This window comes from Thunnus albacares, chromosome 15 (assembly GCF_914725855.1).
Source record: "Thunnus albacares chromosome 15, fThuAlb1.1, whole genome shotgun sequence".
Classification (NCBI taxonomy): domain Eukaryota; kingdom Metazoa; phylum Chordata; class Actinopteri; order Scombriformes; family Scombridae; genus Thunnus; species Thunnus albacares.
The window spans coordinates 25335140-25407228 of NC_058120.1; the positions used below are offsets into that span (position 1 = coordinate 25335140).

Below are 72089 nucleotides of genomic sequence, written 5' to 3' on the forward strand. Positions count from 1 at the left end.
TGATTTATAGTTTCAGGGAGCAGCAATGACACAGTGCAGCTAGAAACACTAACATGAGAAGCAAAAGACGTTTCAATCATACAAAATTTGCCACACAAAGGTGAGATTAATACGATATTAGAAGTGTTTTAAAACATGTTTTCCACTTTCACGGGAGAAAAGACTTCAAGTACAAAGTCTCTGGGGAACTTCTCAATGTATTAAAAAGCAGAGCCCCCTTCTTAAACTTTGCAGCTGGAAGCATCTGCTGGCATCTCCGAACATGTGCATGAATGAAATACTCATGACTAGTCACCCCGGATTAGCTTGTGAACTAAAATGTCCGTCTTTAAGGTATTCAGCGTCATTTAAGAAGTGTCATTCTTGTTTTTTTGGTGTGACTCTTTACTCCTAAATGTCTCCCAGTAGGAATCATAGTCTTCCCTCGGAGGTTCGGAGCACCGGGGTATCATGGATGACGGGCGGCTTCCCGGGGTTTTGCTGTTTGTCTTGGCCCTGCCTCAGGGTTGGGGGTTGTGTTTACCTCATAACAAAAAGCAACATGGTTTTGATGCTCTGCCAGTGTGCTGCTGTCTAAACTGTAAACAGTACACACACACACACACACACATACACATACACATACACGTGCACAAGCGCGCGTGCACACACACACACTCACACACACACACATCTACCGCTGAAGCAGCCACTCCCCTTCCTATTCCATCTCTCCTTCTCTCTGTCTCTAAGTTTTTGGTGCTTCCGACTATTTATACACACATACCAGTTTACCCCTCTCTGATTACCACTATTGTGGTGCTCTTGAGCAAGGCACTTAACCTCTAATTGCTCCAGTTAGGCTCAGTGGCCAACAGATCAGACTTGAGGCTGTACTGGGCAGCTTCCAGGTGTGAGTGTTTTCCAGACGGCCATTTGTTTTGGTTTCATTACAGTGTGAAAATCAACAAACCTGAATCTTACAGTTAACAATCCCTCAAAGTGAACATTTAATCCAGTTTAAATGTGCCCGGTAATGCAGTTGTGAGTTTGAATCCTCGTTCTTTTGGTGCAGTGAAGGATGTTCCTCATTTTGGACTTCAGATCCCTTTTCAGAAACATTTTCTTGTTTCGGTTTGATTTCTCATCATAATAGTTTGTGAATGCAATGCTGTCAGACAGCTGCCTCTTAAATCTTGGTTGTGGATTGTCTCTTATTATACACCACAAAGTTGACTTTCTAAGTTGACCCTGCTCTCTGCTCCATTACCAAATGACAATATTGAAGCTTTGATATAAATAAATAAAGACTATAAGAGAATTATTTTTGATGGATTACCAATCTTTACCAAGTTTCCAATGTCTGTAAGATGATGTTTTTGTGGAAAAAGTACAATTGTTTAATCGGGTTAAACTTGCATAACTTCTAGCCGGTTGTTTAATAATCATACCCTCTGCTTTAAAATCTTCCTCACTTCAGTAGGCTAATTTTCTCTACCAAGCCGATGGTGGTAATGATGATTAATAACCCTCTAAAATAATCTTTTAGCGTTCCTACAGGCAGCCAGTTCTCTTTCTTCCCCTCCAGGATCTCAGTCTGTGGCCTCAGTCAGCCGCCATGACCAAGAGCTGACCAGCAGCTCGGCCGTGACCTCAGAGCAGACACTCAGAGCAGTGAACCCAGACAAATGTGGGCGAGGAACCTCAAAACCAGTCATCCTACAAGACACACACACACACACACACACACACACACACACACACATACGCACACTAACCCCACTAATGTGCCTACTTGAAACCATCAGGAATGATGCTCACTCTCAAAGCCCGTTCCCAATCCTTCCCCTCACACACACACACATACAAACTCATACACACCCCACTCCATCCCTTTCCCCTTCCCCATGCCAGTCACCCTCACCCCACCTCACTGAACGCCCCTCCAACCCCCCAGCTTTTACTTTGCCATGGAGGCTGATTCCGCCCTCTGGATGAACCTTTCCCCGGGACCCTGAGCTCAGAGGGGGCTGGATTAGAGGATGGATGTAGGAAGGGTGTGTGTGTGTGTGTGTGTGTGCATGTGTGTGTGTGTGTGTGAGTGAGAGTGTTTGTGTAAGTGAAGAGGGAGGCTCAGATAGATAGATAGATAGATAGATAGATAGATAGATAGATGTAGTGCAGGAACATCACAGAAGCAGGACATATACCTGTGTGCTTTAAAAGCTTTTCATTTTAGATTTACTACTAAAATTTCTGCAAGCTGAGTGTTGAAGGGATGATCAAAGCAAGAATAACATCTCAGTTCTCATGTATGTTGAAAGTATGTTAATATGTATGTTTAACTGATTTTGGAAATGCATACCACAGTCTGGTACATTTTCCTTTCTCCCATCTGACACCTACCATAAGTTAACATATAAAATTTGTATTTTGTCTTTAATTTTCACACAAATGATGTAATGTTTGTTTGAAGCAGTTATCCTGTAAATATTGATGGAGACTCAAACATCATTACCTCTACTTATATAATATAGGTACATGAATAAAGAAAGTCACTCTATTAAAAATACAAAAGACAAGAAGTCATTTTAAAATATGCTCTTAAGAGCTTTAAGGAAGGAGAAATTTTAACTGTATTAGAATAGTAGTTTCATAATTAGGACCCCTCGACCTGAAAATGAACTACTGACTGTCAGATGTTTGGAAAGATGAAGGTTTTATGATTGTCTGGTTAAATCAGAGTGAATCTGAGAGTTAGTTTCCTGAAATGAGCTGGAATATTACGCTCTTTGAGTTGTATCAGATATATAAAAGTACATATTTGGAAAATGTGAATATCATAGATTGAGCTGATGGGGAGCAGTGTTGCAGGTTTGAGTGAGTTGCAATACTGATAAAACGTTTTTGTCGAAGTGATGTAGGTTTTGCATGTATCATTAGTTTAGAATGAGAAATTTGTATTGTATTATTATATATTAACAAAGACAGTTAATTGGCGTTAATTTATTTGCTGTTAGTTTTGTAGAAATCTCAAAAGAGTGAATAAAATCAGCTTGATATTTGCACAAACACATTTTTCTAAATTAAATTATGAATGTTAATAAAAGAAGTGGGAGTTTTTTGATAGAGTATACGGAAAACATTTGTTTAACAAACGTGATAGCTCAAGTCATGAAGGTAAAGACTTTATAACCCCACCTCGACATACAACCACACACACACACACACACCTCCACCACCAATCTCTTCTACTGAACCACAGGGGCTCCTCCCTGGACCACCTCCACCCCCCCCCCCCCCCCCCCCCCCTCCCACCTCCCACTTCATGCACCTGTTCACAGGTCTGTCCATGCCTGCAGCATTCGTCCAAACACACATACAGACTTACACACGCACAAACGCTGACATCTTTAATACCCTGAAAAACCCTGAAAAAAGCTTCAATATTTGGGTTTCCAGACAGTAATTAGACACTGTCCATATAAACACAGACTTCCTCACATTTGATTTAAGTTCCTGCATATCAGCACATTGGATTCAGTATTTTGTGCAGCAGCAGAAGTTCAGAATTCCCTCCTGGTGACAAATGAGAGATTGACACATAGCTATGAGCGTGAAGTCTGTTCTTCCCTTCCTTGTCTCCCTCCCTGCCAAGGCTGTGTGCAAGAATTAGCGCCTCAGACAGACTGCAGTGCCAAGGCCTCCTCTAACCCCTTGATTTTCTGCCTGGAGGTGTCGGGACTTGTTCAGGAGATGTAATGTGCTTTAGGAAGGTTCCCTCCTCGGTCTCAACATGCAGCGCGAAGCTTCGCTCTCATCAAATACATTTTGATCAAAGATACAGAAGAAATACACACTGCTGGTTTTATTAACACAAATATGTGATGAAATATATATCTGTGTTCACAAAAGGAATATTTACTAGACTGACACTAATGAGTCATATTTCTATACGGTGGTTCTGAAACTGGGGTGAACATAGATTTTCTCACACGCAGAGATAGAAGACTTTATTAATCCCAATGGGAAATTGCAGCGTTATAGCAGCCGAGTAAAACTTGAACCTTAAACCAATCAAACAACACAATGACACACAAAGAGGTAATAGTAAAAGAACAATTAAAACACAAATAACTAATATTAACTTAACTACAATTTAAAACTTGGTCCATATTCTAACTTAAGTTTGAACAGTGCTGACATATAAATAAAATGAAGAAAGAAAAAGACTTGATGCACATTATTTTTCACTCTAATTTTTATTGATTTGTTTTTTTAATCCACATATTAACAGGAGGTGACAATAAAATACAATTTTACAAGTATGTTGCACCTGTATAATGCCTGTATTTGTAATTTTTGTAAACCTTAGAGTAGTAGGCAGTACTTTGAGTCAATTAATATACAGTATGTAAAGTTAATTGAAGCTGCAAGAGGCTGCTTTGCACATTGGTGACCCCAAAAGACAGGAGCAGGTAATTGAAAGAAAATAAAATGCATGTTTCATGTTTATGCATAGAAATTTGGATTAAAAACTTTAAAGAAGTTCATCTACATTTCAAACTATTCAGTGACTTTTCTAAACAAGCCCAACATTGAGCTGATATAGTATGTTAATGTTGAATTGTGCTGTTAATTGCTGTTGTAGTTGCAGCTGATGGGGGGTCCAGTTTTCTAACAGGTGCTCCATTGTTTTGGGACGAGGCAGAAAGTCATATTTTTGCCAAAGCACAATGGCTGAACCAAAGGTGTTACAGTTTGTTTTGTTGTTTCCTAGGGGGCAATGAGAGCGAGTTCACCTCTCCTTGATCTCCCCCTCTGTTTACCTCCCCCCCTGCCCCTCTACCCTACCCCGTCGTCCCTCTGTGAGCCAGGCCGTGGGCGTCCAGGGCTCTGAGGTCCATGCAATAACAATAGCTGGACTGTGCTGTCCTGAGTCCCAGTCCCACACAATGACCATGTCCATGTCGATTAGCGTGGGGTGGCGGCGGAGCCTGTCCGGCCGGGGCTAATAGCTTATTACGCAGTGTAAAGTGACAGTGTGATCTGGAGAGGTGCCAGCGGAACAGGCCCAATTAGAGAAAAGAGAGGAGGAGGGAGTGTGTGTGGAGGGGGGCTGGAAAGGGGGGGGGGGGAGGGGTGTGTTGGTGGGAGTATCGGGGAGGGGGTGAGGACGAGGGCAGCGACGTGCATTCCTCTGAGCTTCGGTCTAATTCGCCCATGATGGGTTCCCTGGGGACTGACACCCTCCTTCGTCGAAAATATTTGAGTATCCTTCTGCTCTGTTGTTCCAAAACACACATCTGAAACAAACCCCAAACACACTCACAGGCTACGTTACCACTGCACAGTTATGGGTAAACAGCGCTGTTTACTTGTTGATACAGTCTGAGAAATGGGACATAGAGACCATGGAAGTATAATATTCTTATCTTCACCAATACAACACAATGCAGAATACACTTTATACAGTATGACTGGGTGGTTAATGACAATTAAGTTTAAGCTTACATGATCAGCTGATGGGCTTACGCAGAGAAGCTTACACTGGGTGATAAAGTAAAATGAGCTTAAAGAAGCATTCTGGTGTTTTTTTTTGTTAATTTTAGTCCATTCATCACAAACCGCATTCTGCTGATTTTCAAAAGCATACTGTCCTTTTCCCCGAGTATTTTCCCACCATCCCAAGGAGCCATTGTTTTCTTGCACCGGTGCATGTACTCTATGACATATACATTTTCTAGCTAACTGACTGTGACTGACTGAACCGTTTGCCACTAATTTTCACGACTTTTAACCACTCCAAAAGATTGTTCTGTTTTTCCCGACATGCTGCTCTAATTAACTGTCTCGAAGCGAACGCGCGATGTGATCGACCGATCAGAGACGAATCAGACAGATCCTAACACATCTTTTCTCATGATCAATTTAGTTACAAGACAATTGTCTAAACAGTTGCCTTGTTAAATGTGTTTATATTTCATGTATGATTGATGTGTTATATCAACTTTTTAGCCCCTGAGGGTTAGAGTTATATTTCATAAAAGTGTACATAATTGATATGACGTTAGCGGAGGCGGTCTGTTTCAGGTGAGGCAGCATGCCTTTGCTATTATACGCTGCAGGAAATAATAAAGAAAGAGGAATATAAATCCAGTCTTAACATCAGCGATCAGCCTGATTCTAGATGGTTCTTCCATTACAGTTTTCTCTCTCTCAACCCAACCGGTCGAGGCAGATGGCTGCACACCATGAGCCCGGTTCTGCTCGAGGTTTCTTCCCGTTAAAGGAGAATTTTTCCTTGCTGCCGTTGCCAAGTTCTTGCTCATGGGGGAATGTTGGGTCTCTGTAAATTAAAGAGTTCAGTCTAGACCTGCTCTAATGTGAAAAGTGCCCTGAGATAACTTCTGATTTGGCGCTATATGAATAAAATTGACTTGACTTGACTTATTGAATTCGTTCTTTCTAATAAGTTATTATTTGACTTGATTGACTTCATTATATTGAACATTATAACATTATATTGAATTTCAATCAGTTGAATCAGTAAAGCTATCGATCTCAACATTGCAGCCTGAAATTAACCTAAAACATGTGCAGACCAATGACCGAGCCTGCTTGTCAGAGACGGTCCAAACAGAAGCACTGTGTTCAAAATGACCATACAGTCGGTCAAATCACTTCCACAACTTAAAGTTGTGGAAGTGATTTGACAAGTTTCCACAGATGTTTCGGTGATTTTTTAAAAACTTTTCACCATTGTAAACACAAGGAATTAATGACAGCACCCATTGTCCAAAAATAACCAAACTACACACTTTTTATAGCCATCTTTGTCTACAAGGAGTTTGTCTCTAATACTTAAATTATACATTTCGGATGGAGTATCCCTTAAGGATCCTTGTGATTATTGATTGTGACTTGAAGAGCTCTCTGTGTTCAGACACCTGTCTACTTTATTGAATTACCCCCCTAGACCCAAGTAGACCTTGTATGTCTTGGTATGTTGATGGCTGTCTCTTGATTTAAATTAAAAAGAATTTGGGCTGTCTTTTATTTATTTTTTTCTGTTTGTAACTTGTCCAAATAACTGAAGTCTGTTTGATTCTTCTGTACTTGTTCTCACAAACCCGTTTCATTACTTTGTACAGTCAACAACAATAAGAACTGTTAGTAAAACCAGCTACCCAAAGCTTCACCACAGCTTTACAACACTTCATCAAGTCATCACATACTTTAACAGCGGAGACACAATACTTCCCCATTGGTGGATAAACCGGAATAAAGCTATTGTAACAAAGTGTTACCAGGATTTTTCTCAATGGGATGTGGAGTCTGTCAGTTCGATGTTTAAGCTCCGGGAGGAAGAACAACAGAAGGGGTTAATGTAATCCATTTCATTCGTGGGGGCCTCTAATAACTGGTCTCTCCCTGCATCTCCATTGGCCCGCGGAGTTTCCATTGTGCTGGCCGGTGCAGGTGTGGGACATGCTTTGTTGATCATAATCCCCCAGGCAAGGGGAGAGGCTTTGAGTGTGTTTGACGTACCCCACCGGCAGGCCCTTTGCTCCTCGGCCGCCGAGCAGCCACCGTCTCCAGCCGCCGCTCATGGGATCCGACAGGCGGAAAAATAATGAATAACACCTCAACCCGGAGCTGACCTGGCTCCAATTCACCAGCACCACACGAGGGGTAAACGAACCACTTAATTGAGCCTTCCAGGATCAAATCATACTCAGGACCCCCCCAAGCCACCCTCGCGATCAACCCACCCCCTCCCAGCCTTCTTCCCGGACACAACCCATCAAGATGTTTTCCTACACACCCCCCACCCCTCACTCTCTTTCTTCCACTTATGCACTGTCTTCTGTTTTAAAGTTTATGCAGACCATCTAACATCTAACAGAGGCATGGTCACTCCTAGGCAGGTAAAGTGAACGATACAGCTACATAAACTCCTCATCAAACATTTTTTGCCAACATTTCTTTTCAGAAATATATTCATCAAAAATATCAGATAGATAGACTGATGTATTCTTTGGTTTTCAACACATAAAGAATAAAGGAAAGGTACACATTTTAAAGAGCACTAATGCAGCTTGTATTAATACTTCTGACTGAAACAAGGAGCTCAGTTGCAATCAGATGAACTAAAGATTTGTGTATGTCTACTAACAAGTGGTCATAGAGAGGACTGTTCTGTTTTCTTTTCTTTTTTTGAGGCCACTTCACTAAGTAAGGCTGCACCGGTCAAGAGAATCCCAGTCCTCCCAGGTGAGACACCACAATGTCAGTCAAGGTCACTTGTCCACCCAGAGAAGGTGACAAATCAAAACTTCACAACAGTGGGCCAAAAAGCAGCGAGAGAAAGTTGGACTCACTAACGTACTTGTGTCATTCTTTTGGTAAAAAGCATCGCCGACTGGCCGAGTCGGTGATCCTGAGTTTGCTGTTTGCAAATTAAAGCCAACAAACTATAAGATTGTTGCCTCAGTTAGAGCCACCTCAGTGCTAAGTTGCCTGTTTCACCTTAAGGTCAGATTGGTAGTATTCAGTCACTTCAAACAAGAATTTTAAGTCTCACTCTACTCAAAAATGTGTTTTGAATTGACTTGAATGTTTGAGCTTCACTGTGCAGAGTGATGTACTGTATGTGTGGAGTTTGACATTTCATGATTTCACATTTGTGGTTGACTTTTCAGTCAAGTCAATTTTATTTGTGTAGCCCAATATCACAGATTACAATCTGTACAGCAAAACAACATCCTCTATCCTTAGACACTCGATTTGAATAAGGAAAAACTCCCCTCAAAAACCCTTTAACAGAGAAAAAATGGAGGAAACTTTAGGAAGAGCAACAAAGGAGGGATCCTCCTCTCAGTGAAGTAGTGTGTCCAGCAGTTCAACCTTTGAAAAGGGACATATTTGCATAAAAATGCATGCATTCTGAATTAATATCTTTTCAGTCTTTCAGGAAAACCATGTCAGACACAAATGATTATTCCAAGTGGAGTATTTTTAAGTCTTAAAGCATGTAGAGGGGATTTTTAGCTACGATCTAAATAATCATTAAAGACAAATTGTTATGTATCTTCCATAACGTGGTCTAAAAATCTGGTTTGTCCTGGTTTGACTGATGTCTGTGTCCTCAAATGAGCCACCAGCCTGACACAAATATCACTCTGCTGTCCTCATTTAACATCACAGTCAGAGCTCCTTGATGAAGTTGACCCCCTTCTCGTGAAATATGCTGACAAGACCGAACAGTTGCTTTCTGTGCTCCCTCTAAGATGTTTCTCATTAGCGAGGCATCACGTCTTCCCCCGTCCATTATCAGAGGAGTAATTTGGGTTTGGGATCCTCCGGGGTTGTTTTAGGACACGAACCTATACAATCACCCCTCAAAATAGCACCTACGTTGCATGTTCAACCTGCTTCCCAGCCGGACCAACAATGGTGCTTTTCAAATGTCACCCAAAAGAGCCGTGTGGGTGCCAAATTAGGACGGGGTGCCCGATGTTCCGGGCACAAACGAAGGTGATCAAACAGAGCCCGGGTCAGTGGATCCACTCTAATTGTGAAGTTCACACTTGGCAGTAGGGGTCTTCATTCAACAGACATTGGTGCAGTCTGCCAGAGTGGAAAAGTTTTGGAACCGCTTGTGCAATGCATACAACCGGGTTTGACGTCTACAGTCAGAACTGGGTCATCAAATTTTTGTTCAAGAGTCATGATAGTATTAGAGAGCAGACAAGAAAACTCTCATTTCAAGACTAACAGATTGGTAAAATAAGTGTTATCTGATCCATATTTTGAGAAAATTATCACAACAGTATGAGTCTTTAGATATAAAGTTTTGTTTACAAAGAGCTAAATTCATAGGCTGTAATTAGTAGGTCAAAGTATGGTTAATTAAACACGGGCCACATAAGTGTATGACATGAGGTGAAATACCATATATTATTATTAACATATGACAAGTTAGGTTTTTACTATTAAACTATATTACAATATTGTCTTGATTCTCTATCAATAGATTCTTGATATTGTCTTGATTGATAAAAGTGACACAAGCGTGAACAAAGCCGATTCCTAAAAGTACTTTTTAAGCACTTTTTAAAATGCACTGAGGGCAGAAACAGACACAAACCGCATTATCTGAGATGATGGGAAAGTACTATCATCTCAATTTCACAACATAAACGCTTAAGTACCTTGAACACATGCATGATGTGATTTATAAGCAGCAAAAACTAAATAAATGATCAAATCATTGTTCCTAATCTGCACGCTGGGTGGCAAATATTTGCCGAGGGAATTTCTCGATGCCTCGTTTCTTAGTAGGAACAAAGCAAGATGGCCTCCTCTCAATTTGGGGCAAACACTGCCGCAGAATGGAGACAAAAGAGATGCTTAAACCCCGTCAGTCTAAGGGGGATATCTTCACCTCTCCTCAGAGAGTCCCTAATTGATACATGGGGATTGGCGTGAAGGACTGAGGACAATGGTTCTATTGTTTCACTGTTTTCTGAATCAAGACGTCTGTCAAACTTGCAGGGAGTTTGGCTCACGTCCAAACTTGAACTTTCTGTCTTGATTTTGCCGAAAGCTTCTCTTGTGCGCGTCTGTGGCGCTGGAGGACATGATAGAGGAGATCAGGTGTAATGTGAGAGAATGCAGTTTTCATTCAGAATTGATAAATGCACTTTTAAAAAAAAAAAAAAAAAAAAATATGACATGTACTCTGAGAAAGATGTCAAAGTAACATACAGGATGGTGTGTGCATGAAAAGTTTTGCAATGTTTAGCATTTGGGTGTAATCTGTTGAGGTTTTTCTTTTATAAAAAAATAAAATTGGGAAAAAATTGTCTCCTTTATAATGCCGCACAGATAATCATAATTTGTAAATAGAACATGATTAAACACAGATACTGTGTAATTTAGGGAAAATAGGAATTTCCTTGAAAGAAAAGCTTAACTTACACCCATATAAAAATGTATTCATTATTCAATTATTATCTGAAACTTTATTTACCATACTAAAAGACTCCTTGCACGCAATTAATTGGAATTAATCAATTGGAAGTGTACCAGTTGAATACTGTTTCCCCACGATTAGTATTAAATTACATAGTTCCTTCCCCTGAAATTATAGAGAAGCTACTGAACCGTAAAATGAAGCATTACTGTAAATACTTCTTGTGTTTATAACAATTCTTGCAATGATATTAATATATTTCTTCATTTAATAGAGCTTCTATTTTGAGCTGCTCTTATTCAGGGTAGATTAAGTGAGTTAAAGTGTAGATAATTACATGTTTTTCAGCAATAAGATGTGTGTATCATCACTCCTTGAACACTGATCCTGACAGCAGGAGCTGCTGATTTAACATTATAAAAGAAAGAAGCAGATTAAAATCGTTCTAGTTGCATTTGAAGTTTAAGTGAAAAGTAAACTTGACACCAGGCTGTGTAACACAGAGGGGATAGGTTTAAGAAATTGTAAATATTAATTAAAAAAAAATGTAGTTCAAAACCTGTTCTGTGACTTTAATTTAGCTAAAGTGACACTGACAGAAAGAGATTCAGTTTCACAATTATAAAAACACGTGTAAATATTTCTGAATATACTCATCTAATATATATAAAAAAACACATACATTAAGAAAACAGCAGCCTTAACTAATATGTACACAGTGAAAAGATCCTGCAGAACCAAGACTATATAATGTAGGAGTGTTACTGTAGTAAATGGTAAGAGTCTGCATTCAATTGCAATGGAGCAAAAGTAATTAAATATGGTATTAAAGTAAATCTATGGGTATGCATTCAAATTATAATGCATAATAAAGCACTGAATACACAGATGCATGACAATACAATAGAGACCACAGGATATTTATTAATAGTCACAGTTGAAACTGCCTGTAAGCTGTATGTATGGTATAAAGATTTTTAAAAAAAAAGACAATAATAGATACAAAAGCCGTTCAATGATTGTCACATTGAATCCTGAGAGAAACCATGATATAGCATATAGTTTTTAATATATATATTTATGACATCTGGGTTTTAGTGATACTGTTTTCGGCACATTTTTGTAAGCTAACATCATTCACTTCTTGCTTTAATCAAACTATGTTCAGACAACAGTAGAAAAAAAAAAAGCCTATTAGCATAAATAGCATAAATAGTTACAAACTATCTTTTATAATTTACAAAAATACACATTTGTAAAGTCCACATGTATTTACACGAGCGTTAGTGCTGTGGTTTCAGTCAACATGGAGGATATAAAAATAAGGCAAGCCCCGTCTCGGATCATATTTGTATCAAATCAATTGTAAATATTTACTGCATTTGGAAACTTAATATACAGGTAACCCCTTTATAAACAGGGCGCTTTCATCTCATCTCATGTGATTGTTGTTTTGAGGTAACGGCGGTCTCACAAAGGCAACTTTGGCAGGTTTGTTGTTGATTATGAATGAACAGTGTCGACATACTGTATGTAATCAACTGTAAGAATTTGGCCGCTCCAAACAGATATGGGCTAGATTTGGCAAAACTGGCAAAAATATCAAACATACATTTATATCTTAAACAAGACTTAGACAAGAGTGGCTTTGACTACAAGAGTACGGAAGGTTTCTGTTGAAACTGCCAAAAAAAAAATGTAAAAGAGATGTTTAAAATATCAGAAAAGATGTTGTCTTACTTTGCAAGTATATTTTTTTATCCTTAAGAGTAAAATAGGAGCTTAATAAAAAAGGAAAAAAACAGATAAGTGCTCATTTTTTTTGTTTGACGGCTGATGTTTCCACAGTTTGAGACTGCTTGAGTGCTTGTCAACTTAAATCAAGCGTAACTAAAATACTTTATGTTCTCTAATCTCTCCGGAGTACAGATCAGTGAAGGGAGTGTTGTGATGCAGAGAGGACGCTGCTACCCAGCCTGCACACTGACCTCTCTGCTGAAACGCATGTATGCATGTGTGTGTGTGTGTTTTTTTTTTTCAGTGGGATTCACATAGCATCAAGTCCCTAAAACAGTGTGAAGTTGTGGTCAAGCAGCTCCTATAGCTCTGTCCCTTCCCTGGGGTAAATCAAACTGTTGACACTGAAGCTGTTGTAGAAGTGGCTGTTGAACTGTCCGCTCTGCCCGCTGCCAAACGTGTTGTAGTACACTCCACGGTTGAAATGCAAGCCCTCACCGTGCTCTGACGCTCCCGTGTCCTGCCCGCCGTGGTTGGGGTGGTAGGGGCTCAGGGCCGTAATGTTCCTGTTCGACAGCTCGTTCACAAGTCCCAGTGAGCCCTGCCGGTTGGGGGCCCCCGAGCTGAGCGTCGACATGCTGCTGTAAAAGTTATTAAAACAAGGAGCGGCCGAAGCCAGTCCGGGTGGTGACGATGACGCCGTTGAACTCTTGTGGTTCTCGTTCATCGCCTCCATCTCCGGGGAGGACGGCCCAAGGAGCTGAGGGCTGTCTGAGGGCTTCAGCGAGGCCGCCATCGCAGGCCTGCCATCCTCAACCTTTGTGGCCCCCGCCGCTGACGCCGCCACCGCCGCTCCGCCCGCGCTGCTCGGATCTGACCGCCTTTTCCTTTTCCTGCGAAAGTTTCCGTTGTCAAACATCTTTTCACAGTTTGGGTCCAACGTCCAGTAGTTTCCTTTTCCTGCGTTTAAAGATGAGAAACATAATATTTTTAACATTTTATAAAATGGATATTTCAGATTTGGTTGAATGAAGCTTGATGGAAAATGTGCGGCCTAGTTTGTCTAAGATAAACAGTCCAAATAAAATACAACCCTTCTTTTTACTTGTTAGGTTTTTCAGCTTCCTGCCAACTTATGACTATATATCAAAACTTAATCTCAGCAATCTTTCAGAGTGACTTTTATCCGCTGTTATCACCATGAACAAATCAAAACAAACAAGTTTTTTTTTTTTTGTCATTTTTATTATATATCTGTTTGTATCCTGGAAGCCGGTTTAGAGAATTTTCTGGATCACTTGGCTCTCTGCAGAGAACAATAATGAGTAACACCTCTCCTGGGCTGACTGTCATTCTAGTCTAGACTGGAGTACAAGCTGGGATTAAAAACAACATTCCAGTCATCTTCCAATAATACCTGCACTAATTCTAAAAGAAATAAAAAATACTGTAAATTCCTGGTAATATTAGGAAATTACAGTATATTTCTACTACTTAATTGTAAGTTTTTAATCATCTTATGGTCTTTAATTGTGTTTTATTTCCTTTGTAATTACGACTTTTTCTAGTATACAACAAATACTGTGTATTTATACAGTATTTACAGCTGTTTGATATTTTAATCTCTGGTTCCTTTTCGAATAAATTACAAGATTAACAGACATGCTTTACTGGAAGGTCTGGGTGTTTTTTTTTAGAGAAAATTATTTGGAGCTGAGTGTGAAAATAGTGTTGCTGAAAACTAACTTAAGTGTTAAAGTTTTAAATTTGGAGGGTATTTATAATTACACTGCTATGATGTTTTTCTTTTTTGAGTGTTCATACAACAATATCAGTTTGATTCAATCTCACCTAAATTTCCATCTACTTCAACCTCATCAAGACTTCCAGGTGAGTAAACTAGTAAGTAAAAGCTGTTAGTAAAAGCTACATATTAATAACAGTACAATAAAATATGTCCTGGTGCGTTCATGGTACCTGGATCGTCCTCGTCCCTCGGCACTTTCTTGAAGCAGTCGTTCAGAGACAGGTTGTGCCGGATCGAGTTCTGCCAGCCGGCTTTGCTCTTCTTATAAAAGGGGAAGTTATCGGCGACGTACTGGTAAATCTGGCTCAGGGTCAGCTTCTTCTCGTGCGCATTCTGGATGGCCATGGCGATGAGAGCAGAGTAGGAATAAGGTGGACGGACCAGCTTCAGCAGCTCCTCCTGGCTGGCGATGGACAACCAGCCCAGGTCGGGCCCGCCGAAACCAGGTGAGTTTGTGATGAACTGCCGCTGCGAGCCGTAGGAGGGCGGGATGAACGACGCCGGGTTGTTACCGTGCAGGTAGGAAGCGGAGGAGTTGACGCCCGGCCCGTTGAGCCACAGGTACGGGTTTGGAGACGATGCGTAATCTCCGAGGCCGTAGCCGGCGGGTCTCTGTGCGCCCTGGAGGCTCTGCTGGTGGTACATGCTGCTGAAGTTGTCGCAGTAGACAGCTGCCATGTCCGGGGCCTCCTGGGCGCCTTTAGGTGGGAGAGAGCCGACGGTAGGGGAGGTGTGGTGGTGGTGCTGGTGGTGCTGGTGATGGGACTCAGGATCGATGGAGTTCATCACTCCCCGCGGGAAATCCCAAAAGGAAATGTTGAAGCGGTTCAGGTGGCTTCTCCCGGTGGTGCGCAGACAGCCGCAACAAGTGTCAAGGAGGATGGAGGAGTTTGGGGAGTTTCAATAGTATAAATCCTTGACAGCAGCCACATCCAGGCACCAGATACTTCCCAACAGCCAATAGACACACACTGAGTAACAGGGGGTGTGGTCATGTTCTACCTCATTCAGCATGAGACTGGGTCACTGGTTCCCAGACTGCTGGGGTTAGATTTTCTCTGAGGGGCTGAGGCTGTGATCATTTACCCTCAGTCAACAAACAACAAACCTGACTCCAGCTGCAATAATAACCTTTAAAATAGCAGTTTTCTTGGTTTCCTCAGAGCACTGAAACTTGAATTTTCTGCAAAAAGACATTTATGCTTTACTATAAATCTGCATCAGTCATAGTTTGAAAGATTAAGCACCTTGTATTCTAGATTTAATATCATATGGAAGAATTGTGACTGTTTAAAATATCGATGAAAAGCAATATGAACTAAAATGTTTCACAAAATAATACATGACACATTATTTTCCTGTAACACCGGATAATTGTTTCAGAGGAAGTTCATGTTACTGTTAAAATAAATTCTCATGATTATCCTGATGTTAACTTTGGGTTTTCCACCTCATTACCGTAAATTACAACTTTCGTTTGGGGGGGGGGGGGGGGGGCAATTTCCCCTTCATTTCCCTCCATTTTCCTCCATCCCAACCTATGTTTAAGGGTTTGGAAAATAAGGTGAAAACTGACAACCAGAGGCGTAGTGAGGGATTACGGGCCCCTAAATTAAAAAAAGGGGGCTCACAGCTCAGTTATCCACATAATTATTGCTATAATACTGACTGATTTGAGGTGCCAGCCAGTTAAATGTGAGTTGAAATAACCCAAATTTGAAAAGAGAAGGAAGTTTCTTGGTCAAGTTTGTCTCAACACAGAAGTTATACAGTGGAGGACCACAGAAGGATAAATTTAAGTTTCAGAAAAAGTAAACAACTAAAAGGGTTTTATAAATGTCAAACATCTAAAAAAAGATCAACAAATTATTACAAAATCATACTGAGGTCACATGATGTCTTTAAAGAAGTTTTAATCACTTATATTACATTCTCACATTGTCATACTGTATCTTTAGATGAAACAACCATTAAACTATCCCAAAATCACCACATGAGAATTATCTATTTTTTACACTGAAAGATGACTTGCTGTTGAAGTCGGTGCACGTGAAATGTATAAACATGTATGAAGCTTTTCATTGATGAGTCTGTGATGTTCAGCAGTATTAAAAACTGTGAATGGAAGTTCAAACTGATGATGTATTGGACCTGCAATATCAAAAACATCCTATCATACACATGATTTACATTAATGCATAATTTATACTGCTAGCGTGCAGTGCTACATAGACAACTAATATAATGAATGCAACAACAGATAATTAATTGGTTAATTATTTCAGCATATTTCTCCTCGTGCTACTGAATTAATTTGAATAATAATGGTGCATAACAGCGTGATAACATTATTGCAATAAGTTTAAAATTAATGGTACTGTTACTTTGTTTAATGGATGTCTAGTTTTTCAATGTTTTAGAACTACGGATTCATACGAGTGAGATGAGAGTTGCAACGATTAGATGATTGATAGAAAATTAATCAGCAGCCATATTTAATGATAATAATAATTAAGCAGAAATGCAGAAATTTCATACATGATAGCAAACTGAATATGTTTGGGTTTTTGATTGGGATCTGAAGGCGTCACCTTTGACTCTTTTGACATTTTTTACTCTTTTCTGACATTTTATAGACCAAACGATTAATTGATTAGTTAGTAAATTGATTGACAGATTCATCAATAGTGAAAATAATCGTTAGTTGCAGCCTAAGTGAGACACTTATTGACATGATAGATGCCCGAACCTTTCAGTACATCCATAACTTTGAAACTTAACCCTAAAAAACAAGTCTTAACCCAAAGTAAAGACCAGAGAAAATGTCCAAAACTCATTTTGTCCTCACAAAGATGGAAGAATGTGAGTCCTCACTATGTCAGATTGTTGTTCCTACAACACACACAGAACACATACACACAGTTTGATAATTACAGTATCAGCTACTGGTTTGTTACTGCAGAACCAGTAACAAACCAGTAGCTCACAGCTTACATGAGCCGGCTGTTTTGGGTAACATAATGTCAGAGCTCATCTGCATCTGGTCTCCTCCTGTTGCTCTGTGTTATCTTTATTTTATTCTAGAGAGACGCTGTTTCACTCTCACTGCCTCATCAGTCTGCTGTATTTTTATATTTATATGTGAAAAAAACTTTACTTTAAAATCAGGCTCACTCACCCCGTGATGATAATAAAAATTATGGAGAAACAATGCATAATCATCACACTATCTACACATCATTATCATGCATGGCTCCCAAAAAGAACCGGGAGAGAAACACATTAATACTGTGAACCGTCAAACGTCTGAACTGCAAATTGCTCGACGATGCTGCTGACATACAGATTTTCTTAAACATGTCCTGAGGCCAGAAATAAAAGCTCAGTTTCTTTGAAGACTTTCAAATTGGCTTTTGTGACTAATTAAGGTGTCTGGAAAATGTTCAGAAATTAGCTTTTTTTATCTTAATGAGAACATTTTTCATGCAGGCATTTATTAATTTTCCACTTCTGCTTTATAGATAAAGATCTGACTCTTAAAAATGTCTTGTTGGTTCAATCTAAGAGACTCTATATGCATTTATACTAAAAAACCCTCACAAAGAACTTGTTATAACAGTTTTTGCATGTTTTAAACTGCTAAACATGAGACATCGACACATGTAGTGTGAACTGTACCAAACTGTATAATTACACCACAAGTTAATTCTCTTTATGACACTTTTTTTGCAAATCAAAGTCATATTTTTCACATGTGACACCAGATTCATATGTTGAACTTGAAATAATAACCTGCATGTGAAGGTATGAGTAGTTATTTAATCTTACTAGCCTCTTCCAGACCTCTCTCAAGGTCTTCATCAGTGGAAGGAGTTCACTTAGGTGTCATGAAGAGATTATTTGTAGATTACGTAAAGAAACAACAAATAAATGTGTCTGTTGACTGAACTATTTATCTTTAATGCACTGTGTTTTATACTGTAAATGAATATGCTAATGATTCATGTCAGTGTTCATTCTCTGTCAGTATGTGTGTGTGTGAACTTTGAAGTGACTCAATGCACAAGATGATAAATTAATTAATAACTTCGCTGACTCACTGCCTGATGTAACGAACTAGACTTACTGGTCTCTGGATATAATTCTGGACGCTTCTGGATGACTGCGTCATAAGAAATAATGTTGGCAGTTCTTAATTAACCCCTTAAAATCCAGTTTCTGCTTTAATTTTCACTTAAGTAGCTTTAAAGTTGGAAACAAAAGTCATCTTATTCTGCTGTCAGACAGCATCACATGTGTAATCATCTTGTTGCAGCTCTTCATTAAACCTCTATAATGTTCACATTGAGTGAAATATTCAGATTTCATGTATTTATTGCTGCATTGTTGCATATAATGTCAGTAGGATGTAGACTCACTTGTCACCTGCTGCTTGTGTGATATGATTGATAATTAATTTGCTGGTTTATTGAATTTTGGTCATTATTTTATGGAATTATACTTTTTTAATGAACTGTCAGACTGTAGGATATTCTCATCAGTGTTTAAACTGTGCTTGTTTTAATAGAGACAAGTCATTTACATGTGCTGTATATATTCTAATTGTTTTATTATTCATTTTTATATCATATCATTTATCAATCATGGTTGCCTGATTAAATTAAGGTCATGATAATACAACAAATAATAGGAATAATTAGAATTACCAGATTTACAATCTACAAAAGCAACATAATTTCCTTCTGCTGAGACCACAATACAATTATAACCATATTTTCCTTTTTTACATCAGTGTAAATCCTCTCTGTCCATCTCCTGGTCTGATATTTGATGCTGGAGTCACTTGTGGAGCCACACTGCCACCTTGAGCTGCCTCATCATCATGTGGGCAAATCCCAGAGTACCAGCGTTGATCAAGATATCGAGGTTTAGCATGTGGTATAAAACACATCGCCACAAGATGGAGGCAGCTCACCGCTCAGGCTGCAGTTTGAACTGAACAGTGCAGAGCATGAGGCACCCACAGGAGAGAGCTAAACACCACTGTAAACGTCTTTGGATCAAGGTGCCAACAAGCCATCAAACTTCTGGTTGATGTGGCCTCAGAAATCTAATAAGAAAATGCGGTTTTACCCTGAGAGCTCCTGCAGATTGAGAAGGTCTTTGAAGAAGTTAAAAGTATGCTCTCTGATAACACACAAGGTTATTCCAACCCAGCGAGTCCGAAATAAGACTAATGACAGTCAAAATAGCTCGCCATATGGTTTTAAAACAAAGGCAACGAGTTAACATAAATGTTTTTCTGACCAGGGTATGACTGCGTTTTGAAAAAAAAACAAAAAAAAACCTAACCCGTGTTACATTTCTTCTTGGAGAGGAACTTTCTAATAAAGCAAAGACAGACCCCCTCTGAGCCCCGCTGTGATTACTTTGGTTGGTATTGACACATTATCTGCCAACACTTCCCTGTTTTCCAGCATCTGATAGACTGAGGTTTTTCTCTAATGCAGCTTTTCCACTGAGATCCAGGCCGCAGAGTAATTGTCCGCGCAGCACCAGGAGTCGCTCTGTCTGACTGTAATTCTATAATATTGGGGTTGGCTATGACAATAATCCCTGGGCTCATCAAGCGTCGCCAAAACTGTTTCACAAACTGAAACGTATGTATGAGAATCTGAGATTGCAGAAAAAGGGGGGAAGACTCTCTGGCTCTGAAGCTCCTGTTAGCAGACTGTTTTAAAGAAGAGTTTTTTTTTTTTTTTGTGAAGACACAGCGGTCATGAATTATGACTTTTTTGCTCTTTCTGTCTGATTTAAAGAACCCAAAGGATGGAAAGAAGAAAATGTGGATCTGTGACATGACAAAGGCCACATGAATGGCTTTTTTTTATCATTTGGTACAATTTTTCTAACTATGATTGATGTTATTTCTGAAAATAGTAACTCCCATACGGCATGAGAAACAAAGGAAATGAACAGAAAGTATAAAATATTTAACATCTAACAACAGAGGGAAGATCATTAGCAGCCCTTGATTGTTACCGGTGTGACTGACATATGCGGTATATATTGTTCTTCATCAGCTTGATTCATGTGTGTTTGTGCATGTGTGACAGGAGACTCAATGTCTTCAAACCTTTAATGGGACGTTTCCAAAAGAGCATAACAGGAGGCAGGATGTAAAAAAAAAAAAAAAGCAAAGAAGCAGACTGCGAGCTCTGCTGCTCTGCCCAGCTGGTGCATCTTCACAACACAGAGTCAAAAATCAAGCCTGTTCAAAGGATTTTGCTGGTAAATCTTTAAAGAAATGCTCAAAGACGAGTGAAACACATAAATAGTTCAGGGCTGGCATGTTGATATCATGAACCGTGTGTGAATTATAGAGGAAACATGCAAGCAGGGCGCTCACACACATTCCTACGTTCGGAGATCGCATCCAAACAATATATTTTAGTTAACGTTGTAAGCCTGTCATCACTTTAACAATTACCATTGTTACAATAAAGGGTAACTTTAGAAATGAATACTTTCCTAACCTAGGACAAAACACAATAAAAAAGTTTAAGGGACATTAAACTCATGGTATTTTTTATATGAAAATATGTAATTACGCAAAAAGTGGCCAAAAACAGGAAAAAGAGACACATAGATATCACAAACAATATAATTTTAGATTGTTTTGTTGTGTATTTCTACTCGCACGTTAAGAGGTTGGAAATAATATATTACTGCTGTCAACAGACTGGAAAACCATGAAGCAAATCATTTTGCAACTCTCCAATAAAAAGATGTGTTGATGAGTGTCGTTTCAGGACGAAGGCAGAAAGATCATGACCTAAAATTATTAAGTTTGAAAATGTTTTATAAACCTTTTAAAATGAGGATTGTATCCAGGCACAGTTTCTGACTCATATGCAGCAGTGGAAGAAGTACTCAGATCCTTAACTTAAGTAAAAGTACATAAGTATTCATATCAGCTTAATGTAGTTAAAGTATTGCAGTTAAAGTACTGGTTTGGTTCTTCTGACTGATATATTATTATATATGACAAAACTGTTTTGTTTTTTTTGTTTGATTTTTGCTGAAATATTGGATCATTTGAACATTTATTGAAATGAAACCATGTGAGAAGTTTAGAGGGAAAAATCACTATTTTTGGAGCTGTTAACAACTCATAGACATGTGAAATGTGACCCCGACTACACACTGCTTTTTGCAAGACGTCAAAAGCCAAAAAGGTTGGAAACCACTGGTTTCATCTTTCACAATGTGTTGTATTTTAAAAGCTTGTTATATTATCCGTTGTGTCAAATCTTCATCTGAAAAGTAACTAAAGCTGTCAAATAAATGTAGTGGAGAGGAAGTAGAAAGTTGCAGAACATTGAAATACTCAAGTAAAGTACAAGTATCTCAACATTGTACTTGAGTAAATGTACTTCCTTACTTTCCACCACTGCATGACTCATCCAAACAAATACTTATATACTTATACTTATTTGTTTTCATGTTTTTGCAACACATGATCTATTATTTTACTCTCTTCTATATCAAGTATAATTTCAGCTTTAAGCAGGAGGAGGACTGATATTCAGAAGGACCATATTTAAACCTTTTTCTCTCTGGTAAACGTCTTTGTCTCGAGGATAGGATGGATGTCTTCATCTTCCTTTAATATTCCTGGTTTATGAGTCTCACAAAATTTTGCCAGGTAAAGAAAACGATCAGAAGTCTTGAGCCTGAAACAAGTATTTCTTGCTGCTGCTTGGCCTGTGATTTCATCACCAGGTGTACAGCAGCTTTTGGACGGATGAATAGAGCCTCCTAGACAAACCACAGAGAGTATTGACAGGTGTATATGTGTGTGTAACAGGTATTATGAGTTTGTCCTCACCGTACTAGCAACGGCTGAAATTCAAAAGACTTGAAATGACCTGTTGTTGCATCAGTAACAAAGCACAAAGTAGTTGTGATGTTTTCTCTTCTGTGTTATCTTTTTAAAAATTGTTATGTTTAAAAGTGTTTTCTTGTCTTCTAACCAACACTCATCAACAATGTTTTCATTTAATCATGAATCATCATGTATTTCCTTAAACTTAGCCAAATTGTTTCCGCCAATGTCTCATTTCAGGTCAACTTCTAGTTTAACTTTTTGTTCCCAAAGAAAAATATGTTTTGCAGCCAGTCTAATATAACAGCCTGTCAATGAATATTAACTTCAAGAAGGTTTTAATGTTCAGTTTTTGTTGAAATTGTTAAAGAAAGTTATTGATTCAACTTTTTGATTACTTTGGAGGCTGTAGTTTGTGGAATTATATTCTGTTATGGTGAGAGCTGTTCAACCTTTTTATATCAATGACTAAATACTGGATGATGGTAGGATTTATTGCAGAGTTGTTGTATTAGACTGAATTATTTACATACCACATATAGTATGTTAAGAATACACTGATACTATTTTGTCATATAGGAGCAGAAGCTTGTTGGAGGTTAAAAGTCTTTAAAATTGTCTTTTATGTCCTATAAATGAAAATCACATGATGTAAAAAAGTAACATTTAGTTTAATAACATGAATAATAGCACAAATTGCAAATATCTTACTGTATTTTTAAATGGTGGAGGCTAAATGTAGAAGCTTAACAACAACACTCTTGGGAACCTTACCTTGATATTATACAAATATTGAATGGTGGATTTTCCATCTCTGAATGGTTAAACTGTATGTAATCAATAAAAAATCCTCATATGTACAGGTAAACTTGTCAAGCTTTACTGCTTTACCACTACTGGTTAGTGGGGTGGCGGAGCAGCAAATCTGTGGATGCAAAGACCTATTTATTCCTGTTTCGGGAGACAGTCGGGCCCATTCAGCCGACGCACAATCTCCACATTTACCTCCGGTCTATTTCAGTGACATGTTTACACCCACGCGTCAGGCTCTGTGAATCTACCTGTGTTTGGCTGAGCTGGATCATTTACACAGGAAGGCTTTGGAAATAAACATTTGCACTTATTATATGTTGCATGCTTCTTACGAGCAAACACACACACACACACATATATATATATATACATACACAGACGTACATGTGAGCAAAGCACAAGACAGATAAGAGCATACATTCCTTGCACATATATGCACATAGAAGGCATTCATAGCAGGCGGTAATAACATAGTGCTGCTTTTGAGAGGCCAGCCACAGTTCTTTGGGCAGAGAGGGTACATACAAGAGATGTTATTGCTCTATATGTTTATAACGCTGCCATGGAAAAATAAGAGGCTTGGCCACAGGCATTTCCTCAGTTCCTCTCTTCTCAGTCACCTCTCCAAGCTTGTGTGGGAGGGAGGCTGTGAGCGTTTAGATGAGGGCTGAGCACATGTCACACTTCATCATTTTCAGAAATAGGCATCCTAATTTCTCTTTGTCTTTTTGCATATATTCTATCGCAAACCTCCTTTCGCTTACTGGCTCGTGTTTCCTTACCCACAACCCCACTGTTTGTTCCTTCTATTGTCTGGATTCTGCAGCGCTGACCCCTCCTCCAATCATCTTATTTACTTGAGATGTTGATTTATTGTAACGTTAGAGACATGGGATTTCAAACATAACCATTTGAAGGAGAATATTTAGTGCATCTATTGTTTGGTTTGACCCTTGCGCCGCTCACTACTGATTGCTTATACTCCACTGAGGAGTTCAGGTTTATTCCAGCGCTGTACTTGTTGTGCTCTGTTGTTGCTCTGATTGTGAGATTTCAGCACAAAATGAAAAAAAAAAAAAGTAATATTTGAAGCTGGCACACTATTTTGTGGTACTTTGTGGGACAAGCGAGGGTGGAATGGGTTGCCTTGTTTCATTACTGCATAGGAGACTATTGCCAGGGAATTGCTGTATTTGTGTTCTGTCATGCAGGGGCCACGGCGAGAAGAGGGTTTCTTCACTGGCATCGGTACATTTTTTTTAGAAGAAAACACAAGCAGCCATTCACAGTTCTTGCGGTCTCGATGCGGTGTCTCCGTAGCTGTCAAATCGCTGTTATATTTTTGAGGAAGCCTGCACACTGGATACGATGTCTATTACCCTGTAACTTCAGAGCCTACCTACCTAGCCTGCCTTTACAGTAACTCCTTAACACAGAAATATAAATCCAGCTCTGTGATGTGACACATGTGGGTCAGAGCAGCGACTGAATGGAGAAGATGTGGAGTTGGCTGTTTCAACACTGTCAGGCTTACAGTTTCTTTTCTTTTTTTTTTTTTTTTTTCCAATTAATGACATCTATTTTAAGTATCCACAGGAAAACAGTGGGGGGAAAAAAAAAAAGGTTCCCAAGCGGGCGCCTGATGCTGCCTGAGGAAGAGCGCCAAGCTTGAAATGTGTTGCAATCCAGAGTAGCTGTAGCTATCCAGATCCAAACATTTTCTGTGTTCTTCATGCCATTTAGTGCCTGCGTTCGCGCACATATTGAGCATATTAAATTCTCTCACTTTTTTTTCTTCTTTTTTTAAACATTTGACAGCTTTTTCTGAGTATTTTCACTAAATCTATTATAAGTATCCACAAATATTGCATCTGTTGTAGTAGTTTTGACCTCTATGCTATTGGCTGCCTGTTATGTTGGTGTTCAAGGGAATGAAGTTTATTCTCCTGCTGCAATCTGTTTGGATTTAAGTGTTAAACCAACTTTGAAACCCAGAACATGATTCAAAAGGATAACTGCATTCCATGATTAGGCCTCTTTCAGTCCAGCTTTCTGTTCTTCTATCACATCTCTATTAAACACGAAACTTCAAGGACACAGGAAGCAAAGGAAGTGAAACTTATTGAACTAAGTCGCTCTAAATGATAGTGTCAGCCTATAATGTGAATGTAAATAATGGCTGAAATCATGTCACATTTAATTATCCTCAGATATCGCCATCCTTGCTCGTCTCTGCTCCTCTGGAACCGGCTCTCTGTTTGTGATCCAAAGGATAATTAGGCCTCGGAGCATGGCGGCGAATGTTTGGTCTCACTCTGCCTGGCTTTAAAGAGAATGCTCTTTTTGGATGCTGCAGTATGAGCGTATATATCCCTTAAAAAGGCAGAACTGGAGCTGCTCATGCCTCTGATGTGCCATCCAACTTTAAAATACAGCTTTGCGAGCTCAGTCTTCTTCAAAGCTTTCTTTTCTTTTTTTTTTTTCTCTCCCTCCTTTGGCTTTTTTTTGCCCCCTTCTGCCAGCTCCGACTCGGCTCCGCCTGCTGCCTCGACATGATGAGTCTAACTGAGTGAAGAAGTCGTGTGAAAAGCCTGAAAGGAACTGCAGCTAATTCATGAAACAAGCCACTATCTCATACGCTAAAAAGTAGTTATAGCGGCATGAAAAATACTGACAACCCGCCATAAAATGGGACATTGAGCCGCTGGTGTTTTGTGTGTTGATCACTCTTCTGTTTAGAGTTCGCTGCAAGTAATCAGCTTTAAAAGAAAAACTCTTTTCATTCTCTTTGACTTCGAGGCCTAATGGCTTTTTTAGTAACGACTTTGTGTCTTTAACGGCACAAACATCATTAACCCGGGCCATTGTTATTCTAATCTCTCTCTGTCAGCGGCCTCGGAGGCAGAGCCCTCGTCCCGCTGAAACAGTTTCCTCATTGTGAGTCTGAAGGGAGAAGGCGGGGGGGGGGGGTCGGAGATGGTGATGTGGCTGCTTCAACCGCTGCCACCTGAACGGGCATCAGCACCCAGAAAACCTTACATTTAGGGTCCAACCCGTCATCTCCAAACCGCGTCCTCCTGGCTCTCCTCTTTATGTGGTCCTAGTTACACCCCCCCACCCCATCCCTCTACACAACCTCTCTCACAAAAAGCCCCTCACACGACGAACAAAGTTTCACTGGCCCTCATTTGTTGACTTATCTGGCACAGCAGCAGTTTGCCTTTTCAAAAAAAAAAATCTTTTAACACCGTTTGTTGGGCTTGTTTTGCAGCAGGGGAGGTGGCGGACGGTTGTCCCAACCCCCAGACACACAGGAAGAGCGTCTGCCATCTCCTCCTTCACGACTTGAGCAGGTGCAAAGACAAGGCTCAATGACATCTTTGTACCAAATGGAAGAAGTTTGGGGGTTAAGCAGAGCTCCTGGCCCCTCCGTCTGCCTCTGGGAACTTGAACGTGAGAAGTTAGCGGTGACAGGCCGTGGAGGGGGAAACCATATATCCTGAAGTGACACAGACACCAAAAGTAGTTGGTTTTTGGCTTCCAGGGCTGTCTGTCACACTGCTTTTATCACAGGCAGCTCTGGTCTTTTACTGGCTGTAGTAATTCATGTTGGCCCAGCGCTGCCTTCAAGTCTTAGTTCACAATAGAAACTCACAATAGCGAGTCCTGTTTCGTAACTGTGACTTAACTGCAAAACGCATTAGCCGTTCTATAGTCCAGGGAGCTCCATGGTAAAGCATATCAAATCGTTTATCTTACTATTAATCGAGGGAAGACATTTCAACCTTAAAGAAAAAGTAATAATCAATATCATAAATAATTTGCTCACTGAGGTCATACTGTATACCTGTCTGACAGGAAATGGCAGGAAAGTAACTTCAGTGTTGCCTGGCAGCGTTTTTAGGGCAGTATCTCAGGTAAGGGATAGTCTCTATGAGGCCCAGATTTATGTCCACTGGGATACTTTTCAAATTTCTATATCCTCCTTAAACCACATATTCCCTGAGCTTATATTTCTTGTCCTTTCTGCTATTGAGGAAGGTGGTAGAGTGACTGCCCAAAATGTCAAGGTGAACAAACTATTTCACAGGTCTATTAAAAAGAAATTACAGTAGAAATGAATCATAATTCACAAAAAAACTTTTGACATTTGTTGTTTTAAATGTCATCGTGCCCACAAGGAGCTTCACTGGACTTTAAGCCGGGGGGATACTTGAAACAAACTAGCTCACAAAACACGTATTTTGTACACATCTGTAGACAAAAGGTGGGATGAAAAGCCTGCTGTCATAGAAAGAGGCGACGCATACATGATGATCATACAAATGGGGATAATAGCTTCACTACACTAGACAGTCTGTCCCTCATTGGCATTCATGCTGCTGTGCTTAGTTGTACAAAAAGTGAAGGAAGCAGTCGTTTTGATATCAGCAGAAAGATATCGTCAACAGAGAATCCGAGGAAATAGATGTCATACGTGACAGGTGTAGTGCAAAGAAACCTATCGCCACATGATAAGATGGAGCTGGAGCACCGGAAGAGACCACCTTCACTCACTTCAAGTCTTTAGGGCAAAAGGTCAAGAAGAATCTTTAAAGATGACACACTGTAATGCAGAGCATGCTGGTCGAATCCAAGAAACAGAAGTCTGAAGCATTTAAGAGACAGGCAAACATTAACATGAGTTAGTTCATCATTATGAAGGAAATATCTGGCTCTTTACCTGCTAAATGCTCAACTATGTTCACCAGCTAGTCGCTAACTGTGTCTGTTTGCTGTTTGGTGCTGAGCAGGTAGTGTACTGTAGGTTTTTAGAGCTTTTTCTCTGAAAACAGCTGCCTGCTGTGGCTGAAAACAACGCAATGAGAGCGGTGAGAGTGAACCAAAACAGTAAAGTAGAAGCTAAACAATGAGCTGAAATGAGCTATAAAGCTATGTAAAGCTGAGGGGAGCTGCAGAGTCATTACACACTGTCATTTGATACATTGTTATTATGAAAAATATCAATTATAGAAGCTTTAAGAATCCAAGTGAACATGAATATCAAAAATACTTGTTAATTATTACAATTCCTAAAGTTGCTGATAAAAATAAATGTTAACATCTAATCAACTTTAAGCATTTGAGGTCCTGTTGTTTCACTATTCATTGTGTAACCCCATGTATTGTCAGCACGTCTCTCCACCAATGCCACCAAGTGACATCGCTGCACATTTGTTATGTATGGTGATTATTTCTGAGCTGATTCTGAGCCTAATGATTAGCTGCGATAAGCCATCCTCTCAAACTCCCAAAACGTGGAGAGTATGAGGTTTTAATATTTCTGGAGCCGGTCCCACGGCCCGAGCCTCTGCAGCCCACCCTGGATTTCATGGAGCTCTCAGGCCTCAAGAACAATGTGGGGTGCTGTGCTGATTTGAGGGACCAGGCGAGCCCAGCTGCCCCCACCTGCTAGCAGCTTTACTGGCCTGGCCCCGGGCCCTGAGGCCTGTTTCTACACTACAAAAAACATCCATCATCTGGTTTTATTTCTTGTCTTACAGTAAGTCTTTAAAACTGAGACATATTCAGACAAATTGCCATACATCGATATATTTTCATGTGTTCTTAGTGATTAAAATTGCAAAACCAGTCTGGAAAGCTTAGTTTTTGCTGCAAGATTTTAGTCGGGAAAACAATATCTTATGAGCCCAACAGGTGGAGGATTGACAAACTATGGAGAGCGCTTTACTGCAGGTGATAAATGGACTTGTTGCAGCTTTAAACCTCCGAATGTGGCGGATCAAATTGTACTTTCAACATTAAACAAGATTCCATGAGGGGTATTTAAAATTTTTAAATTCAATTTTGCTGAAATATTTACAACATCTCCAGTCAGCTGTTGAAAAAGGCTCAGTCACATATAAATCACATGACACATGTCTCAAGCAAATGCCTACTTAACCTTGTTAGATCACAGTGAAAAGAAGCTAAATTTGGTTGGTTGGCTTTGCAAGACTACTACTGTAGTTTCTGTCATTTAAAAAAAATGTATTGGCAGTACGGGCACTCCAAGTACAAACTTCTGTGCTTGAGGAATTCATGTTTGGAAAGTACATTAATTTCCCCTTTTTTTTTACATTCTAGTCTTGAAATCAGTCTCGGAAAGATTACTCCACTCGTCAGCTTGTTCAACATTCCTGACAATCGCTTTATGCTGCAAATAAATCATACCGCTGATTGAACGGTGTATTGTTTTGTCTTTGAGAAAATGAGAATCCAAAAGTTAAATTGGACAATATTAGTTGACAGATGAACATTTAATTTTTTGCAGGGCAGGCCTGGCTGATTCTTCCCAGCTCAGGGGGGTGGTGGGGTGGTGGGACCTCATAGTGAGTGTGTGTGTGTTTGGGGTGAGAGGAGGTGGGTTTGGGGAGGTTTGTTACAGTGATCCTTCACTCAGCTGTCAGTACATACACACACACACACACACACACACACACACACACACACACACACACACACACACACACACACACACGCAGGCATGCACTTCCATGGCCAAAATTAAATCAGCTGTCCATGTGTGCACACATTCATAAATTTTCTTGCTTCTATACTTATGAGGACTGTCATTGATATAATACATTTCCTTCCCCTTAACATGAACTATCACAGTTACATGCCTTAACCTAAACCTAAATCAAGTCCATTTTTATTAATATAAAATGTTATATAATGTTTTTAATAAGGAAAAGCTCAACATTTGGTTGTTCAGAGAATCTGTGTTTGCTCAGTAAAGAGCAGCCAGCTGATGATTTTGGACAAAACCAAAACTGCGAATATTTAGGATGATAAAAAATTTATGTAGCACTGAGAATTATGTTGTATATAATCTTTCTAAGAAGCAAAGATCTCTATTTTCCCAGCTGAGAGCTGGTATTTTACTATTTCCTTTTGAAACTAGACGGTATGTTAATCTTGAAGAATAAAAGCGGATTTGTTCAGTGTGCTGTCTGAATGTTATAGAAAACGAGTTCCATTTTGTTTCCTATTGTCCTTTTTACTGCCGACTGTGCAACAATTTGTTTAGCAAGATAAAAAAAAACAGGTATTGATTTTGTAAGACGGGATGACACAAAAGACTGAGTTGGCTGCTCACATATGAAACATAAAAACATGAGCCAGTTTCTTGTGTAGAGAAGAAGAAAAAGAGCCTTTTATCGGAATAAACTGTAGTTATATAACAGCCTCTTTTCTTGTGAACAGTTCACAGGAATCTTTTTTTTTCCCCACATGGTTTTGTATATGTATTACTAGAAGATGCATGTGCCAGATGTTTGGCATGACACTTCCCAAAGACACTCTCAATTTCCTAAAATGTCCTCACTTCACAAAAATACTGTATACTCAGTTTTCTAAAATGTCCCCGCTCTCCACTAAACACTTTCCTCAAAAATGTCTCAAGATCTAAAACTCAAGTTGGTCCTCACAAATATATAGTTAAACTAACACACACACACAGCATGTAGATCACATGGTCCTGTGTGAATCCACTCTGTCCCACCTGCCTCGGCTGTGGAGTGGTGGGGGGGTGGGGGGGGCGGGGGGGGTGTAGTGGGGGTCCCACATGTGAACAGTGGAAGATTGTAATGCAGCACAATGCTGGCACAGACATGATGGGGGATAAACACCCTTTAAGCTCATAACTAGGCCGTAAGAAAAACATAACCCAGTGTTCTGTTCGCCTTTTCACCATCTTTTGTACGCAGCGCCTCTCCGTCAATCACGATCCGAGAAGAACGGAACTGAAATTTTATATGCAGTTAATGTGTGTGAACTCTCATGCTGATGCATGAAATGTTGGTGTTCATTTAAATCTTTCACATATAAATACAAATGTAAACAAACATGCTGCTGTCACAGAGTTGTAGTACTCTAATGTAATACCTTATAGGAGCTGGACTACTATAATACTGGAGTGTTGGGATGTTCTGATCAATTTTTCTTTTTCAAGATCGGTATGCATATCAAGTATTTGTAAATCTTGCTAAGTACAGATGCAATGTACATGCAGTTCTCCAAAGAAAAGAGTAAAAGTAAAAATATTCGGTTCTGCAATAAAAATAATTAAAATCAAAGTGTTTCTCAGGATGGTTTTCATTCATTTTTTACACAAATATACACAGTAAATATACAATAAAGGATTAATCACAAAAACCTCCAAATTTATACAGTAAACAAGAGGCAAAAATGTGATAAATGGCTCTTATAAACAAACAAAATGCTGCTTTATTTACAGCTTTATGATAAAATAAGGATTCCTCCTCTCGTCACTTGATTTAAGAAAATTCATCACATTGTCTTATTACAGTTGAATCATATTATATCTTGAAAAACAAAGAATAACATTTCAACTGATTAAAACAACGGCATCAACGAACAAAGATCTTCCCGCCTCATCGCTGTCACTTATGATGTCTTCTTTTTTTGTCGTCATCTTTGAGCAAGGAGGAAAAAAGAACAGCTCCCAGCGCCGCTATGGCTACACCGGCTGTAGCGACGCCAGCAATCACAGCTGCTGTTTTAACCTGCAACAGACAAACCAGTCGACGGTGTGTCTCTGAAAACATTTAACAGGTTCTTAATTTTGGTTTTATTCACATAAAATCTGCAAGACCTCCGAATGGAGATGGATTTATGCAATTTATGTAGCCAATCATACCTCAAATTTAACGTCACAGCACCTTAAAGGTAGAATTATTATTATTATTTTTATTTATCATGACAGAAAGTATCTCAAGGAATTACTTCCATATTAGACAATGTTGCACCTCAAGATTTACATCCAATAGTTCTGTGCCAATGCAGGAAGTAGTTTGCACTTCATGTAATGAGGCAAAAAGGAAGGATGTGTGCAGCGCATGACTTCGTGTCATAAAACTGCAATTCATTTTCACCTTTCTGTTAACTGTAACCATAATCTTGTTTGGTGCTTTAGTTGTGTAACAGTAACCTATATAACCATAGTTCATTTGGTATTGGAATTTATTTATTATTGGATTTTCTTATATTTACGAGAAAGCAAATAAGAGTATTTCTTCAAAATATTGATCCATTGCTTTAAGGGAGACGTGTTTGACTGATATTCAACTGCTGCAACCACAGATTGTTAAAATGCACATACAGCAGCAAAACAAAACCCAATAAAGAACTTATTTACATACAGTTAAAAAGCTGACAAAGAAATCCAGCTATTGTCAATATTACATCCTCTGATTCAGCAGCAAGGCTGTAAAATGGCTGTTTTTGCATTTTGGATAATTATGTATAGAAATACAACACAGTGAAGGTGACAGATGTGCTAAGTGGGTTGATTAAACAAGCCTTTTTGAAACTTTGCAAATCAGGTTAATCATTGTTTGAAATACAGGCAATCACAATTTATTCAGCGCCACGTGTGCTTCTTATCAACTGTTATAGATGGTGTTAGATCTGTGTGTTGTTACAATGAATAAGATGCTTATATGATCAACTCATCCAGTGCAGGTGCAGGAAAACAACAGGCTGTGTATCACTTTGATAAAGGGATTTTCCCACTGAAACATCCATAAAACATGTTACAACTATATCTGTGAGGTTTCGTTATGATTAGTGGGCACGGCTGAATGAGTTTTTAACAGAAAATAATTTAAAAGTTTAGAAGAACTCGACTTATATTGGTAAAAAAAAAGCACTTGGCATTGCCAGCAGTGACCACAGGTGTCACTGAATTCATCAGGACTGAAATGTTTAGGATTATAACTTTAAGAAAAATGATTTTTGAGCAAATATATTATTGCAAATTTATTGCAATGCTACTGTTTGTCGTACATATCCTGGTTTTTGTGCTTTGTTTGGACTTCAACATAAATGGATGTATTTGAGAAGTTTCCATGTCAAGTAAAGAACTAGAAAAAGTAGTGAAATCCTGCTACTGTTTGATAACGTAGCCTCCTGAGGGACCTGCAGTCTGCTGAGGGAGAACTTCTGGAAACTGGCCAATCAGAACAGAGTGGGCTCATTGTGAGGCGGGTCTTAAAGAGACAGGAACTAAAACGGCCTGTTTCAGACAGAAGCTGAACTGAGGGGCTGCATCAAGAGCCAGTGTATGATAAATAAGGAGTTTTTTAATAAAAACTGTAAATCATACCCAAGAATATAAATATACACCTGGAAATGGATACCTACCTGACGAGACTCTGGCTTGCCGTATCGTAAGTTTGTGACGAAATGTTCACAGTTGTCAGTGAACAGACAGTAGGGCATCTGTCGACCCACCATCCTACACGCCTCCCTCACGATGACGTGGCGCTCACGAGCCTCGTACTCATCATCCAGGAGGTTGTTGACATCGTAACTGTCGGAGCCGACCAATTCCCATATCTTCTGACGTTTCACCTCTGCTACGCCGCTGTCCAGGAACCTCATCAGGGTACCGAAAGATTCTGAATTGTTATCTGCATCTGTGTGGAAATGAGAGACAATATAGTCGTGAATTTATATTTTGAACTGGCTCTAAAAAAAAGTTGGTACAGGAGCAGGTGCAAGTAGCAGTGTGAGGTTTTTCTTTTGTGTGATGATTTCTAACCATCACCTGCTCTCCAAAAGACTCCCCCAAAATAAAAAAATATAATCAACAAAAAAACAAAACAAAAATGAACATAAGTGGCAGACAGAAAGTTAAAGATGGCAGTTCAAGTTCAAATGTTGTAAATACAAAAGTTCACTTACTTAGAGGCATTAAATGAACAACTTCATTTCCTCCGATGTAGACAGCCCAGTGCTTGAATGTCCCACGGTCAATTTCGATCAGGTCGCCTGGCTTTGCAGGATTGTCAAACTAGAACAGTAAAAAAAAGAGACAATAAAAATAAGAACTTGATGGTCATCAGTATAAATAGACAGTAAAGCTGACTAGGGCAAAAATAATAATCTGTCTAATGGTGAAAATTAACTGTTAATAATGACATTTATTTATCTCCACTTTACACAATCGACTGTTGGTCCTGCTCGACGTCATACTCAAACAATAAATCTATCAGGACGTGAATCATAAAACAAGCAGGGCAGAGGAACGCTGCAGGTAGGTGCACTGACACAGTCCCGACATGTGGAGTTCTGTATTACACAGCAGCCTTAGCATTGCAATACTATCACACTGTCAGACTCACAATTAAAAAAAAGGATCAAAGTCGACACAGCGTTATCAGAGATGTCGTACATTCTTTTTCCTAGTTCCTACATTACCCACAATGCAACTCAACTTCTACAGATCAGGCTGTGTCAAGCTATTAGCAGCTAATGTAGCCTCGAGCTGCTAGCCTCCAGCAGAGATGAGGAGCGGGCTAACTCACTTCCTTCTATCACAACCCTCGATTTTTTTCATTTTTCAAACTTGTAGTCTTCAGCTCCAACTGGCACTGACTCAAGTGATGTCACTTTAGGTAATTAATCAGATTTCGTGCAGCTCCCTCTGCAGCCACAAAAGATATATATGCAACTTTTTCCACATATGCAGCAGCACTCCCCTTTAAACAGAGTTCCCCTTTAAAATGTTCTATTTGTGGTATCATCACTTGATTCTGTTTGTTGTCTATATTCTACTATATTACTTCTATAAAGAGTCTGCAATCCATGAAATCTTTACACATCAAATCTGCAAGGAATATAAAGTAAAAGGTTGTCAAAGTAACAGTCACAAATATGTATGAGCTCAAGTTTAAAAACACCAACCCACATTAAATCGTCAGCGACAGATGAACTGAGCAGCAGGAGACTCACCAGCGTCGGGGCCATTTCTTCAGCTCTGCATCTATCAAACAGCAGTGACTGACTGCAGCCTATTTATTGCTGCTGGAATCGAAACCTAAGGGTGCTGCTTACGTTTCAGAAGAAAAAGTGGATGATAAGTCATAAACACAGACACACAAATAAAGACAGATTAGATAAAAAGCACTTTATACCCAGGCTGTACGGCATGAGTCAGCAAATCATTGACTATAATCAGTGGCAATGTTGTACTTGAGGAGCTGCCAGGTGGTGCAGAGTGCAGTAAAAGCTGCAAAGGATAAGTTTCATTTCTTGTGAAGTGTAATGCTACTGTAAGGATATCTGGGTTAAAGCGTCAACAAAACTATATTAGTAATGTAATGTGAAAACATCTGCATGCTGTACAGCAATGAGGTGAAGCTCCTCCCCATCGAGTTTAAAGATTTCAAGGTTTTCAGACCTTTCTTGCTACAGATTGTCCTGCTAGGAAGAAATACTTGATTGAATTAAAAGACACATTGAATTTTTGAAGTTTAATTGCTTATATGAAGTTTTTTTTAACCAGTTTATGGTAACATACATTTTTTAGTCATCTATTTTTATGCTAGTTTGAAGAAGTCTTAGTCATTGTTATTAGCAGTTTTTTTTGCAATATGTAGCAAATTTCTCCAGATAATACTTTGCCTGTTTGTAGTAGATTTATTTACAGAGTGCAGTATATAAATATTGTAGGAATAATCAATAAAAGCATTATCTTTTAACATAATCTGGGATTTTCCAGAATCACTATCAATATTCTGTTTGGCCAGTGGTTTGCAATTCAATGACACATGAATGAATTAATACAAAAAAAGCTCATGAAGGTTGAAACCAGCTTAATCCACAGTTTCACTGCACACATATCAGATACTAATTGCCTGTATTGATTTGAATTCCAATAAATTAACATGTTTTTTTTTTTTGGTAACACGGTACACAATGAATAGAAAACACACACAGTTCAAGGTAGAAGATAATCAATAGACTGTACATACAACACACATATCTCTCAGCTTATTATGGAGACAGAAACCTTCACCTTGTAGCCCTTCAGCTGATACAGAGAGTCAAAGACGGACGGGTTAGTTAATGAAACGTCCCTCTGGAGTAAATTAGTTTGTCAATGAGATGGCTCACAATGAGACACTCAAGGGCAAACAAGGCACCTCTGCTTAAATGTAGATAGAAAATCAACTTTTATTAACTTAATCAGTTAACCAAGTGAAGTGCTTCAGTTTTCACAGTGATGGATATAAAGGTACTTTTTTCTGTGAATGCTTATCACGGTTTAAATAGTTGATCTGATGACTGCAAGATGATAAAACACTGATGTGGAGCTGGGTGATATATCAATATGAGAGATTCATAATATTCGTTTTCCTTCTTTTTCCTACAATTCAGTGGCACAAATATTTCATTTTCCTGTTTTAGCTCAATGAAACACGATAGAATACCTCTTCCTGTGTGGCCATCGTGTTACTAGTGATTTTACAAATGTTAAGATAACAACTGTGCCTTCTTAACATGGCCGGCAAGCTCAACAATGTTGGTTTATGTTAATCATATGTTAGCTTTTTAGTGTTATCCCTATCTAAAGTATAATGCAAGTCTGGTGTTGTCAACATGAACCATTTGGGAGAGTCTTTTGGAAATTTGGAAACTTCAGTGGTTTCATAACTGACCTGTTTTGGTGCAGTTCAAACAGACTCTGATTTGGTTTGTTTAGGCTGTTGTGAAAGCCGCCAGTTGAACTCTGGTGCAGCAACAACTAACTCAACCACGTTCCCTGTGATATTACTATACAAGCCTGTTTCTACCAGTCTGTCATTATTTATCACATATTCTTTATTTGGATCCCTTTTATCTTGCACAAAGTGGCCCCTATTCTTCCTGGAGTCCACACAATAAAACAAACCACAATTTAAAATCACATCCATCAATAAGAAAAGAAAAAGCCAAACAAGCCAAATAATGGAATAAGAAAATAAGTGAAATAAGTCTTACAGGTAAGTTGGAAACAAAAAAGTAAAAATAATCAAAAAGTTTCCAAAACTGCAATAAATAAAAGTTACATCTGTGTGAAATTCTGATTTTGTTTTAGTGACTCTTTTATGATCCAGTTGCAGTGTTGCAACTCATAATCTCATGCTCATAATGGATTATTTCTTTTTAGGCTCTTTTGGACACCAGAGAATAGAAACACATAAAGTGCAGTAAAGCGCTGCACCTGCTGTCAGTCATTAGTATTTATTTCCTCATGTGGGTCCGTGTAACGCTGGCCGATGATGCAAGATGACAGTCATAAAAACTGTCCGATGAAAGAGTTATCTGTAAGTCCATATACAGTCATGTTTACACAACGTCATGTTTGTAAGGCAACAATGCTGTCCATGCACCTTTAAAAGTCACTTGCACAAATGTAGCAGTTGCAGGTGAATTTTAGGAATATCAGCCAGAAGGAAATGGCAAAAAAAAAAAAAAAAAATCTAGTTTCTTTCTTATTTGCAGGAAAGCGTCCAAACTGGGACACCTGAAGTTAAATTTCTTCTCAGTTCCTTATTAAGAGCTTAAAAACAGGAAGCCTTCAATCAGAGCAGCACAAGGATCCAACCGGCCTTTTAGCTCTGCAGGATGTTTGGAGAAATTCCCCCCACTCAGATCAATGCTGCTGTGCTTTTTATTAAATACAGCTGTAATACAGTCCTGCACCCCTGCCAAGAAACCTTTTTTTTTCCCCCCTTTCTTTTCCTTTCTTTTCTCCTGTATTTTCTCTTCACTGTTCTGCTCTCCTCTGGTTGTCTTCACCTCATTGACAGCGGACAGAAGCCAGAGGAGGGATTTGACACCAAACATTCATCTCTCTTCCTGTCTGTCAGCGCTGCTTTTTTACCGCAGCACCTGTTGAACCGCCTGCCTTATATGCCGTCACCTGCCCGCTGCTTCACCCAGACACTCGATATCATATGCTGTGGTGTGTTTTTATTGTATGCGCTCTATTTCTTCTTTTTCATTTCTTCCTCTCTCTCTCTCTCTCTCTCTCTCTTCCTCACTCCATTACTTTCTTTCAGGAAATAACAGTAAAAATATTCCACTTGAGTAGAAGTATTGCACTTGAGACTGTTCCCTTCGTCTCTACAGAAATGGATGAATAAGACATTTGGATTTAAAGGACGGGTTCGCAATTTTTCAAATCTGTCTTATAACAACAGTCAGGTGCCCCAATGAACACATTTTGCTCGCTAGAATTAATCATTCTTCCTGTTAATACTACTTTAGAACAAAAAGAGGGAATTTGGCACTAAAAATACAGAAATACAGAAAAGATATCAACTTGATGTGACTAATTTGGATGCTGAAGCCTCATATTAGCTTCAAATAAACTTTTAAATACATTTTTGCACAGAAGGAAGACTGTGGATTTTGTCCCCCATCACTTACATTGAAAGTGCATTATGCAGGGATCTTCTAATGGTCAGTATGAACAGGAGGAATGAGTACAGCAAGAAAAAACAGTCTGAAAATATCACCATTATTCTGTTTCTTTATTTGCAATCCAACTAACTACCAAGTCTAATCAATACAAAATAGTGTCATTTATTATTTTCATCTTGCTGTGCATCTACAGTGCAGAATTTTCTCTCTCTCGTTTACTTTTTTGTCTCCTGATCACGTCTCTCCATACCTGCTTCACATCTTCTTCCTCCTCTCTCTCTCTCTCTTAGTTGCGTCTCTCACTACCACCCTCTCCACTCTTTTCCCTCTCGTTTATCTCTCTCATCCTTTTGCTCTTCCCACTCTCTCATGGCCACCCTCCCTCTCACCTTTCTACTTCTGACCTCTGATCTTTCACATTAGAAAGTATAACATATATATGTGTGTGTGTACGCTGCTTTTAATCAGAGCCTGGGGCAGAAAGTAGAGCTCTCATCCCTACTGGGTTTTAACGTCTACCCCCTCACATTCCTCCTAATCCCCCTTCTTGTGGGCGCAGTCTACCTCTCCTCGTGTAGCTGACAAGCAAGCGGTAAAACCCTCGGTGAGCTTCGACCGGCAGACTTTCACTTTTCCCACCTTTTCCTCCTGCAGTCGAGCCTCCTCCTCCCACTTACTGAAGGTTCAGGCAGGCAGGGCAGTGTCAGATGTCGGTCTTTGATATGCTAATACCTTCCTCTTTTTCATGTCTTTTTAAAGCATTGACTGGTAGCTGTGCGAGCGCAGCATGATACTCAGCCTGTTACAGTGAAAGAAGGAGGAGATATTGTGAAAGCGTCCTGCTTAGTCAGTGATTTGCACTCTTTTTCCTCGCGGTGTCTTAAAAAAAAAAAGAAACCACTTCAATCAGCTGAGAACAATGCATGTTCAGGAATTTGTCATAGTGACAGGGGAGTGGCAACCGGCTGACAGAGGACAATCTCTCTGCACTCTGGACAAAGTTTACCCTTTATGTAAAGGTTCAAGTACACACAAAAGTGTGTGGCTTTTTTCCTAACTGTGTCAATAAAGACACAATAAAACACATGAATGACTGGAGGTCACACAGAGGGCTGAGAGCAAACAACATATCACACAATGAAGTGTTCAGGTAAGAAGACATGCTGTATAAAGGCATTCAAAGGAGCTTAAAATGGCTTCATTCAGGGGTAATACATTATTATTATTATTATCATTAGTTTTTATTAAACAAGGACAATGCATAAAAACATTAATCTCAAAACAAGAGATATTTATGCCAGATTTAGCTATTAGCTAATTTCCATCTGCAGTCCCTGGGCAGATACACAGAACAATTACCAGATCATAAAAACATTCATTTACATAATTTCATAATGGTCTATAGATCAGTAATAAGCCATTGATAAGGACCCCCCCCCCCTCCTCTCCCCCCACACCCCCCCCAAACACCACCACCACTCAGGTATCAGAGGAATGAAACACAAACACACAGATGATCATTTTCCTTTTAAATATTATTTGGAAATTTATTTGTAATGCACACTTTTATTATTGCTGTAAATTCACTCACTGCTACTGTTTAAAAGATTTAAATGAAAGAATGAAAGGTGCAAAATGACCTGTTTAGTATTTGAAACACAAAGTTCAGGACTTGGATTTGTTGGTCTTGACTCAGGACTTACGACTTACTTGTGACTCTCAAAACAATGACTCACCTCTGCTTGTGAATGATTTGTAAAGCATGAATGAATAAAATTGTTTGCATTAAGAAAGCCATGTGTTCAAATGTAGACATCAATCAGCGTGCCCTCTTACAAAGTGGTACAAACATTTTGAAACATACAAGGCAAACCTCATTTCTGGGTTTCATAAAAAAAGATTGGAGAAAAGATCCGTCAGACTCCGGGGAAATTAAATGGTGGTTATAATATTTTTTTTACAAATATTTCAGATTAACGTTAACTCGGCCTAGACGAATTACACCAGACGAAGCCCAGATGAAGCTGCCCCCCTGTACCCGTATTGAACCACAGGCAGACCGTAAATCATGCCGGCTGTTTGGCAGAAGTCGTGGATCATCGTACAATGGTTAATTAAAGCCAGATCAATCTTGATGCCACCAGTTCTTTTTTTTAATGCTGCATCTCCAGAATGCAGTCCCACGGTACCTTCAGCCGAGTAAGGAGGAGGAGGAGGTTGGAGGAGGAGGAGGAGGAGGGAAGATGACGAGGCCCGTGATGTTTGCTCAGGGTTAGAAAAGAGGCTGCCACTCATATTTGTACAGAGGACAAAGCCTCGCAGGCACTCTGGCACCATATGAAAGACGTGTTTTCACAGAGCATACAGCAAATACAACTGTTCACTTTTTTCTTTTTTTTTTTTTTTTTTTTTTTGCTCTTTTCCAAAAGCCATTGCCACATTTCAGGAAAATTAGTTTTGTGCCAGTTGCCATGGCGACTGGTCAGCGCGGTAGACAGAGGATAGTTGGGGGCGGCTGGAGGCAGAGTTCACATCTGAGTTCCTTATAACTGTATTGGTGGCATACTGTGCATAATTACACTGAAAGGCAGTTTAGATACTAAAAGAAGAACAATGGTACAAGCGGATTAAAAGGAGGAGAGATGTTTTAAATGGTGAGAAAAAACAGCAGGAGTTTGTGCACTTAAAGCCAAAACACCAGAATTGTAAAACTGTAGCTGAGTTTTAACCAGCTGGAGCTCCCTGCTCCAATTTATTCTGTCTCTGTCTGGTATGATAGAACAGATATTTATTATAGTGGTTGGTTTAATGTAAAACAAACAAAAAAATGTGTGCAAAACTGCTAATATGATGGTTTTCTCTATTTTGAACTCTCTGGTTCTCCGTCGCCTCAATGAGCAGCTTTCTTCAAGACAGTTTCCACATTTGTGTGTCAAAGGTCACCAAATTTGAACTCTACACAAAAACACTGAGAGAATTTACCTCTCTGTCCTCTGATCAAAACAATACCATTGTAATGAATTGATTTTAGTCCTAAATTTCACTATTGTTAATATTGGTGTTGTCACGTGTGTGATCCGAATGCAGACACTGAGGCAAGATAGGCTGATGAAAAGGAACTTAAATGAATAAATGAACCGATCAACAGATTTATATTCAGGCACGAGAAGGCAGTCTAAACAAGAAAACGAGTCCAGAGGGGCAACGCAGGCAGGCAGGTCATTAACATGCAGCAGGTCTAAACACAGGTGGTGGAAAACATGCAGAAAAACAGGAATACGGCAGCAGGTTCAGGTGGCTGGACAGTAAAGGTGCAGTCAGAGATGAGACACATTTGCTTCCATCGCACACAGAGGCAGGTTTGTTTTGAATTATTATCTCAAGCATTTCCATAATACTGTATATGCAAATAATCTGTACACTGTATGGTCATTAAATTATAGATCGAGCCATGCTAGTACTTTCAACTCCTGCAGAACAAAAAGGGAGCAGGTTGTTTTTTTTGTCTCCTCTTACAGATGGGATAAACAGGCTGCAGTAGTGATATTGAGCTCATATGGTGCAAAGTGGGACCTCACCAACTGTAACAACAATAGCTTCGTATCTGTGCAAAACTGGATCAGTTCATCCATTCCTCTGGATCTTTTCGGTGCCAAGGATTTTCATGAGAAGAGACGTGAAGAGAAAGGAGCAGAGAGAAAATATGCCAGCTACTGTAGAGTTGTCATCCCTAAAAACTCAGATGACATGCCAATGAGTTCTCTGCAGCTCCGGCCAGTGAAGCTCAGAGCTAGCTGGCAGCATGGGATGATGGGTGATGTGAAAAGAGTTCTGGGTCCCCTGTGCAGACTTCCTGCTCTGGGCCAATCAACCAAGACAACTCGTAACACACTGTACCCGACAACTCCAGGAACTGATCTGACCCTGAATGTGGCTCTGACCTCCCCGTGGCCTCAGTCAATGAAATGGTCTGTATGAAATTTTTTCTCTGTCTGTGCATGTGTGTCCAGATTCATTTCACATTTTGTGCCAATAAACGTGCTTGTGCTCATGTGTAAGGCTTTTTTTTCCTCCTCTGTATCTGTTTGCATCTCTGTGTATTTTTTAATCATTTATTCCCCTGGTTGTGTGCGCATGCTGCCTGTAGATGGGGGTGTGTATTCTTGTGTGTGTGTGTGTGTGTGTGTCCATAGAGGTTTAGTCATCTAAGTACTGTGACATCAAGCTAAAAAAAAGTGGGGGAGGGGGAAGTTATAAGCTGCTGGAAGGCATCTTTCTGTATCTGTGTTTTATTCATTTTATTCCCAGTATTCCACAATAGTCCTAAACTGTGATTTCTTTCTTGTTGGGTTTATTAGTATGCAAGTGTGTATAGTCGTGTCAATCCTGCTGCGTTCTTTTTATATCTGTTTGTGTTTTGTTAAATTGAATCAGTGGTTTGTGGTTGTGTATCTCAGGCTTGATGGATATAATTGTGTTAATATGCAAAATACATTTTTAGGACTCAAGTATGAAATAGTTTTTTTTTAGTAGGATATTAAGTTACTGTTGATTTGAACAGCTGATATAGTTTTTCTCCTGTGTATGTCTCTCTGTCTGTTTCATTATGTATCTAGGTATGTGTTTATGCGTTCGGATATGTATGAGCCGTGACTGGATGCGCTTCTGTGCTGGAAGAAAAGACGCGGAGGAAACAAACTCTTCAGAGTTCAGTGAAGTGTGAGAATCAGAGCAGGCAGAAGGTGGATGATGAAGATTCACAGAGAGAAGAAACTGCCTTCTGCTCGCCCTCTGTGGTCTCCTCTGAGATCTCATCCATGTGACAGAAAGAAATGGTGGATATTTTAACCAGCCGGCAACAGTTGAAAGGTGCCCAACTGCCGGTGACTCATTCAAAACATACTGCTATTACGCGTCTGTGGGGATTTAAATTATTCCCATGTGAACAGAGAAGAAGCAGTGAAAAGACTTTTGCAACTTTAAAACAGTAAAAGTAATAATCCAAGACAGTTTTATATAAATAGAGGTCCATTCTGCTACCAGTGATTCAACCTGCAGCCACTTCATGAAAGCTTTAACTTTTTCTGATCTTAATACGCAGTGTCTGGTAGCTCTTTCCCTGGAAAAACCCTTTGTTGCTCGGAAATGAAGCACTTAACGTTTCTGGTTTGCTTGCACTAAAGAGAAGAAGAACTTAGCATGAGAAGTGATGGCAACCGAGTGTAACAGGCAAAGAAAAGAGAGTCACCCACAGACGGTTAGGAAGTTAAAGGAATTGTTTTACATTTTGGGTAAAAATTTAGAACAATTTGCTAGATTCACACCACTCACATATTTATCTGTTGAATACGAAGCTGGAGATGGTTATCTTGGCCATAGCATAAATACCACAAGCAAAGGGATACAGCTTTGAAAATATTAATGATAAAGCATAAATCTAACCCTTGTGTTGTTTGTCCAAGTAAGCTACAAATTTCTACTGTCATTAAATATCTGGCCTTATGTTAGAAAGAAATAACAGTCTAATATTTTTTCTTATAGGGGCTTTCTACTGTAGCTACCCTGCAATATTTGCAGGTACAGACTTCTTTACCTGAGACCTGTAAGCCTTTAGCATGATTTCACAGCACTGATTTATCATGACTCCATATGCATAGCCATAAAATGCATATTTAGGACCTTTTTTAAAGGTGTCTCATTCTCTCACATACAGTATAAGTCACTCACTGTTTGTTAGTTAGTTAGCTACAGCTAATAACATATCCTTGGTCACCAGCTAAATATTACAGGCCTCCTTTTGTCAACTTCTACCTGAGATCAAACGTCACTGTACACTGCAGACATATGAGCTGTGCTAGAATGGAAACCTTGAAAGGCATAGCAACAGTAACTGAGGAGGCAAAGCATAGCAAATGAGCCATAGTTTTATGTAAATATAGGGAAATGTTTTTAGATGTTAGGAACAATCATTCAGGTGGTAAGTATTCAACTGTAGACAGTTTTGTATAGATTTTATATAGATTTTAGTCTTTAAAGTGACATATCATGCACATTTACAGGTCTATATTTATACTCTGGGGTTCTACTGGAATATTTTTTCATGATTTATAGTTAAAAAAACTCCTTATTTATCTTATAATGGTCCTTTAGGGGCTACCGGGAGCTTCCTCCTGCTCAGGAGGCTATGTAAACAAACAATAGTAGTCAGATTTCACTTCTTCTTGTTTTTACTCAAATCATAAATTTCTCAAATATATCTGTACATGTTTGAGCCGAAATCCAATCCAAAATATGAACAACCTTAGCAGCAAAGACTTCCTAATGGACAACTGTTTGTGGGCACGCAAACAATCTAATGTCATCACTAGGAGGAAGTAGAGGTAACTTTGCAAACAAAGCATTCAGAGCAGGCTGAAGCCCTGGCTTCTGACTTTCAGGGAGCATTTTTTTACATACCTTCACATCAAGTTTTAGGAATTTGACCATGTTTAACATTCACATCCAACATTATAACAGAAATTCACAAAAAGCATGATATGTCCCCTTTAACTAGGCTACAGATTCACTTCCTTTTATACTTTATTAATACATTTTTGGTATAGACTTGCAAATAGCATTTGTGTTACAAGTTGTATTTATGACTGGGAAACTTTTCTATACATCCGATGTGGCACTTAATAATATGGAAGTGCTGGAGAACTAAGCAAACATGGACACCTCACGTCAGCAAAAGACTGTTGATCAATGTAATTAACCCAAATTTTATGGATATAAAGTAATTTTGTCAATGTGCAGTACTTGCAACCCTCATACAACCTACTCAGTTATCATACAACCTTCCTGCAAGTCCTTAAAATGGGAATCTTTCCGATCCTTCCCATCCATCCATGTGGCTTTACAGCAGAGGATATGCTGCCTGGGATTCTTTTTACTTCCTTGTTCATTACATAATTCATTTTATATCCTTTCCAAACATGCTGATGAGTTCTTAGACAGCAGGTATGGAGCATTCCCATTTTTCTGGAAACGGAATTACATCATCATCTCTTAATCATAAAGCTTTACAGAGGTGGAGTTATTGAGTAAACAACGCATATCTCAACTAGATTACAGTTTGAAGTTGCCAGTGAGTGATTCTACAATACATCACTGGCTGCTTCTGCACAGTCGCTAATGGAAACTGTTCCCATGTTTTCACCAACCTCTGCACAGATGAGGTAAGAGTGCTGGATAGTTTTATCAAGATAACAGTTCTGATGTGGCTCTGAGTCAGCCTATCTACTGTATATTCATTACCAGTCGTATAAATGACTTGATGATAAGCCGGCGTTCACCCGCAGGGGACTGCACAGAGCGCTATTGTTTGGCAGACCTGTTTTCTGACACAGCAGCTCTGTGTGAAAGTGTTTGACAGGACAAGCCCTTGCACCTTTGTCTGAGAATCGTCAGCTGACTTTGGCTGAGCACTGCCGGATTGACACATCCTGACGTTGTTTGCACAAGGCCTGGCCATGGATGATTGATTACCCCTTATCTCCCCCGGCGAATCAGAGTCTTAATTGAGCACAGTTTGGTTACGGATCCCTTTCTCTGTCCATGAAAGGCTTGGCTTTGCTCTGGTTTCTCCCTCGCGATGAATGGCTGCATTCTGGGCTAGACCATGCTGTGGGCGGGCCTTTGTTTCGCTGACTGATGGCTTTGGGTTGTTGAACAGCTTCCAGGAGATCGTTACTGACTTGATCTGACAGTGCTAGTGACTGCCAGGGCCCGGTGGGCTCCGTTGCCAGCACAGACAGCTGCAGAGAGCAGGGGGCATCGTCCAAGCACACTGACCCCACTTGTATGACTGAGATCACCCACTGCAGCAACTTTGGTTTCACAGCCCACATTTCTTCCTGCAGCAGATGTGCCCTTGAGCAAGGCATTTAATCCTTAATCACTCTGGTGGAACTCCTCCGTGGTCAACTCAACTCACAACCGCAGCCCACAAATCTTGGTCTGGCAAGGCTCAACAGGCATGTGGTTGGGTTAGGGATGCTGTCAGTGGGCAAAGTGCCTAATTGATTTTCAGTGTATTGGATCAACCTTTTACCAGCCAGCACAGTATTCTCCTATGAACTCTTCCTGCACCTGATTGGCCGACTGCTCACTGTGCAGTCGTTCAGCTCAGCATCATATTTTTAACCTGTGGTTGTCCTGGAAATGTCAGTGAACGGAATAAATCTGAAGCAAGAATTGGGGCATGAATGCTGAATTGTGCTTAACTTTAGATCAACCCTGCAGAAAATATGTTTATACAACTAATTTGTTTTGCTCATGTTTTTGTAATTGCTATCTGGATTATGTTCCCTGGCGAGGTATTCTTCTAGTGTGGGAAACATGGAGGTGGTAATGGTGGATCATAGACGTACAAAGCACAGGACTGTGACACTGGAGGCTGGGGTTCACATCCTGAATTGCACATAAAAAAGTGCTTTGTGAAATGTTTGGAAAAGATGGTGGTTTTAGTTAAATGTTAACAAAAAAAAGCACATCCTGTCTCATGCTTTAAGTCGCTGTTGACCTTTTTAGTATTAAACCAGCACCGTCTTTTCTCTAACCTTAACCAAGTGCTGTGAACACTTAAACATATGTGGATACCTAAACATATACCTAACTATTCAAAATGTAATCATGCTTTAGTTGCTCCGAGTGGATTTTGTGCTGCAAGAGCTTAGATTGTACGGGAAACAAATGTTGTCAGTGAACATTTTGCCATTAAAAACAACAGTATCAGTCAACACATGTTTATGTTCAAGTGACAAAACCCTCGAGCAGCCATTGTAATTATGACTCCCATCCGTCAGGAGCCAAGAATGAAGTAGTATGACGTCCTAGAGCAACACTGACAATCAACGTTGTTTTTTTGACCATGACTTTGTTAACTGTGCCCAAAACATGAACTTTCCCCTAACCCTAACCCCTAACCCTAACCCCTAACCCTAACCCCCAACCCTAACCCAAGCCCTAACCCTAATCCCTAACCCAAGCCCTAACCCTAACCCCAACCCTAACCCTAACCCTAAACCCTAACCCCTAACCCAAGCCCTAACCCCTAACCCAAGCCCTAACCCCTAACCCAAGCCCTAACCCTAACCCCTAACCCTAAACCCTAACCCTAACCCTGGCCCTAACCCCTAACCCTAACCCTAACCCTAACCCTAAACCCTAACCCAAGCCCTAACCCCTAACCCTAAACCCTAACCCTAACCCTAACCCTAACCCTAAACCCTAACCCAAGCCCTAACCCCTAACCCTAACCCCTAACCCCCAACCCTAACCCAAGCCCTAACCCTAATCCCTAACCCAAGCCCTAACCCTAACCCCAACCCTAACCCTAACCCTAACCCTAACCCTAACCCTAAACCCTAACCCAAGCCCTAACCCTAACCCCTAACCCTAACCCTAACCCCTAACCCAAGCCCTAACCCCTAACCCAAGCCCTAACCCCTAACCCTAACCCCTAACCCTAAACCCTAAACCCTAACCCTAACCCTAACCCTAACCCAAGTCCTAACCCTAAACCCTAACCCTAAACCCTAACCCTAACCCTAACCCTGGCCCTAACCCCTAACCCTAACCCAAGCCCTAACCCAGTAGTTTCTGTGTCTAAACCTAACAAAACATTAACCATCGCAGTGTCAGATGATATTTTTGAAACTTTTGAATATTTTTGAAAACACTGACAAACACTGTTGTCCTTTCGTTAGTGGTGTCAGTTCAGAAAACAGAGAGCACGGACAAGAAATGTATTTTGCTGTTGAATTCGGAGGACTTGTTGGTTCATTAATGATATATATTCATAATGTTGATAAAGAAAATGGAATCTGGGCGTTATGTGTCTTATAAAAACATATTTACTGTTGCTAATAAGTATAAATGTAATTTCTGGGCTTTCTCTAATACTTGTTCATTGAGTTGAGGAGTTGAGAATAAGCAAGTCTACACCCAGTTCAAATTCATAAATATAAAGGATCATTGTTTTTGGTTATGACAGATCTCCAAAACCAATGATTCAAAACTTTTTTTTACGTTAAAAATGAAAATAATGATCCCAAAAAATATAGCACTAACAATGAAAACTTCTGAGATTCAGGATGCCTAAAGGTTATTTGACGGCGTGAATAACTGTATGAATAAGAAGTGAAACAAAGAGTGAAAAAGTAAAAAGTATACTTTCCCTGGATTAATAAAGACTAGATATGTCCATTTTATTGAGAGGGAGTAAAGGCTAACAGAAAGTGTGTGGTGCTGGTACTTGTTGTGGTTTGGTGTTGGGATGATTTAGGCAGAGAGGAGGTGACCAAACTGGCTGTGACTGCACTTTTTAATTGCCCACATCTCCAAGCATGCTGGAGTGTTTGTGTTTTGTTTTTGTTTGTTTTTTTTTTGTTTTTTTTTAATTTGCACTGCACAATAAAGCTCTGCTCAGAGTTAATCTATGAAAAACAAGAGCTACACTTTCAAGTGAGGGTCAACAATAAGTGTGCGATGAAGGTCACAAACTTGGCTCATACACAGGTTTTGTTTTTTACTAAAAGGACTACAGGAACTCTGACTATCTTCTCTCTTTATTTCCCTTTCATAAACTTAAATGGTCGGCCTCCAAACATTTTCTACAGAGCACAGAGAGCAGCTATTTTACTTCTGCTCTGACTGTAATTAATGATTCGCTGGTCTCATTTGGGAAACAAATCTAATTACTCACTCCTATAGTTTATACTTTTTCAAATAGCTGAAAAATTAAGGTTAACATGTCATGCTCAGCGAACTGTATAAAGCTGTTTTTTTTTTTTGCTATTTTCTGTGGCTGTTATCAAACATGTACACTAGCGAGAGCCAACAACGCCTTGACAGGCTGACAAAATCATTCAAATTTGGATGGATTCAGATTGGCTTGAGGATGCAGGAGAAGGGACCAGCATCTGCAAAACGAAATCTCCGCTTCACTCTCTACTGCACTTGCCTCTGGAAGTGAGGAGAGACGAAAGCCAGATTGGTCCTGCTGCACCGACCTCGCCTGAACTCCCCACATCACAGGAACTGATTCCTTTTAATGCCTCTTTGCCTAGCAGGCACTTTCCTGAAAAAAAAAAAAAGCCCAGAACGGCAAACATTCTCAACACATTTTTCCATTTGTACAGCTGGGTGTTTAATGAGGCGGTGTAGGTTAAGATTCAGGTTAAGTGCCGAATGTATTACAGCAGCGGGGGCCCACTGGAGACCTGAACCGATGACCTTCTGTTCATTAGCCACTTTCTCCTCCTGCTAATGGATACAGTAGATGTGGCTGAGATTCTGCTGCAGCTTCATATCTTGGAGATTGTGATTTGACTAGTTTTCCTGTACCTGTACCTGTTTGTACAATAAGTTTGATTTGACTTATAATCAAACACCTATTCCTAGTGAGAGGCAAAATAAAAACCCAGCTTAAGGCAGACAAGAAGTCAGACTGAGAGGAATTCACAGACTGGCAGAGTGCTATGGTCCTGTTGGCGTTTTCTCTTTCATAAGCTTTTAGGTGGCTGTGACAGAAAGCAGACACGTCACTGAGAGCCAGCATCCCTGCTGCGGCACCATGAGAAAAAAAAAACAAAACCTTTTGATATTTAAACGTACATACTCCGTCTGTTTTACAGTGATGCTTGCTTCATCTATCACCTGAAGAATAAGGAGTTCAAAGCACACAATCTTTACACACGACCAAAAATATGTATCTTATCATCTGTTTATAAATGAGTCCTAAAAAACTTAATAAATGAAAAAAATCTGCTTTGGCAGGCAGAATATTTCAACCCGCTTCCAATTGAAATTCCCTTGTTTAAAAAGCTTTCCAGAAATGAGTGTGTCTCTTAAAACAAGAAAGAATGTGGCAGGTTGCAGCACAAAAGGATGACAACAAAAGGCAATAAAATACTTCATGTGGTCCCCAACTGAACAAATATAGAAGACTATTTGTGGGCAAAACTCTGTTAATCCTGTCCATTTTGAATAAAGAAAGATGTGGGAAGGAAATAACATTGTGTGGGTACTTTTTCATCTTCAGCAGATAATTGCAACCTCGAAGATGTACATATGCCTCTTGTTGATTACCAGGTTGCTGCACCAGAATTAAGAAAACATAAACTCTAAATAGAAATAATCTTACTGCACTAGCTATTTTTATCCCTCATTCACTTATTTTAAGAATATTATATTTGAATCACTCAGTTACAGGCAGGTCCCTTTGTTGTATACTAGTTTCCTGGAAATTTTGCATGTATGTAATGGTTAACTTTAGGACATTTTGCAAAAACGATGGAGCATTTTGGTACAAATTATAAGAAAAACGTTAAAAAAAGTGTTGAGTTGGTCGGTAAGTGCCTGCTCATTATTTTTGGGTTCATACATAGTTGTTAATTTGCAAAAATTCTTTTCATTTAAATGACATTCTTCACAAGCTTTTAAGACAGAAAAAACATAAAACATTATAATGAGTGAGCGTCTATCAACAATTTCAGTAACACTTTATTTTATGGATACCTTACTTTCTTAATAATTTCCAGGACATTTTTTCCTAATTTCATTTCTTTGAAATGTTATGTAATTTGGTAGAGTAGTGTAAAAGAAAATACACTCATTATGGAGTTTTTAAGAAATAATCTAATATGCTAATATGCTAATATGCTATGTGGTTTGACACACAGTCAGTTAAATCATCGTTAAGAGTCTAATTTATTAAGGATTTAAAAGAAAATAACCATGAATCCAACTAAACTACCTTAACATGTTTTTCATTTTTTCCCTATAATTTTGACCAAATTACATCACCCTTTCTGTAAAACGTCTTTAAAATGAACTGTTAAATGCCTGCAAATTACTCCGAAAATTTCAAGGAAAGTGGTATAAAATTAAAGGCCCTGTTAAATAAAGCGTTACCAGGAGATTTTCCGAAGTACATGGCAATGATGGAAAACCAGACAAAGAGCATGTGATCAAGTTTGTGACCAAACTTTATTGTGTCTGACAGAAGAGAACACCGCTGTATAAGTATTCTCCAGGGCCAAATAACAAATGAGGTGTCTGTCTGTGTGTTAATTTCAAACATGGCAACCAAATGTAGATCCTGAGGTCCAGTTTAAGTCCCATCCTGCCTGTTTCCCCCACCTCCCCATTTCCCACTGCTGCACCGAGCACCTGTCTCGCTATAATCACAACAGCGCACGAGAAGCCCCTCGTCTCAGGGTCATTAATTCACCGTGACTACGTACAGAACAGTTGTGCGTGTTAGTGTAAACATTACGTTTGGCCGGCAGCCATACCATCCTGCCATCCAACAGCTGAGGCCGAACAGAGGCTGAGCTGAGGCAGATCCCAGAGGGGAGATCTCCTCAGATAGAAGCCATCTACAGTATCTGAATCAATCACAGCTCCTGTCCTGGATCAGACTGACCTCCTATTTCTCAAGCATATTTGTAAATCCCATCTTCTAATGTGCAAGGACACTGTTTGCTTACTAACCACCCCTCATAGCTAGAATACCATCATACGGATTTGTGACGGGCTGCTGGCGGAGGATGTGGAGCTCTGAAATGATAAATGCTGCAAATGGGGCATTAATCGCTTTATCAAACACATTTGCCTGACTCAAATGATAAAAACAAGATTTTTAAGGGTGAGTTAGACTGTGTGTTTATTTTTGGGGGAAGTGAACGGTTGAACTTTTAAAACTCTTGTCTTTACTTTGCTGTCCAGTCATATCTTTGCTATTCTCAGGCTGTAACTCCTCAGCTACTAAACTCACTGTTAAAGTTCACTCAAATTCTTTAATAAAGCGATTAGTGAGTGAAGTTGAATGTAGTGAGCAGCAGCTTCATTTAAATTAGAAGATTGACCTTTACCCTGATTTAACTTTATCTACACCAGTGGAGACATGGGTTGTATACTTTATTCAGGAGGCCTGTCTTCCAATTTGAGAGCATGATTTCTTGATTTAGATTCAGATTTTGTAATACTTTCCCTCAAAACCCTGCACTCAGATATACCGTAGCTTGTACAGATTTCCTTTGCTCCAGTTTAAGCCCTTCTCCTTGCATTCAGGCTGCTTCTGTGCACTAATGAAACAGTTTTTTTGCACAATAACCCTCTCAAAATTCCCCCGATCAATAAAATGCCAGGTATGGTGTTGACCAATGAAATGATCACCGCCACCTTGCGGGTGCGTTCACTTTACGTGCTCTCAAATTGAGGGACCATGCGCTATAGGAACAAAATCCCACACACATCAGATCAAAAACATCATTAATACACAAATCTGTATGACAATTCAATTATAAAAATTTGTCACGCATACACTGCACACCTGTATTTCAACTTTTTTTATTGTGTGTTGCAGTTACTTTAAGGGACTCTGGTGCACAATCAGCAGTGCATCTGTGCTCATCGCAGGAAGATATCATTAACTCACTGCATGTAACAGAAAACACAACAACTTTTAGGACTGTGGAGACTCTGGATCAAAAGTGGTTTCACGACCTATGCCCTATTTAAAAGCCTCTGTGTTTTCCCCGTGCAGATCTGCAAAGACTGAAAACAACAACCCTCACTCGTTTGATTGAAGAGGTCTATCTGCACTGATCGGATTTAGTAAACTGTACCCATGTGGCACTCCATGCAGTTTTAAACAAACCATCAGAATTATTTACTGCGGCTATCCAACGGAGAGCACATACTGTACTGTTCATCTCCTACACTGGCTTTGTCCCCATCACACAGGAAAAGAGATAAAAACTAAGAACGTGTCCTCACCCCCCCCCCTGTGCTGGACTGTGTAGATAATAAAGATTTAATAGGTGAAATAGGGGAGGGAGAAGGGAGAGGGGGGGGGGTGGTTGTGTGGCAGTGGCGGCCATACATCTCCTTCTCTGCCTCAGTCCAAACAAAGCTCTCTGGGTACAGAGCGCTCAGGACTGTCTCCAGGAATAGCCCGATTCTGGCACCGCTCAAGGCCTTATAAAGCCAGGTACAGAGTCCGGATGCCAGGGATCGAGCTGTCTCTGAGCTCGGACGCCAGAGAGGAGCTGAGATACTGCAGGGTTTCTTTAGTCTTTACAGCCAAGCCATGTTTCTCTACCGCTACCCTCTCACACTCTGACAGGAAGCTCTGTGATAGATCAGGGCTCATCCATGACTTTTCACACAAAGACACAGTAGTGGATGTCCTTGGGTGCACTGTAGAGCTCTTTATGAGAAAACTACAGTATTTTATACAGAACGATTTATAAATAAACGCAAGTAATTACTGCTGACTATTTGGAGCTAAATGTCCTATTCTTTCTTGCCTTGATTTGGTAATAAAGAAGTATAGTGACCAGCTTCCTCTGGATGACATGCTTACAATGCTGCCATGTAGGGGACATATTTGTGTTTACTCACTTCCTCTACATGGAGAAGGTTTTCTAGTCTTATAGACAGTTTAGCCAAGTTTCATAGAACTTCTTTGGCAGCTGCATACAGGTGAGTTAAAAAGAGAGATCTGCACACTGCTAGATATGACCAAGAGACTAGATTATGCCCCTATAGACCCCCAAACATCCACCCTCTATGCACTGAGTATACACTCTCCACACACTACAGCAGACTACACATGGCAGTTTCATTATAAGCCCAGAGATCCAGACCAACTTGTACTCCAATGTGCATAAATTCTGACCCCGAGTTAAAGGTAGAGTCAGTCATTCTGGGGAAAGATTGTTGATATTTGAACTAAACACCCAGACAAATACACCCCTCCCTTTGTGCTCCTTCAGAAGCTCCGCCCCCCCAAATTTCATAGACGCACATTGCCCAGGCAGTGACATAAAGAGAAATATGGCGGAATCCACAGCAATGCGTCAGCTGTAGAGTCACTTCTGTTCCTCTCACACATTATCACGAGCAGGAAAAAAAATTTGTCTCATGAGCACAACAGTTCATCTGCACTCTCCGCCTGTCTGCGGCCTCCCCACCTCTCATTCCTGACCTGCGTTCAATGTCTCTGTCCACAGAAGCAGCCGTCTGGCAGCTGCAGCTCCCGGGGAGCTGAGAGGACAAACTGCCTTCACCAGTCTGACTGACAGCAGAAATTTACTGAACCAAAATAGTTTGCATGTCGGCTCCACGGACGGTGAAGCCCCTAGCAGATAGCATTTATATCATTTTCATAAAGATCAAACCACACAGTGAACCCTTGGGCCCTGTATGATAGCATTTGCATTTGTCATGTTTGTTCACTAATTTATTCAGCTTTTCCTTTAATTCGTCGCCCATCAGTGTGTTCCTAATCAGGCCTGTTGGACATATTTACCATTACATGAAATTTACAATTACAATTTCTGTATTTATTATTATTAATTTAATGACAGTTGTGTGTTTAGCGCAGTTTATCTTTATGCATGATGCTCCAAAAGAATAGAAGCACTGGGGAGACACTGAATCTTTTCATTTTATTTATTTCTCTTGGCTTCAAAATAGTGAAATGTAATGATACTGAGAGTAGAAATGGTTTGTAAACCGAGAATGGGTGTGTTTAATGTCAGAGTAACTCTGGGCAGACAGTCGGTTATAGTGGAAAATCATGTGACGTGGTTTCAGAAACAAGGCCTGTAACCACTGCAACATCTCTGGCCAGCAGCCACAGTAGCTACATTTGTTTTTACTACAGATTGAGTGGAACCTTTTTTTTTTTTTTTTAATCACTGCCTAAAGCCCCATCTTTCCGGTTTTGATGTCAACAAAACAGTTTTCTCCCAGAGTAAACTTTGTTATCTATGTGAGAACGTTCTCCCTCATTTCCTGACTTCCGGCTTCCCACAACGGCTCTCCTTACCTGCAGCCGGAACAGGAGGCAGATTTAGACACAAGGTCGGAGTGACCTCAGCGGTGTGTGATAGTGAGAAAAACAGACAGTGTGTTTGAGGTGATCTCTAATGATGTGGGAGCAGGGTGCTTAGGACTGCTGGGTTTCCTGCTCAACAGATTCTGTATCTCCATGTCTCCCACTCGCTGGCTGGGTGTAAATCAACCTCTGAAGGTCTCTACATGTCTTTGACTTTTGTCTGACTCCTGCTACACTTTCGGACAAAAATGTGTCCACTTTTGATCCAGGGTTGGCCTGTTTTAACATGACAACGCCCCTGTGCACAAAGCCAGGTCCATAAAGAAACAGTTTCCTCAGTTTGGTGTGGAAGAACTTGACTGTCTGAACTTGAAGATCCCTGACCTCAACCTCAACCAACACCTTTTGGGATTAACCGTAACACCAACTGTGAGCCAGGTCTTATCACCCAACATCAGTGTTGGACATCACTGGTGCTCTTGTTGCTGAATGGGAGCAAATCCCTGCAGCCAGGTTCCAAAATGTTGTGGAGAGCCTTCAGAGGAGTGGTGGTGGCTCTTATAGCAGCAGATAAATGCCCATAAACATCAACAATCACATATGGCTATAACATTTGGGTGTACACATACTTTTTTCCCATGCAGTGTACCGTCCATTTTTTCATTATTTATACTGCAAGTAGTGAAATCAAAGTCAATTTTGCCCATTATAGACAATAAACTTCTGATTATAACAAATTTAAATGAAATAACATAATGCAACATTACAGTACATTTGACAAAGGCTTTTGTGAAAATCACATGTAAAAACCTTTTAACCTGAAAGACACTAACTTCTAAAACAAACAACCAATAGCCAACATAAAATATCTTAATGTACACATTAATAATTGGATTATAATCAGATAAATGATGATGAAAACAGTGTCAGGCTGATTGTAAGAAATTGCCTTAAAGCTGGAAGTCAACATGTTTTCTAGGTAATAAATTGTTCATTTCCATCTATGTGATAAACACTCAAACAGGCAAATTTACTGTAGCCTCTCCGTCTTCTTTTGTTTAGAAGTGTTGATTGCTTTGTCCTGCTTCATAACGCCAATAAATTCTGTTCAAAACACTGGAGGCACATCATGTTTATATTTTCACACGTTAAAGCCAAACATGAGCTCACAGTAGTATCACACTTTACTCAACACCTTACTCTAGTAATATCAACACATTTTACATTGGCTGCTCCAGATAAACAGCAATTTGGTCGGACCATGTATTAGAGGCTCATAAACTGTGGGAGAATAACTCAAATGTCAGTCACCAGGGCTAACGTTAAGCTAGCTGATGATGGTCAGTAAATACCTTCAAACTGTAGGCTGGATGCTTGTTCAACCACAATATCTCGTTTTCTATATCTACACGTCTTAGATGCAGAAAGTGTGGTGTGGGTGTAGAGGGTTTGTAGCTGTCCACTGGTACCTTTTATGGAGCTCAGCTGAGCAATGAAAGTTATGTAACAAAATTGCTTTTGCTGTTAAAGTCCCCTCCACTAAAAAAATGTGTTTTCTTCTCGTTCTTTCAGTTTGACGTTTGAGCTTCACCGTGCAGAATGATGTATGTGCAGAGTTTGTTTTCACAGTCATCTGCTGAAAATGGAAAGTCGACACGAGTACCTACGAGCATGATTTGTGACATCACAATCACAATCGAGGACCAGTATGCAACTTACACGAGTGTGATGTGGAAACTTGAAGCCGTCAACAATGAGAATAGACATTACAGTGAAGTAGGAGACATCTTATGTCCATCAGTTAAACTTTTGGAATTAAAAATATTTGCATATTCATACTTCTGGAATTTTCAATGAGGGGGAAGCAATAGACAGAACAAGGTAATTTTTTAGGGAAAAAACGTGTCTGACATAATTCATTATTCCAATCCTATCCTAAAACATACTTTGAGGAGATCTTTAAGTAATCAAAGAAATAGTAAGACTTGCTTTTTCAATGTGTCAAAGTGAAATCCGCATAAATTCAGCTTCTGACATCACGCTGTTCACATGAGGAAATAACATTTGAAAGCTGAAATGGTAGAGTTGCTTTTTAAAAACTGCACAGATTCAAGGAGTTGTTACAGACAGTTTAACAGTCTTGTGGACTTCCTCAACATGTCAAGAAATGTAATTTCTGGCCACATTTCAACATCTGCAGACCACCGACTCCATGTTATACCATACGGATTATTGTCGATCCCGATGGCCTTCACTTTTTTAAAATAATCATTTTTTTCCCTCCTGTGTGTTCACAGCTCTTGCCATTCATGGCAACTGTAGCAGGTTTGTTTTGCCACTCAATAGTGGGTTGAGGCGGTTATAGCATGTGAAAAAGTGACAATACCTACCTTCAATTATCTTAATTATACATAAGTGCCTGTAACTGCATACTGTGATCTTTAAAATCTACCTCAGTCTCTGGGGTTGATCAGTTAAATAAACTAGAAGCCAGCTATAACTACACTACAGGTTTCAGGGGCTAATGGAAACTTAATTAGCACCGTATAGCTTATGAACACTGGCTGCTGCTGTACCAGATGTAAAACTTGTGAAAACAAATCAGTTTATCATCGCACGCTGGGTTACAGTGAGTGCAGTCGAGGCTTATAAGTGAACACAGTCGTGAATATGAGACCAGAAAGCAAGAGGGCAAGAGGAGGGAGTGGAAGCGAGTGATTCATCTGTGTCTGACAGACTGTAATTACTGCATTGTCACAGACAGAAATAGGGTATATGGATGCTGTTTAAATGGCCTTTTAATAGCACAGAGGGGTACTTAGTGATTTCTAATCATTCGTGGCGGCAGCGGGTGTAATTCTGTTTCTTAATCTGATCTCATTAGCGGGTCTCGTCTGTAGCGGTGATTTATATTGATCGTCAGACTCTCAGCTCAAATGCTGGAAGTTAATTAAGCGATAAACGAGGAAACAAATTAGTGAGTTCTAATGTTGGTGTTGTTGCGCGGGGAACTCCTGTCGGGGGTGTGAGGACACAAATACAAACAAAGTCACGAGAGTCACGCTGTAAACTGCAGGAAGCTCATGTGGCTCTTACAAACATTTATCTGTGGCTGTATATTTGTATTTTCTAAACTATGTAATGCTCTTGATTGCAATTTTGTAAAGGTAAATAATGAAAGTACCTTGATATATGAAATGGTAAAAATGTCCTGATGTGACGGTAAAAAAGTCCAGTTTAATAGCAGTGATATGCCCAATATGACTGTAAAAATGTCCGCTTAAAATGTCCCAAAGTGTCGGTAAAAATGTCTGGTTTAACGGCAGTAATATGCCTGAAGTGACGGTAAAAATGTCTGCTTAAAATGTCCTGCCCTGTCAGTAAAAATGGCAGTAAAAAGCCTGATGTGCCATCCACCCAAACCTCCTCCTAATAAACCAAAATCACCTTATAAAAGAAAAGAAAGTCACACTATATTGATGTTATCTGAAATGCGTAACTTCTGCTGTCACTCAGTAGTAACAAAAGGTCACTTTTGGCGACTGAATTTACGACCTAAATGGCGTGAAACAACACGTGAAAATCAAAATATGCATAGTGATAAGACGTGAAATGACGTGTTATACATCTGCCATCTGGTAAGACCAGACTGGTCTGTTCCGTAGCCTTTGTTGCTAAGGTTGTTCCATGGGTTGTTTACGTTGATCGGATTTGGGCTCAAACATGAACAGACGTATTTGAGACGTTTTCACTGTGAGTAAAGAACAAGAAAAAGAAGTGAATTCCTACTACTACTGTGTTTTTATGTAGCCTCCAGAGTAGCTGGAGGTCAGCAGAGGTGCAGCTTTCAGAGGGGGGTCTTAAAGAGACAGGAGCTAAATCGGCCTGTTTCAGACAGAGGCTGAACTGAGGGGCTGAATAAAGAGCCAGTATAACATAAATAAGGATTTTTTTTTAACTATAAATCATGCAAAGAGAGTCCAGTGGAGCCCCAGAACATAAATATAGACTTCAAAATGTGAATGATATTCCCCCTTTAATATTTGCAGTGTTTTATGTGAATAGTAGTTTTGAAAAAATAAGAAAAATGCTTGACAGCAGTATACATAATAACAAATGACACAAACAGAATAGATTCATGTATTTAAAAGTAAAAACTTCAGTCGTAATATCAGCAACTCCGGTTGCAGAACATTGGGAGAAGAGAAAAGGACAGACAGGCGTTACCATTATTGTCACTGTAGCGTTTCACTTGTAATTATTATCTCCTTAACCACACATTTAACATTCATTATGACGTTGTGACTTTGCGAGTAGAGAACAGACTGTAAAAGACATTCACGGAGATCAGTGCAACTTTCCCCTCTCTTTGCAAATGTTGGACGGAAATGAACCTTGCAGTGATTTTTTTTTTTTTTTTTTCAATTAATTTCTATCTATTTAACCAGAAGCGCCGCATTAGCCATCAGGTTGTGATGTGGTGTTGATACCGCAGCCAATGAGAATAGCCTCAACAGAAGAAGGACAATCCGGACTAATGCATGTACCCAGGAGAAAATAATTGAATTTTTATCTATTTTACACTATAATGAATCCTTAGACATTAGCAAGGACTGAGTTCTGAGGACTTTGCAGAGCATGGGGTAATTACTTAGTTGGAGCTGAATCTATCTATGAGGGAGAGAGAGCTTCATTATACTCGAGGCTAAAGAGGACATAGTGGAGGTGGAGGCGTCGGTTGGTACAACTATACACATTTGTCTGTTGTGTGGTTTCATTTCAGGAGCACAAAACCCAGAAAGTCTTCATCATCAGATAAAAGAACGAATGCAAACTGCAATCCATTTGTGAGAAAGAGATTATCCATGTCTGAGGAACATATGTGAGTAATTATGTATTAGCGTGTTCATATGTGTGTCTGACTCTCTATAAATAAGTCTAGAGATCCGTACCCCCACTAGTGGACCCAAGAAGCTGCAATATTATTGCACTCCATGATATGAAATGGTTAAGCTAATCAATAGCCTGAATTGCCATTTTGTTTCACTTCATTAATTCAGCCTGACATGTTCAATTATTAGTTATTTTGTTTTGGTTTGTCCTAACCAATCAGTAGCAAGTGACATATCTGTCCTGCCAACATCATTTTCAATCAATTTATTGACAATGAATATCCACAATTACATGGAAATTTCATGGAAATTTGATCATTAGGCTTACAGAGATACAACATCTTTTCATGGACGCCATTGTTGGTCAAGGTTCAATTTTGGTCTGAGGTGGTGCTTGAAGAAAAGTGTCACAGGGGTCACAAAAATTATTATGAATCACTTTCTGTGGATCATGAATATTCACAACAAAATTCATGACAATGTGAAGATAACTGCTTTGGACTGAAGCACTTTGTGGCCAATCAGTCTCCTCGTCCTCAGGTGTTATGGCTGAATGTGTACTGCCCATGCATATGTGTGAGTATATGTTTGTGTATACAGTGCTGCTTGAAAGTTTTCTGTATTTCTGCATAAATATGACCCAAAATGTGATCAGATATTTACTAAAACTAGTCCTAAAACTAGATAAAGGGAACTCAATTAAACAAATGAGACAATTTTTTTTCATTTATTTATTGAGGAAAATGATCCAATCTTACATAGTTGTGCATGGCAAAAGTATGTGAACCCCTCGGATTATCAATTCATTTGAAGGGGAAATTACAGTCAGTTGTTTCAATTAATGGGATGACAATCAAGTGTGAGTCTGGGAGGCCCTGCCTTATTTGTGTGTTCCCATATGGGGTTGAGATTGAGTGTTTCTGTCCACGCTCTTTTATGCGTGTGCATATGTGCGTGAATGTGTATGTATACATATCAATTGGGGTCAAACCCATTGTTTGCGTTAAAGGGTTAGTTTCACAAACACAACACATCAGCAGAGGAAGAAACTGCGGCGCTGAGGGTGTTTTTTCTAAGAGCGGGGCTGCCATTGCTGCTCAGTCAACCATTGCTTATGAAATCATCACCTAAATCTCCACAGATACACAACTGTTGTCAATGGACTCATCGGCCTCTCTCCCCTGCCCCGCCCCTCGCCCTCTGTTCCCAAAAGAAAAGGCCTTGTCCTCGCCTTCCCTCCTCCGAGAATCCAGAGGGGGATTAAGACGAAGGTACCAAAACGAGACGGCCAAAGACCAGCATCCTCATGAAGAGTCTATTTCACACATGAGTGTGCCTCCATCTCATGCTGTTGGCTACTCTTTGAATGGGCAGAAGGAGAAAATGGAGGAGGGTGGGGAGGAGGGGGGTTCCAATTGATCTCTTTAAGCCGTTGGGGCTTACTTAACTCATCCAGGAGCCGGCACTCTGCTGAAGGTATCGCTAAGGCCCCTACTTTGCATGAGAAAACCAGGATTAATCCAAATATTTATCCGTGCTGAGAGAGATGTTTTCCCAGTCTTTACATCTCCGAAAGAATTCTGCACATTTTTTCCCCCTTTGAAACTCTAAGATTAAAACATTCTGTCCTCCCTAAAGTCTAGTTTGCATTGTAGCAAGAGCTGAATATAGGAAATCCTATGCATTGAGTGAATTGGAAATGTCCAAAAAAAGCGTGGCATAAATATTTCACACAGTGAAAATTCATCGTCTCCTGCTCCAGGAATAGGCTTCTGGTAGGATGGAGACTGAATTGAAAGTGGGAACGTCTCACAGGGGCGTTTTCTGAAGGGAGTGTGCGCCGCAGTCAACTTGGCTGCCGTCTACCTGCAGACAACAACAGCCACCACTTGTGAGACGTGTCTGATGTCAGAGCTGTCACCACGGTTACAGCCGGTAACAACGTCATTTGACAATTCTCTCAGAAGACACCGAGAAACTCCCTGGGACACCCGTCTCTCCGCTGCGAGGTGTCCATGGCAACTGCAAGCAAGCCGAGCGTACTGTAATTCAATTGATATCTCACACTCTGCATGTATCCAATCTCCCCCCCCTCGTTCAACCCGACTCATCTCTCCCTCTCTCTGTTTCCATCTGTCTTCCTCTCTCTCCTCGAGGCTGCCACTCTCACTTTGCATGTCGTTCCTTTTCTCTTTCCTTCTGTCTCTCTTTAAAACATTGCACAAGTTTTAAATAAAGACTGGCAATAACTTATGTTTTTCTTATTTTCAACAAATCCCAGGAATCCCAGAAAAGACTGAAACCAACGATGAATTGAACCTATAAACAAGTATCGCCCGTGTAGCCAAAGCCTGAGATTATTCTATACTAAACTTATTCCTGTGCGCCGTAGAGCTCCATTGTTGACCAAAAGCTATTAAATGTGCGTAAACCATCCATCGTCGCACTGCGTGACATGTTCCCTCATTAAAATAAACATGGACACAATAGTTTTCGAGTTAATCTCACATGAATCATCCTGCTGCCTTGAAAAATCGCTGGCGCACCAAATGTGTGTTGATTACTCCCTAAACGCGCACGTCCCTATTGAGAAATGTTTGCCTAAAAAACAGGGCGTGTTGTTTTTGGAGAGTAGCGAGGGAACTCAGAAAAGTATTGATATATGCACTAACACATGGAATAAGTTTGAGATAACCTGATGAAAGAAAAGAGGCAGCTTTATCCTTGAAGCGCATTTCGGAAATTTTGACAAAACAAAATGGGGAATTAGTGCGTGTTTCCATTAACTATCTTTATATTCAAGATACGTTTTGGATATTTGGTTTCTGCTTCCCTCCTAAGAAGTGATTTGGAGACAGAGGGGGTGACATGGAAAGGTTCCCATCTGGACCCGAACCAGGCCCACCAACAACAGCCCCCGCTCTTTTTTAAGTCTTTCTGGTGGAGTGGAGGTATGCAACAGTTAGTGGCAGGATGACATGAATGCTTTGTCCGCAGCTCAAGAAGTAGAAGCAGGTACTGGTAATATCACTTCTGCTCCTTTTTGATTGTTTTTTTTTTTTTTTATTACTTGCATTTCAACTTCAATTTTGTAAAATAAAATATGTGTATAGAATCAGGCGAATGAGGATGGATGGATGAATCGGTGGAGGAGTTGTAAGGATCTTTTTTTTGTAAAACAACTGCAAGTGCAATTATATAAAGTACTTTCAACCCATTTTCAGTAGAGTTCAACTTGTTTCTATCATTTTCTAGAATCCAGGGTCATTTTTCTTCATTTTAGTTCAGCAGTCTGTCTATTAGCAACAAGTGGTAATAATCTGATTGCACTGGTGGAGTTTTTTACTCGTCTTTAAGCCTCATTGATTGTCATGAAGGTTTCACTTATTGAAGAAATTTAGGGCTCAATAATAGACATACTTTTTCTATCTTTGTCTTCATCTCTGTCAATCTGTCTTTTACACACTCTATTACTTTCTTTCTCCATGTCTCCCTTCCTCTCTTTATTCTCACTTTCCTCCCCCCCCTCTGCTTCTTTGATTTTCTCTTTTTTTTGTCTTCTGTCTCCCTATTTGTGCACCTCTCTCTGTCTTTCTTCCTCACCCTTTCTTCCAGCACTTTCCCTGCCTCCCTGTCTGATGGTTTGTCCTTGGGAACTATTCTGTGAGAGTAAACTGTTAGCTTGGCTCCAGCAGTATCTCAAGCTCTGCCATAAATCGTGCTGTCAGACACACAGGCTAGCGTTGGGTCAACCCGGTAGCGTAGTTCTCTTTTCATTCTTCTTTCTTTCTTTCTTTTTTTTTTTTTTGCTTTTGTCTTGGAGCTCTTTAGCGAGGGGTGAGGACCAACCCCTCTCCTCCGCCGCTCAGTCTGTGGTGCTGGAGTTTTTCGCTGGCCTGATGGTGGGGGGTGCAGGGGAGCAGGGAGGGCAAGACTGAGGGTCCCAGTAGAGAGGAGGGACTCCGCGGGCCCTCAGACGACTCAGGACTCCGCTGGGGGAGTCAAACAGAGCTATTGAGGCAGGAGAATAGCCAGGCTCGGCCAGGAGGAGGGCCGAGTCCAGCCCACGCAGCATGAGACGCCTTATCATGGGAAAGATAAGCAAAGGGGAGCCATGAGCTTATCCGCTTCTCTCATACGCACTGTAGAGAGCTGCACTCTCAAAAACAAAGTGGCCTTCTCTGCACTTTCTGCATCCTCCAAACATCAAGCAGCATACGGCTATAATAATGCCAGAGAATGCCTGCGTTAATATAAGATCTAAATTTGACATTTATTAGAGGTTGGCCATGAAACAATGACCTAGGTTTGATTTCTGGTCCTGGATCTGTCTGTGTGGAGGCTTTGTTTTCAGCTGTAGTTCACTCACACAGATGTGTATACGTGAGTGTGAGTGATTGTCACCACCTGCCATGAACCTGTCCTCCTGGTGTCTGAAGTCATGTCCAAAGCATTTTTTTCTAAGAATTTGTGGATACTGAGAAAGAGCAGTTTTCATTTTGCAATTTTTAAGTTACACATAATAGCCCAATTTAATGCTTAGCGATATTTTTTTAGACTCTGTGTGCTTATATTTGTTATTTTAGAGGCAAGAAAAATATACCAAAAGATATAACTAATTAATTTCAATGATTTCCTAACCAGAATTTGGTTAGGGAATCCTGGCAAAGTGGAGAAAACTATTGGGAAACAGCATTAAGGGAATCATGTAGGGAAACTGGGACTCACAACTGCTTTTAAATTATATTTGAGCCATTGCATGGAATCAATTAAACATGAACAACATCCAAGTTAACAGAAACTTTTGACAGATTGTTTGGTGGAGTCTGGAACTCACAACCTCAGTGTTTGGAAAACCTTGGCTACAGTCCTGATTGCACGATAGATTCTGACCTGTGATATTGATTTGGAATAAGCAGGTGAAGACAATGAAGCAATCAAACTTTTGTTGTTCATTTTTGATTTGGCAGTGTGAATGAACATACAAGATGAGATTATCATTAAGGGTCAGTGGTTCAAAACAAAAATATGTGGAGATTAAACATTACAGCAGTCTCGTCCTCTCTCATTTCTAAACTCTGGTGGTTCAACATATTACACTGCAAACAACTAACAGACAGACACACTGTGTGTGTGTGTGTTGAAAATCAAGAATGCAGAGAGGCTGGGAAAGAGTGAAAGAGAGAATGCAGAACCAATGTTGACGATCAATAATATAAAGATCGTTTTACCTTTCTTCCTCTGCATGAGTGCCCACAAATCCATTAAGCCTCAGACACCTCAGGGCACAGAGCTCTAACACTGGACCTGCCTCCACCAGTAGAGGGCACTTGAGTCACACCTCCCCGGGTAACGTGCCAATGTATATTCAGCACAGCAAGCTGCCACAAACACTTACAGTCACCACACCCAAACCACTGGCACATAAAGCAGCCAGGCTGCAAGAAGTGTTACAGTTATGAGGCTATATTTCGAGGCAAAATACATTGATGAAATTGCCTGTCTGTGACGAATATTCTTTTAGGAACATAAACGACATGTAGTCCCAATTAAAAATTCATAATCCCTCTAAAACCAACCAGCTGTAGAATCCCCGAATTACTCTTCTGTGTAACAGCCTTAAACTCCTGCACTGTATATAATATGGATCATGGGTGAATTCATTAAGATGAAGTATTAATTAATAATTTAAATGAAGGTAGTCGCTTGCTTTTTCTATCAGTATTCTACACATATCCTCTTTCATGAAAAATATACAGTATATCTCACCGAATGCAATAATGAGACTCCACCAGCAATTCTTCTTCTTTGGCCAGCCAGAAAAAAAAAAAAAAAAAGAAGAAGAAGAAGGTTGGACTCTCTATGAAAAGACAATAATTACAAAGCAGGACAAAAAGGGGATGGAAAAAAGGTCATTAAAAGAAAATGAGAGTAAAATAAATATTGCGTTCAAGTTACCATGAAGTAGAAGTCAGCCAAGAAGTATAGAACTGTAGTGGCTGGAGGATTAATTGGCATTTGTGGCACATTTGGTGTATTTTTTTTTCTTTTTTTTTTTTTTTGGAGGGAATATCTTAATTTAGCAAATCCAACATTACACAGCGGGACAGCTGCACTCCGACCATTTACAGTTAAAAATATATGAGAGGAAAAAAATGTGAATAAAATATAGCCAGAAGGTCAGTGCTATAGCAGGCACGTAATGAAGCGGAATAGCCCGATGATGTATCTCTGTGTAACGGTTCATTTAGAAAATGTAGGATTCAACTGCTGTAAAGAGTAAAGTGATAAACAAAATATGTGCTTATGCAATTCAGAGTCTGAGTTTTTGAAAAGATGTCCTGAAAAAGATTTACACATTTCAAAATCTAATTCCACATTATACTGCCACACAAATAACACAGCAAACTATACATCAAATGTGACTAATGATGTAAAAACCGTATGAAGTTGATATACTGGCAGGCTGACGTCTCCCTCTCTGTGTCAGGCTCTTTGGTGGGAACGTCTTCATTTCGAAGGGGAGCAGAAAAGCTGTTACACAGCAGGCTCATTCACTCTGGCCTCATTGGGACAAGCACAACAATGGGAGTGATCAATGTAGGCCTACGCAGAGCCAACAAAGAACAGATAAGGAGTTTCTCAAGGATCAACAAGCCTGCTTTACCATCTATATTGCTCTGAGGGAAGCCTCTTTGGAAACACTGCCTGAGTAATCTGATAGACTTCAAGATCAGATCAGCCAATCCTTTCTCTTGGTATTCAGTTCCAGCAGTCATCGGTTTGTGGTTCTTCAACCTGCCGTCAGCCAGTTAAAAGTTTGTGAGATGTTTAAGCATCACAGGGGGTCTTGTTATATACTGGATCTGCAGCAGATGTGACACAGATCTGTTTTCTCATCAGTGTGAACGGACAAATTTGCTCACTTTTTTTTTTTTTTTTTCATTTTCAATCAGCGGTACATGAAAATATTGAACATAATCAATTCATAAGCCTGGAAATTATATGCATTTTGTATTTAAATGTAATCACTGCTGTGACAATAAGTAATAATGTTGGCACCGTATCAGCTTGGCAGAGAAAACTTGGAGGAAAAATGAGGCACAACAGTAGACAGACAGCCAAAGAGCTGACTTGACTGGTGTTTGGGACGATGCCTCAATTAAGTCAAAGCTCTAAATCATGGATCTTTATCAAAACACGTCCACAGGAGGTGCATATAAAATAGATGTGAAATCTTGTTGTTGTTGTTACTCCACAAAATTCATGTCTTATAAACATAAACGCCTGTTCAAATCAGTATCGGGTATAAACTTAATAGCGAAACCTGATTCTAAAACGAGCAGGAAAGCTTGCAGTGTGATTGCAGTCATAAATGATCAGGAGTTTGTCGCTGCGCCATTCGTCCGGGGACATAATGACAATTTACATAGTACAGTTGCCCACTGACACACATTGTAGGCATGGTTCCTGCCAAAAGAATCAGATTTGGCTTGACACTGCCTCTCTGTCCCTGCCAGTTTTCCACTGGGACCTTTGGAGAGACCTTTGCTACTCTACCTCTACATTACACCACCGGGACTCTGTTATATTTGAGGTGAGATTATTTTCAAGCTGCTGTTGTTTCTCCTGCACATAATGATTTTGATGTTGCAATTTCTTCTGTAGATCTTTAGCACTAGTGAGAGATAACAGAGGAGTCTCTTGGAACTGAGCCATCACTAGTAGTCTTTATGATATTTATTATTTAGCTGCAAAATATATGACTTATATTGTTCTGTTTTTAAAACCATTTCTAGTTAAACTGATACTACTTCCAATGTAGCTAAAGAGAAAGATCACCAGCACTTAGAGCTAACTATGTTCAAGCTCTAAGGAGAATAAACTGTAAGCTTACAATAGAACTGGAAAAACTGCTGTTACAATAACTACCTTTCACTTTACACATGAACATTTATCATGCCTGTGCAAATTAAGTCTTCTCACAACAGAAGAGGAGTGGTTAGTTTGTTTTACAGATGTATGACATCAAAACCAGTACAGACTTTACCATGTCTTTTTTTATATCCCGCTGGAACATTCAATACTGTATAAACATGCAAAAAAAAAAAAAAAACTGTTTCTATTGTCTCCCAAGAGCTGACTACCTTCAATATGGCTGTCAGAGAAGAAGGTGTGATGTTATGCCAGAAAATAATAGCACGTATTCCCAGTTTTATTTTCACACACACATGTAAAATTTTCATGCTGATTCAACCAATAATATACTGTACTAGGTTGATCAACAAAACATAAAGGAGGCTTTGCTAGTTTTGCAAGTTTGTGTCAGGGAGCTGTACAATCTGATCATCATAAGACATACTTCTTTAGATAAGGAAAAAAAAACTAACAAACCCTCATTTATCAGAAAAAAAAACAAGACAAACCTCAGGAAAAGCAACAAAGGAGGAATTGGCAGAAGTAAAAGTAGAATTACAACATTGAAACACAGAATTACATTTTGAAACTATAACCTAGCAAAGCTGCAAAGTATAAGGACACCAGAATTACAGCGTACAACCAAAAAATGACAAGAAAGTTGGTATCCAATAACAACAAATCCAATAAAACTCACATGTTTAAACACAATGTAACACACTGTATAGCTGCTTCAAGTATATCGAGCGGAGACACTCCACTTTCCAGTCTCTCTTGATTATAGTCTTTCAAATAAATCAAAAGGGCCAACTAAGAAAATAAATTTCTTTTTTTAAACCTGATGTTGTTGTCTTTGATAACAAAACCATGTTGGTGTACCAGTCAGCCTTGCCTTGAAACGGCGTCCCTCACCGCTCCGCTGCGATCCCTGACTTGTCAGCAGACACGAAGGAAAACACAAGTGGAGCCTTGTGTAAGTGCTCTATCAGGCAAACTGTATCCAAACAATCCAGCTCTAATCTGCAGAGCATGTTCCATCAATCAGGCTGTCATGTGGTGATACTGAGCGAGAGTGTCAGACAATACAAGAGGCTGAAGATGAACAAAGTGCTTCTGACCTACTTCCAGTCAAGACAAATTTATTTTGAGAGTGAGTTTAACTAAATAGGCTCAGAGTGCTTTACAAGGTGATGAAAGGCATAAATACTGATTTAAACAAACACATTATAAATTTTAAGATATGAGGCCAAACTGCGTGTGTGTGCGTTTGAGTCTGTGTGTTATGTTAATTGTGCGTGATTTTTTAAATGTGTGTGTGTGGGCCTTCAAGGTCAGTGCTATTCCAACACTCCACTTGTGTTTTTCTTTGTAACCGAGTAGCCGTTTCTGCTGTTTAAGATGAAATACGTGCCTTTTCTTCTTCTACATCAACCGGGCCCATTAGATCAACTCGCATGTAACGGTGTCCAACTTGTTATGTGAAGAGAGACGTATGAGAATTCGGTCTAATTCATCATTGTGATGTTCTGACAGAACGGTTCAAAAAGTGGTGGTTATGGTTTCGAAGACAGCCCACCTGGGAGATGGAGGCAGCGGCTGCACAGCGTCTGCATCATATAATGTGTTTAAATTATAGCTTATTTTAGTTCTTCCTGATTAGATTTTTTCTGGTTTTGTTAATTTAGTTAAATGTTGGATCTATTTACACCAAGCATGATTGTAGCACTTTATTTGAACAACTTCAGTTAGCGTCTTTTGATGATTTGACTTGACATTAATGGAGCCTTGTAGGTCAACCAGTCACAGAAGTCTCTATAATCCTCAGCACTGCATCATTGCTGCTTTCAGCATTTGCAACTTGTATGTATGTTTCCAGTCAGCTGTGAGTGGAAAATACAAGAAATTTGAAAACAAGCCCAAATACTGAGAATATTTTTTCAAGATTGGCTATGATGGAGAAGTTGGCATTTCCAAAAAAGAGAAGATGCAATAAAGAGCGATGCCAACGGATTTTTCCAAACACCCTTTGATGTTGTACCTGCTTCTTATTTTCCACTGTAGACGCATCATTCAGGTCATGCTGCCACAAACTGTCACGGGAAAGGCCAAAAAATAAAGAATAAAAAAGAGCAGAGATTCAGGAGTGATACCCTGCACCCTTCTCTGTCATCACGACACAGCAGCTCATAAACACCACAAAGGTGTCAGATTCATTCATAAAAAAACAAAACACAAACACAAACACTGCAAGCATCAATGAAATGCCTTGATGTATCAGAGTTACATGACTAATTCTGTAATTTTTGTCATGTCCTGTTGATTATATTAACGTAATGATGGCTTCAGAAACTCACTTAAAACTTGCCTGCAACATTTTTCAAAGAAAAAGTAAAGACGAGGGGTTCAAGCTTGCAGAGATTAGTCTCTGGAGCGTTACAGGAGAAGAGCCACACACACACAGACAAACTCAAATGTTTATTATGTTGAAATAAAAGGTTAATACGTTGACATGTTGTTCCCTGACTGAACTCAGTTCGCATGAACTGCGTATTAAACTTGTTCTAAATAAAAGTAATTCAATAACGTCTACATGGGTTGCTTACAAAACTGTTCCATTCATTTTTATATTTCCAAGCTATGGAGCATTTTTATAATGACCAAACCCCCCCCCCCCCTCTCCCTCCATGTTTACATTTCACTGTCAGAGTTTCCCTCCTGTTTTCAATGTAAAAGCCCATTCTGTCATATTTTACCAAGGTTAAATAAGGCTTATGGAGAAGTATGGTTTGGGTTTGTTTATGTTTTAACCTCACGGCTATTTTCCTTACATTTTTTTTTTCAAAATAGTTGTGCTTTGAGTTTACGGTTGTACAATAGATGTTCAAGTTTAGAATTAAAAACCGTATATTAGTTAGATGGTACAGCACACAAAGATGGTTTCCTTTGGAACACGTTATTTAAAAATGGCCACACAGGATGTTAGTTTGTACTTACTGGTGGTGGGACGCTCTTATGAATGAGAGGTTGGAAAATAAGGCTGGAAAATTCCACCATAACTATTTTAAACTCAACATTATATATATGGATTAAGTGCTTTTCAATAGCACATTTAAAATGAAGATTTTCCGAATGCAATGCTGTTTTCATGGCACTTTGGATTGTACTAATTGGGTTATAATTACACACTAGAAATCCCTGGGTCACAATTAACCCAATTTGGGTCAATTTTGGTAACCAGCACTGGGTCAATATGGCACCAACCCAGTAGTGGATATACCCAGTATTCATACACAAAAACCACTGGGTCTCCAATCACACCCAAGACAAAGGGTTGTTTTGACCCAATGTTGCGGTTGAGTTCTTAACTCAAGCTAATATTATTATTATTTTGACCTAGTAGCAATATTATCTTAAATTTCTGTTGGGTCATAAATCAAACCAAAAGAGGGAGTTGTTCTTTTTTTTTAATCTTTATGTTGGGCCATCAAGTAAAATGGAATATTGCAGTTCAACAAGTAAGAAAAACAGAACACAACAAGGCAAAACAAACAACTTTTGCACAACAACGTTCTTAACATCAGTAAAAATGAAACTTTGCAGTTCAGATCTCTGTCAAATCCCATGAAAGGGATTCATTCATTCAAAAGAATTGATCCCCTTTATGTTGTGATCCAGCAGTTGAGTGAATGGGTTTGCTGATCACTGTGCTGTGATTCTGGGGAGGGGGGGCAAAGGATTTGGGGGTCGAGACTGAAAGGGATAGTTGTCTCATTGTGTTTGTAACTGTTGGACAGCTAAATCCTCACAGACTGAGAGTTTGCAGATGCAGCACGTCGAGGAACGTCCCGTCGTCATCCCCGGATTAACCTCCACATACAAATCAGAGGTTATCTGCTGAGGGTAAAGAGCAGGGATGATGA

The 72089-nt window shown here is 39.7% G+C and overlaps 2 protein-coding genes across 2 annotated transcripts; both read right to left on the bottom strand.

Annotated features, from left to right (window-relative positions):
- Window positions 1–11594: 11594 nt before the first annotated feature.
- foxi2 (forkhead box I2) lies at window positions 11595–15450 on the bottom strand. Its single transcript, XM_044375285.1, has 2 exons — window positions 14675–15450; window positions 11595–13657 (listed from the first exon to the last, which is right to left on the bottom strand). Exons 1-2 carry the CDS (start codon window positions 15288–15290, stop codon window positions 13059–13061), a joined length of 1215 nt encoding a protein of 404 aa, XP_044231220.1. The 5' UTR covers window positions 15291–15450; the 3' UTR covers window positions 11595–13058.
- Window positions 15451–31334: 15884 nt separating this feature from the next.
- On the bottom strand, window positions 31335–35092 carry LOC122998539 (phospholipase A and acyltransferase 4-like). The gene is made up of 4 exons (XM_044375470.1): window positions 35008–35092; window positions 33958–34066; window positions 33415–33689; window positions 31335–31775 (listed from the first exon to the last, which is right to left on the bottom strand). Exons 1-4 carry the CDS (start codon window positions 35020–35022, stop codon window positions 31653–31655), a joined length of 522 nt encoding a protein of 173 aa, XP_044231405.1. The 5' UTR covers window positions 35023–35092; the 3' UTR covers window positions 31335–31652.
- Between the last annotated feature and the right edge of the window lie 36997 nt (window positions 35093–72089).

Bases quoted from the DNA above. Each gene is read 5' to 3' on its own strand.
- foxi2 (XM_044375285.1), bottom strand. From the start codon at position 15,290: ATGAACTCCATCGATCCTGAGTCCCATCACCAGCACCACCAGCACCAC. The intron at 13,658-14,674 runs GTACCATGAACG...CTTTAAACGCAG, and splicing joins GAGGGACGAGGACGATCCAG to GAAAAGGAAACTACTGGACG.
- LOC122998539 (XM_044375470.1), bottom strand. The intron at 33,690-33,957 runs GTAAGTGAACTT...ATTTCCACACAG, and splicing joins TGTTCATTTAATGCCTCTAA to ATGCAGATAACAATTCAGAA. The intron at 31,776-33,414 runs GTAGGTATCCAT...TGTCTGTTGCAG, and splicing joins GCAAGCCAGAGTCTCGTCAG to GTTAAAACAGCAGCTGTGAT.